Here is a 72,089-nt window from a genome sequence, read left to right on the forward strand (position 1 = left end):
CTTTAACACCCCACTCTCAACAAAGGACAGGTCAACAAAACAGAAATTAAACAAAGAAACAATAACTCCAACAGAGGTCATGAATCAAATGGACCTCATTGCCATCTACAGAACCTCTCACCCAAACTCAAAAGAATATACCTTCTTCTCAGCACCTCATGGAACCTTCTCCAAAACAGACCATACAGTTCGTCACAAAACAAGCCTCAACAGATACAAGAAGATTGAAATAATCCCTTGTATCCTAGCTGATCACCATGGACTAAAATTAGACCTCAATGACAAAAATAGCAAAAGGCCTACACACACATAGAAACTGAACAACTTGCTTCTAAATGACAGCTGGGTCAGAGAAGAAATAAAGAAAGAAATTAAAGACTTCCTAGAATTCAATGAAAATGAAGGCACAACATACCCAAACTTACGGGACACAATGAAAGGAGTGCTAAGAGGAAAGTTCATAGCACTAAGTGCCTTCAAAAAGAAATTGGAAACATCTCATGCAAGCAACTTAATGGCTCACTTAAAAGCCCTAGAAAAAAAATGAAGCAGACACAACAAAGAGAAATAGACAGCTGGAAATAATCAAACTCAGGGCTGAAATCAATAAATTAGAAACAAATAAAACAATTCAAACAATCAATGAAAACAAGAGCTGGTTCTTTGAGAAAATCAACAAGATAGACAAACCCTTAGCCAAACTAACTAAAAGACAGAGAGAAACTATCCAAATCAACAAAATCAGAAACAAAAAGGGGAACATAGCCACAGACACTGAAGAAATCCAAACAATAATTAGGTCTTACTTCCAAAGACTATATGCCACAAAATTTGAAGATCTAAATGAAATGGACAATTTTCTTGACTGATTCTACATGCCAAAACTGAATCAAGACCAGGTAAACCAATTAAATAGTCCTATATCCCCTAAGGAAATAGAAGCTGTCATCAGAAGTCTCCCAACCAAAAAAAAAAGCCCAGGACCAGATGGTTTCAGCGCCGAATTCTACCAGACCTTCAAAGAAGAGCTAACACCAATTCTCTTCAAACTATTCCACAGAATAGAAGCAGAAGGAACACTACCAAACTCATTCTATGAAGCCATAGTCACCTTGGTACCTAAACCTCACAAAGACCCAATAAGGAAAGAGAATTTCAAGCCAATCTCCCTCATGAACATTGATGCAAAAAACCTCAACAAAATACTTGCAAACCGAATTCAAGAACACATCAAAGACCTCATCCACTACGACCAAGCAGGCTTCATCCCAGGTATGCAGGGGTGGTTCAATATACGGAAATCCATCAATGTGATCCACCATATTAACAAACTGAAGGAGAAAAACCACATGATCATCTTCTTAGATGCTGAAAAGGCATTTGACAAAGTCCAACACACATTCATGTTTAAAGTGTTGGAGAGATCAGGGATACAAGGCACATACCTGAACATAGTAAAGGCAATATACTGCAAGCCTATAGCCAACATCAAATTCAATGGAGAGAAACTTAAATCATTCCCACTGAAATCAGGGACAAGGCAAGGCTGTCTACTCTCTCCATATCTCTTCAACATTGTTCTTGAAGTCCTAGCTAGAGCAATGAGACAATTGAAGGAGATCAACGGGATACAAATTTGAAAGGAATTAGTCAAAGTATCACTGTTTGCAGATGATATGATAGTATACCCGAGTGACCCCAAAAATTGTACCAGGGAACTCCTATAGCTGATTAACACCTTCGTCAAAGTGGCTGGATACAAAATAAACTAAAAAAAAAAAAAAAAAATCAGTAGCCGTATACAAAGGACAAAAGGGCCGAGAAAGAAATTAGGGAAACAACACCCTTCACAATAGCCACAACGGACATAAAGTACCTTGGTGTGAACCTAACCAAGCAAGTCAAAGACTTGTATGAAAAAAATTTCCAGTCTCTAAAGAAAGAATTAGAAGAAGATATCAGAAGATGGAAAGATCTCCCATGCTCATGGCTTGGCAGGATTAATATAGTAAAAATGGCCATTTTACCAAAAGCAATCTACAGATTCAATGCAATTCCCATCAAATTACCAACACAATTCTTTACAGACCTGGAAAGAAAAATTCTCAACTTCATATGGAATAACAAGAAACCCAGAATTGCTAAACAATTTTCTACAGTAAAAGATCTTCAGGAAGAATCTCCATCCCTGATCTCAAGCTGTACTATAGAGCAACAATACTAAAAACTTCATGGTACTGGCATAGAAACAGACAAGTGGATCAATGGAATCGAAAAGAAGTCCCTGACATAAATCCACACACTTACGGACACCTTAATTTTGACAAAGATGCGAAATCCATTCAATGGAAAAAAGATAGCATCTTCAACAAATGGTGCTGGTCTAACTGGATATCTACTTGTAGACAAATTCAAAGAGATCCATACTTATCATCCTGCACAAAACTAAAGTCCAAGTGGATCAAAGACCTCAACATAAAACCAGACACATTAAATTGGTTAGAAGAAAAAGTGGGGAAGAGCCTTGAACTCATTGGCACAGGAGACAACTTCCTGAACAGAACACCAACAGCACAGCCTCTAAGAGCAACAATCAATAAATGGGACCTCATGAAACTGAAAAGCTTTTGTAAAGCAAAGGACACTGTCCTCAGACAAAATGACAGCCTACATAGTGGGAAAGGATCTTCACCAACCCTATATCTGACAGAGGGCTAATATCCAGTATATATAAAGAACTAAAGAAGTTAAACAATAAAAAATCAAAATCAAATATTCCAATTAAAATACAGGGTACAGAGCTAAACAGAGAATTTTCTGCAGAGGAATATCAAATGGCAGAGAAACACTTAAAGAAATGCTCGACCTCATTAGCCATCAGGGAAATGCAAATCAAAATGACCCTAAGATTTAACCTTACACCCATTAGAATGGCTAAGATCAACAACTCAAGAGGCAACACATGCTGGAGAGGTTGTGGAGAAAGGGGAGCCCTCCTCCACTGCTGGTGGGAATGTAAACTTGTACAACCACTCTGGAAAGCAATCTGGCTCTTTCTCAGACAACTAGGAATAGCGCTTCCTCAAGATCCAGCTATACCACTCCTAGGCATATATCCAAAAGATTCTTAAGTACACAACCATGTTTGTAGCAGCCTTATTTGTAATAGCCAGAAGCTGGAAACAGCCCAGATGCCCCTCAGTGGAGGAATGGATGCACAAATTGTGGTATATCTACACAATGGAATATTACTCAGCAATAAAAAACAAGGAAATCATGAAATTTGCAGGTAAATGGTGGGAGCTGGAAAAGATCATCCTGAGTGAGCTATCCCAGAAGCGGAAAGATGCGCACAGTATATACTCACTCATACAGACATATAATATAGGATAAACCTACTAAAATCTGTACACCTAAAGAAACTAATCAGAAGAGGGAGGACTCTTGCTAAAATGCTCAATTCTTCTCCAGAAAGGCAAAGAGGATGGACATCAGAAGAAGGAGAAAAGAGGGAACAAGTCAGGAGCCTGATACAGAGGACCTCTGAAAAGCTCTGCCCTGCAGACTATCAATGTAGATGCTGAGACTTATGGGCAACCATTGGGCAGAGCGCAGGGAATCTTAGGAAAGAAGTGGGAAACAGTAAGATCTGGAGAGGACAGGAACTCCACAAGGAGAGCAACAGAACCAAAAAATCTGAGCACAGGGGTCTTTCCTGAGACTGCTATTCCAACCAAGGACTATGCATGGAGATAACCTAAGACCCCTGCACAGATGTAGCCCATGGCAGTTCAGTATCCAAATGGGTTCCATTGTAATAGGAACAGAGACTATCTCTGACATGAACTGATTTGCCTGCTCTTTAATTACCTCCCCCTAAGGGGGAAGCAGCATTACCAGACCACAGAAGAAGAAAACACAGCTACTCCTGAGAAGACCTAATTGACTAGGATCAGAAGGAAGGAAAAGAAGTCCTCCCCTATCAGTGGATTTGGGGAGGGGCATGCATGCAGAGGGTGGAGGAAGGGAGGAATTGAGATGGGAGGAGGGAGAGAACCACAGGGGGGATACAAAGTGAATAAAGTGTAATTAATAAAGAAAAAAAAAGAAGCTAGATGAGAAAGAGGACCCTGGGTAAAATGATCAATCCTCACTTAGAAAGACAAATGGGATGGACATTGGAAGTAGAAGAAAACAGGGAATAGGACAGTAGCCTACCACAGAGGGCCTCTGAAAGACTCTACCTAGCAGTGTATCAAAGCAGATGCCAAGACTCCTAACTAAATCATAGGCAGAGTGGAGGGGATCATATGAAAGAAGGGGGAGTGAGTATGACCTGGAGAGGACAGGAGCTCCACAAGGACCAAATACATCAGGGCACAAGGATCTTCTATGAGACTGTTTCTCCAACCAAGGACCATGTATGGATAACCTAGAGCCCTGCACAGCCATTTTCTAATAGTCAAGAGGCTGGCATGGCTTGTGAAGTAGCTTCACCTGGTGGATCCTGAGGGAGCACTATTCCTAGTTGTCTGAGAAAGCACCATTTTGATTTCCAGAGTGGTTGTACAATTTTATATTCCCACCAGCAGTGGAGGAGGGTTCCCCTTTCTCCACATCCTCTCCAGCATGTGTTGTCACTTGGGTTTTTGGTCTTAGCGGTTCTGATGGGTGTAAGGTGTGATCTCATAGTCATTTTGACTTGAATTTCTCTCATGACTAAGGACTTTAGCATTTCTTTTAGTGCTTCTTCACCATTCGAGGTTCCTATGTTGAAAATTCTCTCTTTAGTTCTGTATCCCATTTTTTACTTGGATTATTTGGTTTGTTAGTGTTTAATTTCTTGAGTCCTTTATATATTCTGGATATTAGCCCTTTGTCAGATATAGGATTGTTAAAGATCTTTTCCCAATCTGTACACTTACATTTAATTCTATTGACAGTGTCATTTCGATTTACAGAAGTTTTCTGTTTCAAGTGGTCCCAATCATTAACTGTATATCAGGTCACTCTTCTAATTAAACTTTCTAATTAGGTGCACATGAGAAATTGGACTTGTAGGGATTAGTTGTGAGACAGATCTTAAAATATATAAATTGTTGTTCAAAGGTAGTACTAGGTAAAAATCTAATCAGTGGGGTTGGTCTTTAGGTAACTTACGATAGTTATAAGAAAGATGTGTATTAATATGTAGCAAAATAGTCTTTGAATACAATGCCTTAAGAGGAGGTTGTATAAGGAAAACTGCAATTTTAAAACATTTCTGAAAGAACCAAAAATATTCATTGGGCATTTTTGTTTTATACATTTTTGGAACCTATAGCATTATAAACTAGTCAGAGTATTTATCTTGTTTTCAAGTGTGAAGTCTGAGAAAATATAACTAATACTGTTTTCTGGTCTTATGAGAATAGGAGATTAGAAAGGAATATACTTTAAATGTAATAAACAGCACAATCCTATGGAAGTGTGTTTGGATCTAAGCTATGGGCCTAGCTTCCCTAGGAACTTCCACATTGATTCTTATTTCTCCATCTGAAAAACGGGAGCAACAGTGTGGTCTCAGTGCTGCTTCAGTCATTCCCAAACAACATGAAAGTCCAGGGAAGGGCTTATTGACTCATGAACCTAAGATCTAGCTTTCCTCAAACCAAGGCAACATATCTATTGATGAGAAAAGAGCATCAGCCTTTTTTTTTTTTTTTTTTTTTTTTTTTTTTTTTTGTCTTTCAAATGTTTGCCTACTAGATTCTCTTGAGAGCTTGGTATATAATGTTCTCCAGAGAAAACCTCTAACAACACATCCTTGTTGTGCGTAAGGCTCCTACAGAAAAGGAGCAACCATGTGCATTCTCATTTGGGGCTGTGATTATCGAGTGAGTCCACATTCTCATTGCCTGTGGGTGATACTCACATCAGTGAGCAGAATCCTCACCCATGAACCTCACATCAGACTGCTGTGCAGCTGCTCAGATGGTGCAGTGGTACTCATATAACCATTGCATGTTTCCAATACCAGCTCAGGATTTATTATGGTTTTCTCATGGTTATGGCCAAGCAAAACTGAAAAGAAAGAATAAGAGGCAGGAAAGTTTTATGGTGATTAGTGGGTCTGGTGATATAGTCACACATGACAGCAGGACTAATTCATTTGAGAAAATCAGGAAGCAGAGAGGGGAGAAAATCCAGCAATTGGCTGCCTTTCTTTTCCGTTTCCTCTTCTGTTCACACTAGAACTCCAGCCCACTAGACACAGAGACACCCATTCGGAGGGGCTTTTCTCCACTCAGTGTATCCTTTCTGGATATGTCCTCATTAATATCTGTGTATGCTTCCTTGATGCCATTGGCAACTTTCATCCAATTAAATTGATAAGCAACATTAAGCACTATACTCTGCTATCCCCTCAGGAAGTATTCTGCTCAAACCTTCTATCTCCATTATAAAGAGAAGCATGAGAAGCCCTGATCTGAATATGTTTATATGCACGATGCCTAAGAGAGTGAGTAATGTGTGGCATCCGTTTATCCCATGCTCCTTGGCATTAGTTTAAAGTTGTTGTTCCTCAAAATGGAACCTTGATCAGCCTGATACATTTTAAAAATTGGTCTGGGACTGAGATTGTCTATGAGCAACCAATATCAGCAGGTTTGGGCATAAAGTAAGCAAAGATGGAGAACTTTGCTGTCCTTCAGTGGCATAACTGGAGACCATGAGAATGAGAGTCTGTGGAGCACAGCCTTGTATTTGCTATGAAACCTCTCTGGACAAGAGGATGCGTGCAATCATGATAAATCCATTCATAAAGTGCCAGTCTTCTAACTGCCGTAGCAGCCTTCAAAGATGAGTTGAAAATTTGAAACATCCCAGAAGATCTTAGAATCCTAGGTTTCTGTAATGTCTTTCTACTATATCTTGAGATAAATTACATAATTTATTGAGTTCCCAGTTCTCACTCATAATGAAAGGAAAACTATCTTCCCTGAGTCATTCATAGGAACAATGTAAAGAGAAAATGACTATATAAAGCTTGAAAAGTAATGAGCTGAAAATAAATAATTACCATTGTTATTGTTTATATTATTTATATTCTGAAAGAATGTAATCAGTGTGGTACATAAATCAGATTCTTCTTGTTACTAAATATATTGCTAAGATGATTCCCCATCTAAAATACACATCAAAATTGTAATTCACAACCGTCAAAACATATCTTTACATCTCAGGTTTTATGTATTTAAGGTCTGATCAGCATGAAAATTCCCTGCTGACAGGTTAGCAGAGTTGATAATACCTGACCATTCAGGTGCCTGGTATCAAACGTAGTGAAAAGAACATTTTGCTGTTATTGTTGTTGCTGTTCCAAATGGAGATGGATAAACTTTCATTATACTTTGTAATAAGAAGATGCAGAGGACAAAGCCAGTGGATTTCTAAATAAATTTGAAGGTAAATGGCAAGAGTTTATCTTACAGTAGTTGGTTGGCCAGTCCAAGTCCTTCATCATGAAGGCAATGGTCTTGTAGCAACCTTTTTCATGTTGATACAGCCTTCAAAGTCAAGACAGCTTGGCTGAAAATCAAGTTGGTTTTTACTGTTTTTCTTCAATCCCCTTTTCTTTGGAGCATCTCTATGAAATGTTTCTGGAACTGGAGTCCAGGACTTACAGGTCCGTACACACCATCCATTCAATAAACCTGTACAACAGTGTTTAGGCGTTTGGCTTTTACCAAGGAAAGCAAAGCTTCACCCAAAATTTTAAAGAGCATATTTCCCCCCCCCAAATAGCCCTATATTTTTATAAGCATGTTTGCTTTTGAAACTCCACATATATGGGCTCATCTGTATTGTCCTGTTTTAGGCTTACTTCACTAGGTATATGTCCCTGGGGCTCATTTTTACTGTTGTTGCGCTTGGGAATGTAAATAAAATGTGAGCTTGCTGCTCCACAGGTACAAAGGGTCAGTTATATAAAGACTTTCTAGAGATTTGTTGGGTCGCATGACACACAGACCTCACATCTTATTTCTGAAAGTGCAGAAAGGTCATGCTGTGTATACCTCTCTTAGTGATAATGAGGAATAAAATCCATCTCTTGAACTAGTTTATTTTATTAAAGCTATACTCAAAGACCATGAAAAAATACTCGATAATATTCAGCAGACATATGCTTGTGGAGATGCTGTAACACCACAGAAAGATGTAAACAATTCCTCATGTGCACATCACACGGTGCCCAAAGGAGACTGTGCTTGGAAAGAAGACACAATGTAAATAAACGGGAAGATTGCTAGCCACTTTCTTCCCTGGGACGCCATATTCTTCGCATGGGGATTAAAGGGCTTTCCCTACACTCAGCTGTGACATTTCAGACTTTCATTGGAAGCCATGTGCACATTTGTTTTGTAGATTAAGTAAATCGATGATTTCCCCTCACCATTCCCTGACAGAAAGAATATAAGTATAGCTTATATTGTATATATTATATAGCTTATATTATCCAATGCAGTGTGCCCCTGCATTGGAGCACACTGCATGTCCCCACTGAGGCTCACTTACCCTCAGAACCATGCACGACCACGGCTGAGCCTCATCCAGCTGCTCTTTCCGAGGCAGCACAAGCAAGAAAACACATGGGGGGGGGCGCAGTACTAGAAGCAGTACCTTTGTCTTCTTCAGTTTGGCTGTTACCTGATCATTATTTCTTTCTCTTCTTCGTCTTGTTTCATCCCATTCCACTTCTTCTCTCTTCTACTTCTCCCCTTCTCTTTCATTCTCTTCCTTTTTCTTGAGGGTTGGATATAATGTGTTTTAACCATTTTCATTCTCCTCCACTAGCTCCTCTTAAACCTACCCTCTTCTGTTCCCACTCAACTTTGAGTCTTTTTATAAATATTTTTGGGCTGTCTTAAATATTTTTAAGACATTAAACCCCATATTTTTACTGTTCTAAGGAATTTGGTGGAGGTTGGGTGGGAGTTATTTGGCTTGTATATCCTGAAACAGAATCCATTGACCCATTGATAAATGTCAAGGCAGGAACTCAAACTTGGAACAAACCTGGAGGCAGAGACCATGGAGGAGCAGTGTTTACTGACTTGCTCCTTATGATTGTTCATAAGGAGCAATATCAACAAGCACCATGAGCCAGGGATGGAAATTCCCATCGTGGGATGGGCTTTTTATTAATCATTAATTAAGAAAATGTCTTGCAGGCTTGTCTACACCCAACTCATGGAGGCAAATTCTGTTTCCTTCCCTCAGATGATTGTAGCCTGTCTCAATTTGACATCAAACTATCCAAAATAAAAACAATTTATATTTCTCAAACATTCTCAGATGTGTCCAAATATTCTTGGATGGATGGTCAACTTAAAAATGGCTGTACTCGAAGAAAACTGTGCCTGCATTTCCTAGCAGCTAACAATTGCAAATAATATCTTGGCTAAGTATTAGACAGTATGCCTAAACTTCCCTTCTTTATGCTAATATTTAATTTCTCTAAGCTATCATTGTGAACTTCCTTGAAATTTCTGAACTCCCTCAAGTTTTTTCAATAAAATTATTTTCTACTAATTTGGGCCCATGATAATTTTACTGTTTAGAATTAAGAATGTGTTTGAACAGAATTATGCTTGTTCCTCAGCCATAAGTATTGATTGAAGGGGATTCTTTTTCTTCCTCCGGTACAGGACTGGTGTAACGTCCTAACACAGGCATTTCCTGACACACTGTGGGGGAAAAGGACCTGCATGTTCATCAAAGATGACCTCCTGCTTTTTTGCTGTCTTAGAGAATACTTGGCATGTACTAATTGGTTATTAAATGTTAGCTAGGATTATTTGCAAATTGTGTGCAACTTTGAAGAGTCATACCTTCAATAATACCTTCTAGTGAATGGCATAAACCCAGAAACTAACTATACATCAGTTTTTTGTTTTTTTCCCAACATAATCCCCACAATTACCAATCTTGCATGTTTGGGAAAGACTTGAATTTATATCCCTAATGGCATGGAGACTGCAGCATGATGCAGAGCTCTGGCATCTTAATCAGAAATCATGAAACACAAAGAAGAAATGAGAAATGCTGTGAATTTTTAAGTTATCAGTGTAGGCTACTGTGATAGACTTACAGCTACAAAACCACATTTCCTGAACCTATTCATATAGTTGCCACCAACTGAAAATCAAACACTCACATGTCCAAGACTATGGGTGATATTTAGTATTTAAACTTCTACAGCGGCTATAACAATGACCCAAAACAACAAAAAATATTGGTTTAAGTTATAGGCTTGGATGGGCAACATAATATTTTTTTTATTCCCGTGGCTATATTATTTTTTTAATTTATTTTTTATTTATTACAGTTTATTCACTTTTTATCCCAGTGGTAGTCCCTTTTCTTGTCTCCTCCCAATCCTGTCCTCCTTCCCTTGTCTCCTCCCATGCTCTTCTCCCGGTCCATTGATAAGGGAGGTCCTCTTCCCTTTCCATCTGACCCTAGCCTATCAGATCTCATTAGGACTGGCTGCATTGTCTTCCTCTGTGACCTGGTAAGGCTGCTCCCCTCTCTGATCAAAGAGCCAACCCATTAGTTTATGTCATAGACAGTCCTTGCTCCCCTTACTAGGGTACCCACTTGGAGACTGAGCTATCATGGGTTCTAGGTTATCTCCATGCATGGTCCTTGGTTGGAGTATCAGTCTCAGAAAAGACCCCTGGGCCCAGATTTTTTGTTTCTTTTGCTTTTCTTGTAGAGCTTCTGTCCCCTCCAGGTCTTTCTATTTCCTGCTTCTTTCATAAGATTCCCTGTACTCTGCCCAAAGTTTGGCTGTGTGTCTCAGCATCTGCTTTTAATACCTTGCTGGGTAGAGTCTTTCAGAGACCCTCTGTGGTTAGGCTCCTGTCCTGTTCCCTGTTTTATCCCTTCATAATAATAATCTCTTATAAACCACTTTTCAAATATACCTGTTAAAAACATTTTAAATAATCACTCTAATTTCACTAACATTTAAGAGGCCACATTTTATCTTTGCTTCAGTATTCAAGCTTTCTGTGGTTTCCTTAAAACCAAACAGACAAAAAAAAAAAAAAAAGTTAACATGTAGATATAGTGAGGGTTCATTCCTAACAACACATGGTCAATTTCTTGTTAGAATTTCAGATTTTCATTTTCTAGGACTGAACTACAAGCAAGTGAAATTTCAATGTGCAAACTTTTCTTTATTTCCATGTTCATGATACCTCGAACTTCCTGTAGAAGCTAAGCTGGAAGGTGGTAACCTTCAAAGAGATTGACAAAAAAGGCCTTGGTGCCTTTGAAGTGCCTCAGTCAGAAGTTTCCCTGGTGGTCAGAGGGATAAGTGCTTTCTCAGAAGCAACCTTGTAGGAGTAGCAGGCGGGGGCAAAGGCCACCCAGATATTCTCTCTCTCTTGATCCCAGCACTGCTAAAGCACATGAGAGAGAAAATGTTGGCCCCGTATCCTGCAGAGTCTCACCGCCTGTGTTAGCCACTGCCTATTCAATCCCATGCAGCTCATAGAAAATAAAGTATTACTTATTAATAATTTACATTAGGTCTGTCCACAGGTGCTACCATTTGAAGTGTTTCTCCTTCCTTACTTTATAGCTCATTTATTCAGCTTAATGTCCTCATTCTTTGATAAAGGCAGAAATGTATATTTATTCACTGAGGAGACTGAAGTCAAAGCTTAAATTAAAAAATTGCAATTTTTGATAATCTGTCCCATTGTTAAAAGTACCCTCTGTGTTCAATTATGCATACTTATAATTATGCATTGCACTACCCTCTGTGTAGACATTCTGTAGCCTCAATTAAATATTATAACTACTTAATGAACAGCAACGGGTTTTTTTAAGTTGGTAATTATAGCCATAACCTGGAATTGAAACTCTCAATTCACTCTCAGACTGCTTAATAAGTCAGAAAATTAAATGGCTGTGGCCACTTTGCTTCAGAAAGAACTTTCCACAAGAGAAGTACCATTGGAGAAAATTTTAAAAACCATTACATTTGTTTTGGTGGGAACACGTGTGGTTTCCCTTTTTCCCTTACCTTGTTGCTGTAAAGTGTTGAGGGTTTAAAATTGTCACCTGCCCACTTTTTGTTGTTATTGTGTGAAAACTTAAAAGCACTCCTCCTCTATGATCTTTTGAGATTTTAGAATTGATGGAACAAAAATTAACTGGATTATGTTCTTCATAGAAATATTTAAGTAATTAAATTAAGCTTGAACTCAGGACTAAAGCTCCTTGAAATTAAGAGGAAATCAGGTATCAATGAGATTTTATCTTTTGTTTTTCTAATGATGAAAATATAGTGGCTTAAGCATAACACATTGTTATTTTACAGAAGAAAGGAAAAATACTTAAGGATTTTTTTTTCTCTATAGCAGCCTCATCAAAATAAAGCTGCTTAGAAAGTTTCATACCATGCCAAGGTTAGAATTAAAGTAAAAATATATGTTATCCATCCTAGAATCCATGCCTAATTCACTCAAAAGTTAAACACATACATTTGAATCATAAAATCTCTGTATATGTAAAGGTAATTCAAGGTTAAAGTCGTCCTGAGGAAAACTCCTCCAAAACCGAATCACCTGTGTAATTAACAAAGCCTCTGAACTGTGCATGTGTCTGCGTCACTGCCAGGACTTTCATTGAAATGAAATGTCTAAACTCCTGTGAATCTCTGCCATCTTGAAGACTGAGAAAAAGTGCAATGTTTCTCAAACATTAAATCAAGTGCATCTATGCCAACAGAACAGAATCATCACATCTTTAATTTCTTATGCTGTTGATCTCATGTTTGCTGAATGACAAATTTACGAGTATGTTTATATTTCTTTTCCTTTGCTACCCCTACACACAGATGATAGAGCTCCTCACTTATGTTTCCCTGGAGTATGGTCCATGTTTCTAAAGATGACCTTCAGTGGCCTTGAAATCATGGTTTTTATGTCTAGCCCCATATCTCATGTTAAAGTCCGTTTTTCCTTTATTTTCTAATTCGTTAGAAGGACTCTCATTGCATGACTCAGAATACACCTCTTCACTCCTTCTACTGACTCTGTCTTTTTATTTTTGTCCTTTACTTTTCTCAGTTATGAAGCTGTTGGATTTTATCAAGATTTTCCCACCAACTGAGTTAGCCTTCATTTTCTAGGGGAACTTAAAATTATAACATTAGTTCTGATGGTTATGATACAACTCAAGTATCGTTTAAAGGAAAAAAATGCAAAGGAAATGAAAAATGAGATGAGGCATTATATGGGAACTCAGGGAAGTCCCTGAGTAAGATGTAGGGATCATATTCTTTCTTCAGGCATTAAGAAATCCTAAAGACACAAAGACAGCAAACAAGCCCAACCTTCTGGAGAAATAAGGTCAAGAGACAGTATCTCTATGAGGATGCTGAGTGCCTTTCTTGCCTAGTGATCAATTTAAATGTTCTCAAGTGTAATTTTTACAGCAGGCATTGAGAATGATGAAATAGTTTGGGGAAAATTTAACATCAGCATGGATCTCCATCCCAAACCTGATGCTACAGTTCTTACATTCCTTGATTAAACCAGAATAACAGGATTACGTTTGTTAGGCATGAGACTACTGGGGTGAAATTCTCTTATGAACTGTAGACATAAAAAATATCATATAATTAATAATAAATGCTATCAACGGAACTAGACCTTGAACCTGTCTGTATTTTAAAATCTGGGATGTTTGAATCTAAGCCAAAGATGACTTATTTCCTTCAAACTTCAGGTGGATGTGTATGCATTCCAGATTAAATGGTTTATTACACAAGGAGAGTAAACTTCATGCCAAGCTCTGTTGATAATCAAATTTCAAAAGAACACACTTGTCTGAAGAGGCACACGTTGAAAAATTTTAGCAAGATACTTGCAACAGTGACTATAACTAACTATTCATAAGAAAAGTCAAAAGGTCAATTTCTGTACCGAAAGAGAAAGCATGACAATAATTTAAAAAAATATTCAGTATGTTCCTTATAAGAACTTAAAAGTAAAGTCAAGAGCATAGTGAACAGCATAGCAAATAGAGCGGGGGGAATAGAATGTACTGCAAATGAAACAAATGTGGAGGATGAATGAAAGAGTTCTGCAAAGGGAGACAAGACAATAGTAGCCCTGTCCCGTTCCTAGCCAAAGAAATTACCTGGTCTAATAGGATTTGACATACCTCAGTGAGATGCCCTGGCCTTTCATTTCCCTGCTTCCTGTCTCTCCCACCTCCACCATACAGAATGTGTTCAGTGGGTTAAAGTGGTTGGAACTCAACTATATTTACTTAAATCTCACTCTTTTCAATGAGTTTTTATATGTGCAAGTTAGAATGCTTTAATTTAATAAATTAATATTTAAACTCTGATCCAAACATCCATCTCTCTTATCATCAGAACACTGACACAGTCCTTTGACTCCTAAACTGATTCAATGATCTTCAGTTCATAACGCCTTGGAAGTGAGTTAAGATTCAATCAGATATGCACCCCTCCTGACCTGTGAAACCCAGCCTCTGAGGGGGACAACCTTATTGTCAGTTTTATGCCCAATGGACCACTTCACTCTCATGTAACAAAATGTTCTAAGGAGACATGAAATCACACATGAAATCTCTTTATCATTACTATGCGTGGATTATGGTCTCACACACCAAAAAACTTCTGCTCAAAAGTCTTCTCTCAAGCATGTTCCCCACAGTGAGCACGAAGCCTATGGCACGGCAACTTCTTAGGGCTCCAAGCTCTCTTTGTCCCTCTTCTACAAAGCAAACTGAGGCATGATCATAGGCAATGGTTTTTATATTATCACATTTTTATATTTGAATTGTATACCCAATTCACCAATCCCAAAATAACTCCATATGCTAATTTTTCTAATCCTGTGTGTGTGTGACCTTGTTTGAGAATAGGGACTTTTTACATATGATCAAATCAAGTTAAGGTCTAATTCACTTTGGCTGGGTTCATTTGATTGGTATCCTTTCACCAATAGGTAGACCCTGAACACAGAAGAAAGTCCATGGAAGGACAGAATCTAGATATGATTAAGGAATATACAAGCCAACTTGCCAATGATCCAGAGATGAGGAAGCTTCTGTCTGCAGACATTTTAGAAAGAACCCTTGCCATAAACACCTGATGTCTCACTTCAGACTCTATAAAGTAAGAGACTGGTTTCCTATTCTGTAGGCCACAGCACTGGTGCCAATTTATAACGACTGTGGTAGTTTGAATGAGAATAGCCCCATAGCCTCATATATATTAATTCTTAGTCCCCACTCAATGAAACTATTTAAGAAGGATTGGGGTGTGGATGAGAGAGCTTGCTGAAACTGATGTGGCCTTGTTGCAGGACTTGTGTCACTGGAGATGTTTTGAAGTTTCAAAAGCCTATGCCATGCTCAGTCTCTGTCTCTGTCTCTGTCTCTGTCTCTCACTCTCGCTGTCTCTCTTTATGCCTACTGCCTGTGGATTTGTGTATCAGGAGGCACGTGTCTTAGCTGCACCTGCAACACCATGCCTGTCTACTTCCCACCTGATGATCATGAACTAACAGTCTGAATTGTAGGTTCCCAAATAAAGACTTTGTTTTATAAGAGTTACCTTGGTCATGGTAACAAAGACAGCTTCCCAACAAATGCATGCATGAGCAGCAAGCTGATGGTGACACGGGTTTTGCAGAATCAAAACATTATCACCTGGTTAAAAAATATCACACATCTGCAAATAGTGATAATTTGACTTCTTCTTTTCCAATCTGTATCCCTTTGATCTCCTTCAACTGTCTTATTGCTCTAGCAAGGACTTCCAGCACTATGTTGAAGAGATATGGGGAGTGGGCAGCCTTGCCTTGTCCCTGATTTTAGTGGGATTGCTTTAAGTTTCTCTCCATTTAGTTTGATGTTGGCTATAGGCTTGCTGTATATCGCCTTTACTATGTTTAGATATGTGCCTTGTATCCCTGATCTCTCCAATACTTTAAACATGAATGGATGTTGGATTTTGTCAAATGCTTTTTCAGCATCTAGGGAGATTATCATGTGGTTTTTTTTTTTCTTTCAGTTTGTTAATATGGTGGATCACATTGATGGATTTCTGTATATTGAACCACCCCTGCATACCTGGGATGAAGCCTACTTGGTCATAATGGATAATGTCTTTGATGTGTTCTTGGATTCGGTTTGCAACTTGGGGAGGGGCATGCATGCAGAAATGGAAGGGAGGGTGGGATCGGGAGGGGAGGAGGGAGAGGCTTATGGGGGGATACAAAATTAACAAAGTATAATTAAGGAAGCCAGGATTACAATTTTGTCTGACATATTGAGATGGCATGCTGCATTCTTGGTTATCAAAATGCTCATGTAGCCTGGGGTTTTTAGCTGGTGAACAGTCACGATGGGGGGGAAAGCATGGTACTTCCTGTATAATCTTAATTACCTAAGTGTATGTACGCTTGCAGGATCTAGGACCACACTGAGCTGAGCTGCTTGTGACCGGGTGATTTATCTCTTGGATTCTTGTGTTTTGCTTCCTGTAATGCACATATTAAAAAATAAAAGGTTCTTTTAAAAGCTTAAAAAAAAAAGATGAAAAAAAATATCACACAAATGCCATTCCTTTTTTAGATTTATTTATTTCATTTAGGTGTGAGGGCTTCATCTGCATGTACACCTGCACGCCAGAAGAAGGCGTTAGATCACATTACAGACGGTTGTGAGCCACCATGTGGTTGCTGGGAATTGAACTCAGGACCTCTGGAAGAGCAGCCAGTGTTCTTAACTGCTGAGCCATCTCACCAGCCCCCTAAATATCATTCTTTATCAAAGTAAAAACAACTCCATTCACCTAGTTATAATAAACAAATCCCTCCCTCATCCCGATATCCCACTGGGAATCAGGAAGGCTTCAGACTGCCTTTATGCCTGAAGATCTAAACCATTCTACATTCATCTTCATTTATTGGTTTTGAAATTATAACCATTAGCCTGCCCAACAGTGGCAAGATGTGGATTAAAAACCACCAATAATTTTTGGAACTTCTCATCAGTATTCCCCCATGCCAATATCAATGCTAATCTTCTATGAACTGTAGGTGATAGGGTTTACTAAAACCATAACTTAAAAAAAGATGTGTTTGTATACCACAGGCTGGAATTTCCAATATAGAACTGTATATCCTTCGAGATGAGCCAAGAAAGAACCCTGGGTCAGTGCTCCCTGACAGTTATTGACAGGACTCAATCGCACTGGCTCACAGTATTTTAAGGCTCTGAAGACTGGGTGTAAATAAATGTAAATTTGCAGAATCCTGAGAATGCACTAACTTCCGGATAGAACAATTCAAGCAGCCTGCACAGAAGGAATGTTAATCCAGACCCCCCCCATCTTGACTCCTGTCAGTAACCCTCCCAAATGAAAATAATGTGAATACAGATGTGCAATGTCAGCCGAGAATCCAGCTGAAAAACAGATCGCAGAACATCATTTGCTTTAGGAGGAGACTCTTTAACTACTTAAAGCAGAGATAGAAAGAGCTACATTCAGCCAGTGGGCTGCAGGTTAGATGTGCCTGCAAATGAGGAGTCATTCTGATGAGAAAAGGTGTGTGCATTGTATGATGATTTTTAAAGGTTCTGACCAGCCGCAGTTCAAGTCCATCACTGTCCTTATGGATGGGTCTAAATGGACAAGAGGAGGCAGCTCTACCCTCCTGCTGCCACTTCTGGGAGCTTTTGGCTGCTCTGCCACGCCTACCCCACTCAGATGAGCTGTGATTCCTGAACTGTGGACTAAAATAAAGCAAGTTTGTTGTGGCATTTATTCTGTCACAACACAGAGGAGGTACTAATAGACAGTGAATATAGACAGGGAACAAACCTCGGCTTCCCACAAGTAGCTTCTTCTTTCTGAAAAGGCTGATGGGAAGTTTGTACATGCGCATGAGACATGTGCTTCTGTTCTGGCACTGTTACGTTTAGCAATAATTTGCCTTGAGTTACCTGAAAAGATAGGATAGTTTAGTTCCAGCTCATAATTATACTGAGGTTTGGCCAATGGGTGGACCCTGCACCCTGCAAATGCTTCTGAAAGATGCATGTTTCATTGGAACTGAGATGGTGGGCCTATTTCCTGCACACACAGGATCTGCAAGCCAATTTGGAATTCGACACTTTAAACTAATATGCTCTCAGTAAACCAGGTTTGGCATTCTACTTCATTTGCTGGATTTCTTTCTATAGCTTAGTTTTCAATTGAAAGTAATTCTTTAAGATTTTGACTTACTTATATGTGTGTCTACATGCCTTCCGTATGTTCGCTGTGCCACAGGTCAGCAAAAGAGAGAGTCAGACCCTGTAGCTGGAGTTACAGGTGGCCATTTGTTTCCTTTGTATGGGCATTAGAAACATTCTCTGGCAGAGCAGTAATTTCTCCGAATCATCTCCCCAGTACAAATTTTACTTTCTTGTCAATGCATTGATATTCTACAAAATGTAATTTACAAGACTTTTGAGCTCTCTCATTCCCCTCCCTGCATAATTCCTGATAATGATCTGACTTCTATTTTGTTAATTTAACAGTTCCCTGTATGACATATCATGCATTAGAATGTTATCTCTGCATAGATAGGGATATCCGACCCAATTGGATTCCATAGAACTTACTGTATGGGTGTCCAGGTGCTTAACTTTGTAAGGCCCTGCAGATCTCTCTTCACTGTGTTGCAAAATTCTGCTCTTGCATTTGGTAAATTCCCTGAGGATGGTCTTTCACAGTGTAGATGTTTGTTAAGTATTTATGCAGTTGAAGAATATTTGTAGTTAATCTTGTTTTGTGCTTGATGAACGCAACTGGAGAATCCTTATCTGGACCCATTAATGTATTTATTATATGCTACTGTCTATCCCACAATGCCTTTGGAGACGTCACATATCACTGAAAGATATTGTTGGAATGTCAAGTACTTGAACAATTAGCAAGACAGAATCTTGGAATAAAGTTTCTGGGTGTAGAAAATCAGAAAGCAAAACAATATCCACAAAAAGAAGCATATATACAGAGTATATATAGTATTATAGTATATATAATATAACATATATTATACAATAGCTTCAGCATCTAGGTGACTATGTATTCACCACACACACACTCACAAACACACACACATCTTGATATATGCATATATCAAGATGCTGAAGCAATTATTAATGTATTAATAAAAGTCTTTTAAAAATGTGTTTCAGTTAAAACATGCATCTTCTGTTAAAACACCACCAAGACATGGTAACAGTACCAAGGCCTGGTGTCTGAATTCTGCTCATTGGTTGGAAAATCTGAGCTCTCTCTGTAGCCCTATGCCCAGCATGCTTACTTTTCTTCACAGTCTGCTCCTTGCCAGGCCTTCTGTTTTCTGGGCATGCTATAATTTCTCTACTTCCATGCACTTAGTAGATACTGCTCCTATCCCACAGAGGAAGTTGGAATCCATCTGATCTTCCTAGTGTGAGACTTTATGACTCTATTGTTCAAATTTCCCCCTACTTGCTTTTCTAGAGTCTGCTGCAAAGACTGAGTAACCAAAGCTATTTAACAAACAATCTCAAACTCCCTTTCTAAGTTCATATCCTTTGAATCATCATTATCAATCTCAAGTCCTCTCGTCCAAATCTTTAAGACTACAGTTACTGGCCAGTGGTCATTTCTGTTTCTGGAGAGCTCCTGATTTCTCTGTCCTATATTTCTCATGTTGTAATATGTTATGTTATGCCTTTCTCATCCTTTAAACAGTGCTGTCTTCTCATCCCTTCTCTTTATAATCAGACTCTTATATAATCAGACTTGGCTTACCTGGATTTCATAGCTCATCTCCTTCTCTTAAAGTCAGTTGCCTAATAACATTGAAAACCTTTGCACGTTTTGCTTATCACATGTTTAGCATAATCAGGACTGTGGCATAAGAAGTAGAAAGTCACAGGGAACAAACACAATATATAAAATGGAGTCAGCGTGGCTCAGGGGAGCAGCCACAGTTGTCTACATCCTACTGCATTCCTCCATTGTCCATTCTCACTCGCTGCCTAGGAACAACTATTTCCTTGTTTGCTGGGATGATTATGATTCATTCTTGTTACTGTAGAGGCAAACTAAATAGCATCATCTTTAGGGTACTGCTATGTCCCAGTTTGTGTAATAAACTTGTTACCACTTATTAATATCCTGTGTCCTACTGCACCGTTTACTACTTGCTAATTTCTACAAATCTACAGCCCATATTATAACTCATTTCTGCTGTGTTCAGTGTTTTCCCCCATTGTTTCTCAGAATACCCACTTTTATTACCCAATTGCACTTATGCATTAATTCAGCTCAACTTATGTTTCATGAAATATTTTTTACATTGTTGGTGATTTTCTATTCTAATTTTATTTATTTTGGCTCACTGATTTTCTTTTCTATTATTATTCTCTCATAGCAGCCAGTAATTTTTTCTTCTTTTCTTCCCTCCTGTTTTGTTCCCTCTTCCTTTCCTGTCTTCTATCAATCTATTAAGTGAAAAAGCAATGCCCAGTGCTTTTGTCTCATTATTGTTGATACTGACACATTCTGAAAACATCAGAAAATACCTAGTATTTTTTCCACAGTTACTGAAATTGGGCAAAGGTTTGAGAATTCCTTTCAGAAAGAAAATCCAGACTCACAGCTAAACCATCCAACTTGAACCCCACAGGCAATGGGTATCACTAACGGAGATAAACTCAGTTCCTGAGAGACGCAATCACAGGTAGCAGGGAAAGGAGCCTGCCTGCTGGTTCTGAAGAGGAGGGATTTTATGTACAGTATTTCTCTGAAGGTTTGTGGGTTTTCACTCTCAGTCTCTGGATTGAGATTAATTGTATCATGCTCTGACATAGGTTGGATATGTTTTAACATTTTGATTGACTTTGTCTTTTCTCTCTATGGAAGAGAAGAGTATGGGTGTTTTTCTCTAGGTGAAAATCAGCAGAAGTTACAGAGAAACTGGTGAGAAACAAATAGTAAGTGAAGTCACAGAGCCTTTTTTCTTTTTCTTTTTTTTTCCCCTCTCTTTTTGCATGTCAAGAGACTGTAGGATTGGTCCTTTCTCAAAGCCTCTGAGGAAGGCAATGGGGGAAGGTGCAGAGTGCAGTGTTCTGCTGTAAACTGTCAGCTACTCTGAGTGTGGTGCGCTGATGACAAAGGGATAGCTGTGCATGGACTAAATGGGAACTGTAGGCAGTAGCATCAAAATCGCTATACCTGCAAATTTGCTGCTAAATCTGTTCATGCTACCGGTTAGTATTTCTATGCAAGGTAGCTCCTACGCCACATTTCTAAAGCTCAGCAAAATGAATCAAAAGCTTTCCTGCAGAGGAAAGCATTTCCACACTCTATCCTATTCTAAAGGGGAAAATTGTGATTTGCAAATGCAGTTGACAAGGTGTGCATTTCTAAATGCGACTGATTGGACAAGATTCTGAGCAGCAAGTGCATCTGATGCATGTGCAAGTATCCTCCCTCCTCTTCTTTATTTTTCCCTTAAGCATCTTTGATTCAATTGTGCTTTTAGTGAATCCTTGTAGAATAATGGGATATATTTCTTTTTAGGATTCAAGAGCACTTTTGAACTACATGGGCAACGGCTTGTTTTGTAGTCAAATTAATGCCTTTTGGGAAGTTGATCAAAACACATATTCTAGTTTTTTTTCTGTTGCTGTTATAAAACACTCAGACTAAGTACAACTTAAGGCGGTAAGGGTTTATTTCTGCTAACCAGTTGCAATCTGTCCTTAAGAAAAGTCAAGGCAGAAAGGAGCTCCAACAGGAACATAAAGGAGAAACTATGGAGGGATCCTGCTGTCTCACTTACTAGAAGGATCATGACTAGTTAACTTTCTTACAGGTGGGTCAGGGCCACCTATGTAGGGATGATACTGCCCACAGTGGACTAATCTGCTGCGTTGATCAGTCAATAATAAAGACAACCACCCCACATGCCAACAGGCCAACCTGATCTGTCAGTTTCTCAGTGGAGTCTTTTCTCTCACTTGTCTCTAGTCTGTCTCAGGTTGACAATTAGAGTATATTATAAAGCCCACTAGGGCACAAGGCATTGGAGGACTTGAGCACTTTATAGCTCTTTTCATGCTAGAACTAAAAATCATTGAAAGTAAGATTGTTTAATTAATAGCTAGTGTCTAAATAATTTTTCAGTTTGAAGAAATACAAATGGACTTTAGTTTCTTAACATAACTAGTAGTCACAAGTTTCCAAGACTACGTAGAATCTAGTTTTCTAAGTGTGTGTGCCGATATATGTACATGTAGGCAGCAGGAACAAGATGACTCTTGGCAGGCGTTCCTCTGGGTTTGGAGGGGACAAGTTTGAATGACAGCAACAGCAACAATAGTACAGAATGTTTTATGGGGGCTAAATATAAATTTCTAAATCTGAACCCTGGTGGGTGTAATATCAGAGTTAGAATCTTCCTGCACACGCTACGTTGCCTCAGTGGGATCAGTGGGACCCGGTGTTGAGCACAGGTGAGGAGAGGCAGAGAAGCTCCATGTGGGAACCACTTCAACCTGAGAGCTGCTTAGAGCAGTGCTTTCATTCATTAGCAGAGCCAGATGGATCCATGAAGACATCTGTTCCATATGACACCCCAGACGTCAGTTTCCGTCCTATCGGGCAGATGGGCTGGAAGGTCATATGGCTAGCATCTTATTGACAGCTAGAATCCTGGGTAAGACTGATAATCAGGACACCTCCCTGTGTCTTTTCACATACTGCAATTTTGGGTTTACTGGACTTCATTAATAGAAGCTTGAGGGTTGCTTGAAAGCACCCTAAGAAAGGTAGAAAGACTGCAAAGATTCAAATGGTCTAGTTCTGTCCATCCCTAAATATCAGTTATTCAATGTGCTATGAGTCAGGTTCTCACTTAAACAACCCTGAGGGGAGGAGAGATTAGATATCATACTGCATTGGGAAGAGTAATAAAAGTACTTCTGTCAATATTCAGTTGAACTAGTAGAAAATATTTTATCAACTTGTGATTATATAGATCTGCAAAACAGTTCCTCTAAAACTTATCTTCTTGCTATAAACAATTAATATAGTAAAATAACATAATATATAATAATAGTAACTCATAACAATGTTATAATGCCATTATTATTGTTGTTGTAATGATAAATATAGTGAATCCATCAAATGCTACCTGATTATAATAGCTTTACTTTTATGTAGAAGGAACAAGATATATGGCTATTTGATTATTGGTACAAAATAATTTAAAGGTCAAAATATAACACAAGGAAAGAACAAGAGGAGGAAAATGTTTTTAGTAAGAAGTAGGAGAATGCCTATTTTATTTCCCCTTCTGAGTGAGATTCAAACATTCTCCCTTGAGCCCTTCTTGTAACTTAGCTTTTTGGGGGCTGTGGATTGTAGCATGGCTATCCTGTACTGTATGACTAATGTCATCTTATAAGTCAGTACATACCATGTTTGTCTTTCTGAGTCTGGGTTACCTCACTCAGCATAATCTTTTCTTGTTCAATCCATTTTTAAGCAAATTTCATGCTTTCCTTGTTTTTAATAGCTAAGCAGTATTCCATTGTGTAAATGTACCACATTTTCTTTATCAGTTCTTTGGATGAGGGACATCTAGGTTGTTTTCAGTTTCTGACTATTACAAATAAAGTTTCTATGAACATAGTTGAGAAGGTGTCCATGTGGAATGGTGGAGATTAGGAGTAGGGAGAGCTGGAATGAGAGCGCCAAGTGAGAAGACAGAAATTGGAGGTGTGAGGCATCTCTAGGATAGGTGAAGCCCCAGGAAGTCTATGGGGGCCACCCTAGCTGAGACTCCTAGCAGCAGGGGATGTGAAGCCTGAAGTGTCCACTTCCTGTCGTCATGCAAGACTGCCAATGGAAGGCTAAGGACAGCAACCCGCCCGAAAAACTTTGACCTAAAATTTGTCCTGTATACAAGAGGTTCAGGGACAAAGATAGAGCAAAGATTGAGGAAACAGCCAAATAAAGACTGGCCCTACTTGAGACTATCCCATGGAAAAGAACTAATCCCTGATTCTATTAAAGTTACTCTGCTATCATTTTAGACAGGAGCCTAGCATAACTCCTCTGAAAGGCTTCATCCAACAGCTGACGGAAATAGATGCAGAGACCCACAGCCACACAATAGACAGAGCTATGGAAAAGTGGGGGGAAAGATTGAAGGAGTCAGAGGGATCAAGGACTCCACAAGATGAATTACAGAGTCAACTAACCTGGGCCCATGGGGCTCGGAGAGACTGAGCCACCCACCAAAGAACATGCACGGGCTGGTCCTAGGGATCCTGCACAGATGTATCAAATGTGCAGCTTGGTCTTCAAGCGAATCCTTCATCAATTGGAATGGGGTTCCTCTCTGACTCTGAGGCCTGCCTTTACATCTAGTTCCCCCAACTGGGCTGCCCTGTCTGGCCTCAGTGGGAGAGGGTGTGCCTAAGTTCTTCAGGGACTTAATGTGCAAGGGCAGGTAGCGACCCATAGGGGGCCCTTCCCTTTCTCTGAGGAAAGAAAGAGGGGAAAATGGGGGCAGGGATGTGAGGGGGTGGGGATGGAAGGAGTGGAGTGGTGCTGCAATCAGGATGTAAAGTTCGCGAACAAATAAGCTTTAAAAAAAGTAGGAGAATAAGTAGCTGTTCATATAGAAGAAACAAGCCGCAGATGAACTACTGACTCTTTGGAATCATCGCCTTCAACTATTTATCACCAGTGATCCCACTAGACCTGAGCAAACAACTCCAAACCAATGACCATACAGATAGTGCTGGCAAACCCTAATGGGCCACAAAATAGACAAAAGGATACAGATCTTAGAATAAGACTAAGAGAGGAGCGAACTGATAATATTGAAGGGGAGAAAAAGCCATCATAATGAGTTATCCATATGCTTAATTAATAAATAAATAATAAAAATTCTTTCAACAAACAAGACTTTATAGAGCACAAAACCATTAAGCATAAAATGAAAAAATATCCTTAAGAACCTGCATTTAAAAAAAATAAATGACAAACTAGAAAATGTTTACAATAGATATGACTGACTAATTATATCTATAATATGTAAAGAATCTTGGAATCTAAAATATAAGAAGACATATGTAGGTATTTGGTAAATCCTGAAAACATACTCAACACGTTATATATATATATATATATATATATATATATATATATACATATATGAGAGGGTTTGGAGGAAACAAAAGGGAAGGAAGAAACATAGTTAAGTAATAATCTCATACAAAACAAAACAAGTGGCAAGTGAGATAAAAGGTTTTTGTTCTTGTTATTCATCTACTATTCATTTAACAATAAGGCCCATATACCAGAGAAGAAAATCTTTCCCACACTAGTAATGCGAGTGCAAAATTATGAGCTGTGGGAATTTGTCTTCCTTGGGTACTTCCCTCTTCTATGTACTTTCTGGTTTCTCCATGTGTGCAGGCCTCCTGACCTCTTTTACCTGGACCATTTCCAGGGGCAATATTTCTGATTAGCATCCCTGAGGTGGGAGGAAATATTTTCATTCAAAACTCACTTCTAGTTTGCTTACCACTTACCCTCATATAGGTCTGCTGGACTAGGTACTGTGAGCAGTGTTCAGCATCCCCTAGGCTGCTGCCTTCCCTTTTGGACTCTAGCGACATCATAAAACACACAAGCATAGTGGACAAGCTCCTTTCTCTGCTGAAATGATAAAATCTTTTTTTTTCCCTCTGAACCAGGAATCCCATGCCTTCTTCCTATAGCCATAAAACATTAATAGGCAAATTTATTAGCTTCTAAGTAGGCTAAAATCCCATACACTGACAAGTGCTTTGAGAAGGTTTAACCTTTCCAATATAGTTGAATTTATACACATTTCATGAAGAAATCCCATGGCTACACATTTATAGAAGAGTAATGAAAACATAAATCCACTAGACTGTATGAGAATTTGATAGGACTTTACATATTATAGCCAACATTTGGCTTGTCTAAACAACGAATTACTGCTTATCAATTTAAGAAGTCAAACCTTTGATATGATGTAGATGACTCTCAAAACATATTACACGAGCTGAGAGACATCAGGCACAAACTCAGCCTCGTCTTCAACTTATTCGAAGTTCAATAGCTGAGAACAAACAGGCTCATCTTCTTTTTCTCCCTTGACTATATATGTAAAAATAATAAATAATAAGAGGCCATCAATTTGACAGGAGTTAGAGGTAGAGGTGGGACAGAAGAGGTTGGAGGACAAAGCCATGGGAGAAATTAGATGAAGGAAAAGGAGGAAATTTATGTAATTATGTAAAACATGTAAAAATTATGTAAAACTCTTAATTAAAAGTTTTAATAAAAAGAAGGAAATGCAAAAATCAAATAGGTTTACAGGTCACTAAGGCTAAAGAAGTGAAAATGGGAAGGAGAACACTTAGTGAACCTCATTATAAACAGTTGGTAGACAACAGAGCCGCAGATGACATGGAGAGCAGGATTTAGAGGGCTCTTTTTACTCTTATTATTTTCTTAACTGGGTATTTACCAACGCTGAGAAGAATCCTGTGGTAAAGAAATTTAGCCTTGTAATTTACTCTACACCTAAATAGAGGTAGAGACATTTTTTTCTTTTCTTTGTAATCCTTTCTCCACCCATACCTTACTCCATTCTTCAATCTATCCTTCCTCTCAGTTTCTATCCCTTCATCCCTCCTTCTCACCCTCACTCCCTTTCTTTCTAATATTTGTGTGTGTGTGTGTGTGTGTGCATGTGTGTGTGGGAAGAAACTAATATTATCTATTGGTGAGCATTGGAAAGGAGCTGAAAGTTGGAAATTGCATTCGAGTCTGCAAATATTATTACCTGTTTATGTCAACTTTTCCTTTTTCTTTTTCCATTTTTGGGTGGTGTTGAATATCCCACAAATCTCAGTGGATTGTGGCAATAATGCCTTTCTCACTCCCGTGGCTTTGCAGCTGTGCGTTGGCTGGGGTTTCACTCCTTGTGCCTTTTCTCTCTGGCACCCAGATCGAACGTGCATTTCCTATTTGGAACATGTGGTTCTTTGGCAAAATGGAAACCTGTGGTAGCCAAACCCCACAGGGGCTCCTCAAGCTCTTATTCAGAGATGCACGAGTCTTCTGGTCTGAAAGGTGAAAATTCTCTGAGAAATCCACTACTATGGGAGGCATACCAGAGAAAACACAGTGCTCAAAGCAGGAGCTGAGAATCTTGTTTAGGAGAGAGCAAATACTAGCAATGTGTACAGGTGTGGGAGGGAAGGAGGTGGGGGCGCAGGTTTCCCTGGAAGGAGCCATCCTCCCTGGAAGTGACAGTAAGTGGCAGCCATTGTTAATTTCACAGGCACGGCTGTGGAGACATTGCCCGTTATAGTGAAGAGAAGAGAGACCGCAAGCTGATGAAGAGGTAGGTGTTCAGATGAAGAATCTGCATATAGAGGTCAGCAAACAGACCACAGGAGAAAGCGGTGAGTGTGGGTGGACCCCCATGTAGTGATTGCCAAGTACGTGCAGGTGGGGCTTCTATATGGGGCGGCACAGGGTACCTGCTATGAGGGTCATGGAGACCTTCCTGGAGAAGCATCCCGCGACTGATGCTAACCATTAGATCTGGTCCATGGAGCTGTGGGAAGGTGATGAATAGTTAAAAAAAGTGGATGTCATGATGTTAGCTGCACTAGGTAAAAAGGAAATCTCTAAAATGAATAAAAATAGATGGAAAATATTAAAACATGCTGATTACATTAGTGGCTTAGTACAATGACGGCAGTAACCTGAAATGATATGGCAATCACCATAAGGTAGAGTATATTTGAGAGTTAGCAAGAGGAACCAGCAGGAGTTTGTGGACTGAATGTGGGAGTATCTGTGAAGCAGGGGATTCCTATGCCACTACTGTAATCAAAGACAGAAGGACAAACGACACTTCCAAACTAGTGAAAGGAAGGGTTTGATTCCGAAATGTGAACCACCTGCTGGACACCAAGGATGGGGCTGACAGTGGAGACAGATTTTTTAGTCTTGGGGATAAAGATAGCACAGGATGGCCTGGGCTGCCTGACAATATGAAAATCCACTAGATGCCTCAATGTTGGGATGTGACCCTTACTTTAGAAAGATTATTTTGGATAGTTGTGTTAATTGAAAGCAGGACAACTGAGTGAAAATTGATTCCTCAGTAGACACAGTGGGAAATGGCCTGATTAGAACCCTGGAATGTGGTCTTGAGAATGACAGTTGGTGGAAAAATGAGTTAACAGATTCAAGGAAGATCTGGGTGGTTTATACATGAGGCTTGATGATTTAGGGGACAGGAGTTAAAGGGGGTAGGAGGTGCCTTTTCAGTGCATGGGCACCTAAGAGTCACAATCAGAGTAGAAATCCATGAGGAACTGCAGGTCAATGAAAAGGCATAGAATTCATCTCTTTCTTTCTTTCTTTCTTTCTTTCTTTCTTTCTTTCTTTCTTTCTTTCTTTCTTTCTTTCCTTCCTTCCTTCCTTCCTTCCTTCCTTCCTTCCTTCCTTCCTTCCTTCCTTCCTTCTTTCTTTCTTTCTTTCTTTCTTTCTTTCTTTCTTTCTTTCTTTCTTTCTTTCTTTCTTTCTATAAAACACAAAGGCCAAAACCTTGTGACTAGACTTGCCATGGGCCCTGTGGGAGGACCAGCTGCTACTACTGTTCTAAATGGACATCAAATTAAATCGACTTCTAATGAGTTATGATTATACAGAACTGCTATAAATGACACAATCAATCCTCAGCTGTGCAATGACTCCTGACCTCCTGACATGAACGAGAAATAATTAATTATATTTATGCACTACGAATATGATTTAAAATCTATCAACAAAGTTAAGATTGCCTTAATACTTCCAAGGTGGAAATTTAATATATTTACTCTCTTAGAGTTTCTAAAAGACAAGGAAACTAAAATTGTTCTGTTTGGGCTCTTAATAGTAAGCATATCTGTAAGTTGTTATATTCTTTTCTTTAGTCATGTGAATATGTTTAATTTTAGACTCAAGTGATAAACGTATAGGAAGAAAACTAGGATCATAAAATTATTCAAATCTATTTAGAAAAATATTATACAATAAGTTATCCAATCTTCAAAAAAAAAATTGTTAGCTCTAGAATAACTTACAAGCCATGGCCATTGTTCCAAACGGGCCTCACTTGGTGAGGAAAAGAGCAAGAAAAAGAAGTATGTCACAAAGGTACTTCAAGCCTCCTGGCTGCTGGCTGTGTGACACAGGATACGGACAAAAAGATGAATCTAAAATACCTTGTAAGCCTGTGCTGTTGGAGTTCTGTTCAGGAAGTTGTCTCCTGTGCCAATGAGTCCTAGGATGTTCCCTACTTTTTCTTCTAACAGATTTAGCGTATCTGGTTTTATGTTGAGGTCTTTGATCCACTTGGACTTTAGTTTTGTGCAGGGTGATAAATGTGGATCTATTTTCATTTTTCTGCATGTAGACATCCAATTAGACCAGCACCATCTGTTGAAGATGCTATCTTTTTTCCATTGAATGGTTTTGGCTGCTTTGTCAAAAATTGAGTATTCATAGGTACATGGGTTTATTTCTGGGTCTTCAATTCGGTTCCATTGATCCTCCTTTCTGTTTCTATGCCAATACCATGCTGTTTTTATTACTATTGCTCTGTAGTACAGCATGAGATCAGGTATGGAGATACCTCCAGATGATCTGTTGTTGTATAGGGTTGTTTTGGAGATTCTAGGTTTTTTGTTTCTCCATATGAAGCTGAGAATCTTTTTTTCAAGGTCTGAAAAGAATTGAGTTGGTATTTTGATGGGAATTGCATTGAATCTGTAGATTGCTTTTGGCAGGATGGCCATTTTCACAATGTTAATCCTACCAATCCATGAGCACGGGAGATCTTTCCATCTTCTGAGATCTTCTTCAATTTCTTTCTTCAGAGACTTGAAGTTTTTCTCAAACAGGTCTTTCACTTGCTTGGTTAGTGTCACCCCTAGGTACTTTATGTTATTAGTGGCTATTGTGAAGGGTATTGTTTCCCTAATTTCTTTCTCGGCCCTTTTGTCTTTGGTATACAGGAGGGCTTCTGATTTTTTTGAGTTGATTTTGTATCCAGCCACTTTGCTGAAGGTGTTTATCAGCTGAAGGAGTTCTCTGGTTGAATTTTTGGGGTCACTCATGTATACTATCATATCATCTGCGAATAGTGACACTTTGACCTCTTCCTTTCCAATTTGTATCCCCTTGATCTCCTTTAGTTGTCTTATTGCTCTGGCTAAGACTTCAGGTACTATGTTGAAGAGATATGGAGAGAGTGGGCAGCCTTGTCTTGTCCCTGATTTCAGTGGGATTGATTTAAGTTTCTCTCCATTGAGTTTGATGTTGGCTGTAGGCTTGCTGTATATTGCCTTTACTATGTTTAAGTATGTGCCTTGTATCCCTGATTTCTCCAATATTTTAAACATGAATGGGTGTTGGCCTTTGTCAAATGCTTTTTCGGCGTCCAAGGAGATGATCATGTGGTTTTTCTCCTTCAGGTTGTTTATGTGGTGGATTACATTGATGGATTTCCGTATGTTGAACCACCCTTGCATGCCTGGGATGAAGCCTACTTGGTCATGATGGATGATATGTTTGATGTGTTCTTGGATTCGGTTTGCAAGTATTTTATTGAGTATTTTTGCATCAATATTCATAAGAGAGATAGGTCTGAAGTTCTCTTTTTTTGTTGGGTCTTTGTGTGGTTTGGGTATTAAGGTGACTGTGGCTTCATAGAATGAGTTTGGTAGTGTTCCTTCTGTTTCACCAACCCTCTATCTGACAGAGGGCTAATATCCAGTATATATAAAGAACTAAAGAAGCTGAAAAGCAGCAAAACAAGTAATCCACTTAAAAAATGGGGAACAGAGCTAAACAGAGAATTCTCTGTAGAGGAATATAGAAGGGCAGAGAGACACTTAAAGAAATGCTCAACCTCATTAGCCATTAGGGAAATGCAAATCAAAACGACCCTAAGATTTCACCTTACACCCATCAGAATGGCCAAGATGAAAAACACAAATGACAACACATGTTGGAGAGGTTGTGGAGAAAGAGGAACCCTCCTCCATTGCTGGTGGGAATATAAACTGGTACAACCACTTTGGAAGTCAATCTGGCGCTTTCTCAGACAATTAGGAATAGCGCTTCCTCAAGACCTAACTATACCACTGCTAGGCATATACCCAAAATTTGCTCAAGTACACAATAAGGACATTTGCTCAACCATGTTTGTAGCAGCTTTATTTGTAATAGCCAGAACCTGGAAACAACCCAGATGTCCATCAACGGAGGAATGGATACAGAAATTGTGGTATTTCTACACAATGGAATACTACTCAGCAATCAAAAAGGAGGAAATCATGAAATTTGCAGGCAAATGGTGGGATCTAGAAATGATCATTCTGAGTGAAATATCCCAGAAGGAGAAAGACAAACATGGAATATGCTCGCTTATATAGACCTAAAAGATAGGATAAACAAAATGAAATCTATAACCTAAAGAGGATAATCAAGAAAGCAGACATGGGGTATGATGATCAATCCTCCTTTAGAAAGACAAATGGGATATGCGTTGAACGTATGACAGGAGTCTACCGCAGAAGGCATCTGAAAGACTCTACCTAGCAGTGCTCCAAAATAGACACTAAGACTCACAACCAAACCTTTGGCAGAGTGCAGGGAATCATATGAAAGAAGGGGAGTTTGATGTGGAAAGGATAGGAGCTCCACAAGGACCAAACGTATCTGGGCACAGGGTCTTTTCTGAGATGGACACTCAACCAAAGTCCATGAGAGGATAAAACCTAGAACCTCTGCTCGGATGTGACCCGTGATAGCTCAGTAATCAATTGGTTTCCCATAGTAAGGGGAACAAGGACTATTTCTAACATGAACTCAATGACTGGCCCTTTGACCTCCCCACCTCCCAAGGGAGGAGCAGTACTGTTAGGCCACAGAGGAGGACTTTGCAGCCAGTCCGGAAAATACCTGACAAAAGCGAGTCATATGAAAGGGGAGGAGGTCCTCCCCATTAGTGGACTTGGAAAGGGGCAGGGAGGAGATGAGGGAGGGAGGGTGGGATTGGGGAGGGAATGAGGGATACAGCTGGGATACAGAATTAACAAAATGTAACTAATGAGAAAAATAAAATTATGGAATAAATAAATAAATTCATCCAGACTAAATAATAATAATAATAATAATAATAAAATACCTTGTAAGAAGCATTCCAGCCCCAACTACTAGAAGCCATATCTTACTGCATTTTAAAATTCTAGGCTGGAGTTTCAGACTTCTAAGTAGTGGCTGGGACTGAATCACTCACATTGGTCACTGGCAATTCCAAGATTTTTAAAACTGTTTGAATAAGCATATAAATTATGATACTCAAAATTGAGTTTGAGTTATATGAAGTAGCCAGAGTGTAGATGTGATGTGATGAGTGTTGAAAATGCCATGAGATATTGACACAGACTGGCATTACATGAATCAATTCACTATCTGAGAACCACTAACACAGATGGCTATCAATTTAATAATTCTCTATCCATGTTGACCTTGACTCAAGAATGCAAGTGATAATCTTTTGGCAATGAACAGAAGAGATCATCTGGAAGAAAAACAGTTGATATAATGTTAAGAAATTTATCAAAGGCACTGAAAGTCACTGTTTCATACAAGCCTGGTAAAATGTAAGTTTGTTAGATATACAAGAGAAAAAGTAATTACTGCCAAAGAGGTGGATGAAGCAGTAGAAGATAAAATGAATTAATATCAGACAGAGAGGGGATGAAAATTAAAGGAAGACTATGTAGGCTGCCGAAATTATAGACATATTGGTAGGATGTAGGAATCGATATTTCAGTTCTGCCTGAGTGTCACTATTTCTGTGAAGTAGCATGTAAAATACACTCTAACCTTATTCTTGAGTTAGGAAGAGCTTTACAAGTACTGGTCAAAAAACAGAAAAATATGTTCTCAGAACTAAGGTCTCAGGAATAAATTAGATGGCACAATTCAGATTTGGAACCAGTTTGTACCATATGGAGAAAAAAAAAAAAGAGACATCACAATATTGATATTGACATAACAGGTTCAAAGTTCTGTAAAAGTGAAAGACCAAAGATGGTGGCAACAGTTGTTATCGATAAGAGAAAAATGGTTGGTATTTATGGTCTAGGCGGAGGAGAAGAGTGAGGCTGCCTGAAGAACTGATAGTCATGTGAGTAAAGGAGTCACAGAAGTAGAGGCTGTGAATGACACAGAAGGTTGCATGTGCTGTGAAATAGAAACAAAGCTTATAGCTTCTGCTTAATGTTTACATTGTAACTGTAAGATTCTAGCTATGAAGTCTGTCAAGTACAATGGAATGTTAGTCTTGATGTGCTTGCCAGTCAACTGTGCAACCTTAGAAATCAATTCTAACTTCTTTCGCACCTCAAGTTGTCATGTGAGAAGAAGAGAAAACTTGAGTACACTACAGAAATCTCACATGCAATGCTGGATGATTTAAGAATTCATACTGCATTCTTGAAAAGGAGGAAGTCATCATTGAAGAGTGTCTCTTTTTACGTGTTTTCAAACATGTATCTTCTCTCTACAATGACTGCCTGGCCAGCCTGCTTCTACCAAGTCTACTACTATGTATAGCTGTGTCTGGTCACTACATTCCACAACTGTTCTCTTCAAAGGCATTACACTGTATCTTACTGTTTATTCTCTGATTCTCACACTGTCTCAACAGCATTAATTTCATCCTTAAATGCTAAGATTTACACAAATGTCTTCTTTCTGCCTCCTTCTCACACATACTGGATGATCTCTCACATTGATTTTGATGTAACGTTTTCTGGTCACCCTAGAGCATACATTTCATAATAGTTTTCCACAGAGATCTACAGAAAGAGATTACACAACCTGTTAAACGACACCATTGAAATGTTCAAATGTCTCACAGGACAAACATCAGATAACCCTTCTTTTGGAAGGCCAAATACTAGTTCACATCAAGGGAGAACCACTTATTCTTCTCTACTTTGGACTTCTTTACTAGCCTAAATCACAGAGACAGCATCCTCACTACCCCACAAGAGGTCATGCTGTTCCCTAGGAATTCCCCAAACTCTCTTAAGAATATATCTTTGTGTGGTACTCATCTATAAAAACATATAAAGCGATTCAATGATACTCCATTCATGATAAAATATGTCTCCAACTTTTAGTCTGGTAAAACAAGGCTCTCCAAGATCTAATATTTATAGACTATTGCTGCTGCTTTTGTTTTTCAGACTAAGGTGTTCTCACTGTTGTATTTATCATGATGTTAGAACTGATATCCATTCTTCTTTGAAGTCTATGTGCATGGATGATTCTCATTCATCCTTCAAATGTTACTGCAGATACTAAATGCTTTATCGGAACCACATGCTACAAGTTATTAAAACCCATCATTACCTAGCTCATATTAGATTCTCAAGATGTAATTAAGCATGATGGAAGGTAGGGAAACAAAAGTAAGCCCTGTCATTTGGCAATAAGTTCGTAGAGAAACCCTGAAGACATAGCTAGCCTATTAGCTAATTTTGCCAATGGATTTTTGTGCAATATAGATGTGTTTATTGAGTCATTTCTCATAAGCAGGTTCTTTGAAAAACAAAACAAATAAGCAAACAAAAGTAAAGATATCTAGGCTAAGCAGTTTGGACTTACACCTTTTCTGTTTATTTCCATTTTCCAGTTTGTTTTGTTTCTCAGATTTTTCTTTTCTTTTTTGTTTTTCTTTTCTTTTCTTTCTTTTTTTTTGGGGGGGGTACTTTGTTTTGCTTAAAAAATAAACTGTCAAATGTTGCTCAAGATAGTCAAATCAACTCTTTCTTTCTTAAAATTCTATGCAATTTGAAAAACTATATTCATTTATTGGGTCTGAAACAATCCAATAAACAAACCAACATTGTTTTAATTAGCCACAATTTTTTAAAATATGCATTGGCTTGAGTTATCCCATCAGAAATTTCTTGCAAAAAAGATCCTCCCCTCTTAAGTGGGCATCACTGAAGAGGTAAAATAATCTTTGTTTTCCAGGTGGAGGCAGTAATCATAGATAGACAGGACAATCAACTCTACAGCAAAGCGTCATCGAAAGAAGCACGTGCATGGCTGGACGCGAGCTGTGTGCCTCGGGAGCAATGAGGTTTCCATTCGAAGGACGAACTGTGTCAGCATAAACGTCTGCTTTGTCTGTCTGTATTGCTTGATGACCCAAAGAAACTGGGACAAATTTATTTTGTCATCACAAATGTGATATTTTTAGTGTTGAAGTGACTATGTCTCCTGTTGTGTGGAGGGGAATACATGACAAATTATCATTTTCAATTAAGCATGGACACAAATAGATTATATTTATACATTAAAAAGTAAAAGTTATATATTCACGAATTTAGTTTTTTTTTTATTTAAAGGGTATATTTTTGCCTTTTAGACCATATCATCAGTCTCCACACTTCAAATACTGGATATTCAAAAATAATTCATTCATATGCTAAGGGTTTTCCTTGATGGACAATGTCAAATTCTAGCTTGAACCTGCACATCAAGGAGGAATGTTGTGAGCCATTTCAAGTTCTCCTGACTAGCCCATGTTTGAAATCAGGCAGTTAGTTTGTAACACAGGCTTCTTCATTCTCCTTTATTCCAGAAAGAAGATAAATCCTTTGCACCTTAAGAGATCACCTTATCCTGAAAACCTAATACTTTGTTAGGGTCATATTATTGTTCACCAAGTACTGTGGTGGCATAACTTAGGAAAACCTGATTTTTCTCTTTTCAGTTAGGACATATTCTCAGATTAAGGTCTAAGAGAAAACTCAGTGAATAATAACTTTGTATCAGTAAGGACTTTCTATGACCCAGCTCCCAAATAATGACAGGGAGCCTTGTTATATTATTAGTTTTTGCCATTGAGCTAGGCAGAATCTCAGCTTTTTTAACCCACCAATCCTGTCCTGGCCTGCACCCTAGCTGTGTGACCCATTACCTGTCTTCCTAGTCCTGTCCCGGCACCTGCTTCTTCATCCGTGCCTGTCTGGCAACCACTCTGGTCCCCAGCTGAGACCTGCAGTCTCTCCACCCAGAAGTTCCACTGCCTAATCCTGCCTCAGTTTATTGTGCTTTAGACTTTTATTAAACCAATCAGAAAGCGATGGAGAACATTGTTCACAAAACACTGACACAGGAGATGCTTCATGAAAATGACAAAGTCCACCTGCCTGTAGTCAGCTATACACCTCTGGCACAGAAATCAACAGTTGAATAAAACAAGGATAATCTTTATCTGGTGCACAGAAGCGTCATCCCAATTTAACGTTTTTGTTTTTGTTTTTTCCTTCCATTGTTAGGTAAAGGAAAAGAAAACTGAATTGGTAAAAACCAGGCATACAAAATATATCTGTATCTTCTAAGAACCATTAAAGAAACCCTTCCTAGAAAATATTCTTAATTACTTGTAGTAAAGCCACATTTACTATATAATCTGGCCATGTGTTTTTATATAATTGTTTTTCTGTATAAGTTACAGGTTGTTTAATTGTAATCACCTAATTGTGCTATGTGGGTAGTAAATAAGTCGTTTTTGTCACTTAACTAAATGAGTTCCTTGGCACTTTTATTCACAGACACTCTCTAAGTAGTGAGTAGACATTTCCTGGGCCGAGATCTCCTGTTGTTTTAAGATTGCCCATTTTTGGATTCATTCGTTTTCTGTAATAGTGAGGTATTGGGTGCTTATAGTGTATTATGAACAAGCAAATATATTTACTGTTCTCTTTATTTTATGAGCCACTGTTGCTCCATAAATTTCTCCTATAAAAATTTGCATGTTTGTTTTATATAAATTTCTATAATTTATATAAATTTATATAACTTATTTATATAAATTTCCTGTCATGATCCACATTTTTTTTCCTCATACATACCATTGCTTCTTAGAAAAGTTACTCCAGCCCTCCTCCCAGCCCTTCCTACTTAGTAAGATTGTCACTAGGAATTTTTGTTTCAGGCCATTCAGGGATGTTAGTGAGGAAAGTCCTGATTTTAATGAAAGGTCACACTAAATTTCCTTAAAAAGTCATTTCTTCATCTAAAATGCATCTTCACAATGTTATGAACTAAGCTGGGTAAATGAGTCATCTAATTTTTCAGCAACTTGAACTTCAAATTTAATCTCATAACTGATGTAATTGTTATGGCCTTGTCCTGTTTGTCAACCAGATTTTGGAGCATCTGCAATGTATAAATACAGGTTCAGTTTTCCTGACAAGTAATTAGATGCTGTAATCTAACATCTAAAGATATCTCATGAGTTGGAAATAAAATAGTAAAATGCAAGTAACCAAAAACTTAAGAAAGTATCCCAGTGGATATAAAAATGAAAACGTTGAGGAAATTTACAATTGTGTATAATTCCATGCAATTTAAATCCACCAGTTTTCACTGTGGGAACTCTTAAGACTCACGTCAGGTTGGCAGTTTAGTTCAGTGGTGGAATGCATATTCAGTAAGTGCAAAGTTCGGTTCTCTGCAGCATACACAGCATGTACACACCACCCACCCACACACACACACACACACACACACACACACACCACACACACATAACAGCTTCACACATATAACACCTACACACACACACACCACACCACACATACACACATACACACCACACACACACCACACACACCCAGAGAATGAGGGTTATTTTTACAAAAGTTATTTAAATGTTTCATAATTTTGTTCAGCAATGAATATCTGTTTAAATATTCCATAACTCTGTGTCCTCGGGGTACTCATGACTGATGCTGGTCTGTCCTGTCCGATAGTTACAGTGTTAAATGTTATGGGTGAGTGATCCATTTGTCAGCCAATCAGAGAACAAGAATAATGCAAGAACATGTCTTCTGTAAGTTCAAACTTGGTGAAAACATAAAATAAGAGAGCAGCTCAAAATAATTGAATCATATATATTTTAATTCAAACTATGTGTACTCCCCTAAACAACCAAAATGTAATAAAAATATTGACTACTAAAAAAACAAAAAAATATTTGACTAGTTACTGTATCTAAGAAAATAAGAGTCCTCTAAACTATTGATTAAAAATTGTCAATATAGCCTTGCAATGAGTGCAGGTAAGTGCATCAATCAGAATCAAGCAAGCATAAAGGAAAATAGTAAAAGCCACTTACATATTTCACAATTAATTCTGAACATTTGGCTTTGTGATAACTAGTTCTTTGCCACAAGGGTCCAATAAGGGCAGCCAGAACGAAAGATACCCCTCCATTCTAAATGTTTCTCCCTTTTGGCTCGAAGCGTGTTCTCTGCCCATTTCATCTGGTTTGCAACAATGGTTTCTTCATTCATTTTTATCCTGAGAAACATTTGCCCAGTCAAAAAAGCAATTTTCTTTTCAATTATAGGATGCTTCCACAAAACAATTCATATGTGTTGAGAGGAAATAGCTTTTGGGGGGCACAGCTATTACACCCTCTTGTTTAAGTGCTCCTTGATATTTAATAATTTCATACAAATAACTAGCAGTCTTGAATGCTTTATGGAAGACTGAGCTGTGACTTCTAACGGTACTCTGCCCTGTGTTATACTGTCCACAACAAAACAGTTTTGCTTTGTTTTATTCATCATGCTGTGATGCGGTTGGCGGTGTTCTTCCTGTCTTCTAAGTAACTGAGTGTCATCACGCGATAGGACGTGTCACCAGGACCCTAGCTGCAGCCAAAGAACATGCCATGGGTATCAGTGACTGCCTCAGTGACTGCCTTGGAACCAAGTGTACGCTTGGCCCCACATGGGTCAGAAGTGGATTCAGTTCCCATGGATCTGAAGATACAAGTGATTGTGGCCATGATTTTAGTACTGAGAACCAAACCCAGGCTCTCCATGAGAGAACCTAGCGCTCTTGACTACTGAGCCCCTTCTCCAGCCCCTTCTCACTATTTACAAAGCATTTTCAGTGGTGCCTCCCACCTCCCATGCGTGTTTGGTTAATGAGCACTACCCTCTTGTCTCCTACAAGCATAACTCCAACACATGCGTGCCATACTCTTAGTTAAGTTCCTACTGCTGTAATAAAATACCATTACCAAAACAATTTAGAGAAACAGGGCTTATCTCAGTTTACAAGTTCTAGTCATAATCCATCATGGAGAAGAGTCAAGTCAAGAAGGTAGGAACCAGGAAGCAGGAAGGGAAGCAGAAACCAGAGTAGTGCTACATTCTAACTTGCTCCACAAGGCTTACCCAAATTTTTTTTTGTTATTGCACTGAAGATCACCAACCCAGTGGTGGCACTGCACACAGCGAGGTGGACCCTCTCACATCAATCAAGAAAATTCCCCATAGGCTTTCCCACAGGCCTTTCTGATAGGAATGTTTTCTGAATTGAAGTTTTCTTTTTCCAAATCACTATAACCTATGTAGCACTGAGATAAAACTAGTCAACCAAATTTACTTCTTGACAACTTGATGCACAAACACATTACCCTGGTGGGTACAGTCCTCTGTAAAAGTCTCCTGTCCTGTTCTTTGTCTTCTCCTACTTCTTATGTCTATCCTGTTTGCCCTTCTGAATGAGGATTAAGCATCTTTCCTAGAGTCCTCCTTGTTGTTTAGCTTCTTTAGGACTATAGATGCTAGTATGTTTATGTGGTTAATATCCACTTATAAGTGAGTATATATCATATGTGTCTTTCTGCTTCTGGGTTACCTCACTCAGGATGATCTTTTCTAGTTTCCAACATTTGCGTGCAAATTTCATGATTTCCTTGTTTTTAATTTCTGAGTAGTATTCCAAGGACCATGCATGGAGAGGACCTAGACCCCCTGTTCAAAGGAAACCTATTGGCTGTTCAGTTTCCAAGTGGGTTCCCAAGTAAGGGATTCAGGGGCTATCTCTGACATGAACTCAGTGCCTGGCTCTTTGATCACCTCCCCATGTGGGTACAGCCTTGCCAGACCAAAGAGGAAGATGATGCAGTCAGCCTTGATAAGACCTGATAAGCTAGGGTCAGAGAGAAGGAGAGGAGGTCCTCCCCTATCAAGGGACTAGGGAAAGGGAATAAGAGGAAATGAAGGAGGGTGTGGGAAGAATGGGAGGAGATGAGAGAGGGGGCTTCAGTGGGGATACAAAGTGAATAAAGTATAATAAATAAATATATAAATAAAATTATATTAAAAAATTCAAACCTCTTAAAAGTTCAACCTTTTAAAAATTATACAAAGTATCTTTCAAATTTCAAAGTTTCTTTTTTTTTCTTTTATTAATTACACTTTATTCATTTTGTATTCCTCCCATAAGCCCCTCCCTCCTCCCCTCCTGGTCCCACCCTCCCCCCCCCCCTTCTTCACGCATGCCCTTCCCCAAATCCACTGATAGGGAAGGTCCTCCTCTCCTTCCTTCTGGTCTTAGTCTATCAGATCACATCAGGAATGGCTTTATTGTCATCTTCTGTGGCCTGGTAAGGCTGCTCCCCACTCAGAGGGAGGTGATCAAAGAGCAAGCCAATCAGATTATGTCAAAGGCAGTCCCTCTTCCCATCACTATGGACACTGAACAGCCATGGACTACATCTGTGCAGGGGTTCTAGGTTATCTCCATGCCTGGTACTTGACTGGGGTAAGAGTCTCTGGGAAGACCCCTGTGTTCAAATTTTCTTGTTCTGTTGCTCTCCTTGTGGGTTTCCTGTCCTCTCCAGCTCTTACTATTTCCCACTTCTTACATAAGATTCCATGCACTCTGCCCAACAGTTGGCCATAAGTCTCAGCATCTGCTTTGATAGTCTACAGGGCAGAGGCTTTCAGAAGCCCTCTGTGGCAGGTTCCTAGGTTGTTTCCTGTTTTCTTCTTCTGATGTCCATCCTCTTTGCCTTTCAGGATGGGGATTGAGCGTTTTAGTCAGGGTCCTCTCTCTTGATAAGTTTTTTTAAATGCACAGATTTTACCAGGTTTATCCTATGTTATATGTCTATATGAAAGAGTGATCTGGAGGTATCTCCATCCCTGATTTTAAGCAGTAATATAGTGCAACATTATAAAAAGTGCATGGTACTGGCATAGAAACAGATAAGTGGATCAATGGAATCGAACAGAAGACCCAGAAAACACACACACACACACACACACACACACACACACACATTTATGGACACTTGATCTTTGACAAAGATGCCAAAACCATACAATGAAAAAAAAAGATAGCATCTTCAACAAATGGTGCTGGTCTAACTGGATGTCTACATGTAGAAAAATACAAATAGATTCATACTTATCACCCTGCACAAAACTCAAGTCCAAGTGGATCAAAGACTTCAACATAAAGCCAGACACATTAAATCAGTTAGAAGAAAAAGTGGGGAATACCCTAGAATTCATTGGCACAGGAGACAACTTCCTGAACAGAACACCAACACAGCACAGGCTCTAAGAGCAACAATCAACAAATGAGACCTCATGAAACTGAAAAGCTTTTGTAAAGCAAAGGACACCGTCATCAAAACAAAACTACTGCCTACAGATTGGGAAAGAATCTTCAAAAACCCTTTATCTGACAGAGGACTAATATCCAGTATATACAAAGAACTAAAGAAGCTGAAAAGCAGCAAACCAAGTAATCCAATTAAAAAATGGGAAACAGAGCTAAACAGAGAACTCTCTGTAGAGGAATATCGAATGGCAGAGAAACACTTAAAGAAATGCTCAACGTCATTAGCCATTAGGGAAATGCAAATCAAAACAACCCTGAGATTTCACCTTACACCCATAAGAATGACCGAGATGAAAATCTCAAGTGACAACACATGCTGGAGAGGTTGTGGAGAAAGGGGAACCTTCTCCACTGCTGGTGGGAATATAAACTGGTACAACCACTCTGGAAATCAATCTGGCGCTTTCTCAACTAGGAATAGCACTTCCTCAAGATCCAGCCATACCACTCCTAGGCATATATCCAAAAGAGGCTCAAGTACACAATAAGGACATTTGCTCAACCATGTTTGTAGCAGCCTTATGTGTAATATCCAGAAGCTGGAAACATCCCAGATGCCCCTCAACTGAAGAATGGATGCAGAAATTGTGGTACATCTACACAATGGAGTATTACTCAGCAATGAAAAATAAGGAAATCCTGAAATTTGCGGGTAAATGCTGGGACCTGAAAAGGATCATCCTGAGTGAGCTGTCCCAGAAGCAAAAAGACACACAGGGTATATACTCACTCAAAGTTTCTTTAAAAATATCTAATCTCTGAAATACTAAAGTTTTTCTAAAATATTTGAAAGATAAGTTATTTTTAGCATTTTTTCTTTATTACAATTTATTCACTTTTATCCCAGCTGTAGCCCCCTCTTTTGTCCCCTTCCAATCCTGCCCTCTCTTTCTCTTTTCCTCCCCCTTTCCTCCCCCAGTCTACAGATAGTGGAGGTCCTCCTCCCCTTCCCTCTGGCCCTAGCCTATCAGATCTCATCAGGACTGGCTGCATTGTCTTCCTCTGTGGCCTGTTAAGGCTGCCCCCCTCTCCAGGGGAGGTGATCAAAGAGGCAGGAACCCCACGGCAGCTCAGTCTCTAAGTGGACTCCCTAGTAAGGGGAAGAGGAGTTGTCTCTGACAGTTTTTTAATAATATCAAATAATATATAAAATTCCAAAGTCTCTTATAAGTGGAGTCAGATAGATAAAGTAAGACCCAATTTATATCCTTTTTTCTCCAAAGAAGCAGGGGCTTCTGTTGTCATGGACTTGGTTGCCTGTTCTTTGATCACTCGCCCCTGATGATATGGTCTTGCCAGGCCACAGAGGAAGAGGATCCAGGCAGTCGTGGTGAGCCTTGATAAGCTATGGGCAGATGGCAGAGTAGGAAAACTCCCTTTTTCAGTGGAGTAGGGGAAGGGAATAGGGGGAAAGAGGGAGGGAGTGTGTGCCTGGAGGAAGAGAGGAAGGGGCTACAGGACATATAATGACTAAATTGTGAAAAAAAAATTATTATCAAATAAGAAAAAGAAATAATCAGGATACAGTCATAATTTAAAAACAAACAAACAAACAAAAATCTCCAACAGTAAATAACTTGTGTCAGACTTCTGGAAACCACCTGTAATCTTCAAAGGGCCTATGAAGCTGCCACTCCCAACACACAAAGCTCATAGGATAGGCTCAGGGAAGCATCACCACAAGCCACTGCTGACTCTGGCAGCCATCCAAAGTCCTGACATCTCTAGTGTGCTGAGGTGTCCACTGTTAAGGAGACAGGACTCTCACTAATGGCCTATGCTGGGCACTTCTCAGGGACCCTGACTGCCACAGCTTACCAAGCCTCTACAACTCCTTTCCTGGGGCTTTCACTATAACTGAGGCTGCACTGTCACCAGTGGCTTCTCCCACCACCAAGTTCTGAGGAGCCTCCATAATCCCTTCATGGGAGACTCTTACGCATTTACCAAAATTTTGACTAGCCAGGTAAGGTGCATCCTTGGCCTCTTCTGATCCTGAGCAAATATTTCATCACAAAGATGGTATCTTCCTAATCACAGGTGGTTTCTCAGGCTCAAGATAACCAGCATCAACTATCCTAGTTACGTCAAAGACTTTACTTCAGTGCTGCTGCTTCCTTCTTAATCACAACAGACTTTTTACCTCCAGCTGATTACAACCACAAATTAACTGAAAACATCACATAAATAGCTCTGGTAGTCTTTGTGGGACTCACAAATTTTCCTCTGAAGCAAGCTATGCCTCCACCACAATGCTCTCAATATTCCTTATTTTCCAAACTCAAACAGTCTATAATATTCTGAGCACTCAATAGTTTTCTAGTTCAAAGTTCAAATACCACCACAATCCCTCCCTAGATAGCATAAGTCAGGTCTATTACTGCAACATCCCGTGAGCTGGTAGCAATTTATGGCTTAGGTTTCTATTGTGAAAAAACAACGTGGCCAAAACCAACTTGTGGAAGAAAGGGTTTATTTCAGCTTACACTGCTGAGGTCATACTCTATCACTGAAGAAAGTCAGCACAGGAATTCAGTCTGGAAACTCAGAAGCAGGAGGTGAAACGGAAGCCTGGGAGTAACACTCTGGCTTGCTCCTTGCAGCTTGCTCAGCTTTCCTTCTTACATACCTCAAGGCTACCAGCAAGAGGTACCTACCTCTCCCCACAGTGAGATGAGCCTTCACATCAATCCTCAGTAAAGAAATTGTCCCTAAACACGTGCCAGCTGGCCAGTGGTGGCATGTTCCAAACTGCATCAAGTAGATATACAACCGCAGCACAACTGCTATCAACATCGAGCCCACAAAGGAACACATCGTCCTCATGTGATACCTTCAGGGAGCTGCAGCCATACTGCAAACTCCGGCATCTCATATATTCAAAAGTCTAACACATCATTATGTTTCCTCTTGGGAAGCTGAGTGTCAATGCCCAAAGCCTAGAAGAAAAAGATCACTTCACCAGCAACACTGACATATCGCATTGCATCCAAGCCTGTGATTTTGGTCGAGCCTAGGTTTCCTTTGATCAAAGTCTATGTTTCTTTTTCTCAAGAACACATTGAAGGTTGGTTCATAAATTCACTAATATATTCCAAAAATATTTCCAAACAACTTTTTCTCTACTATTCTTCAGTCTAGCCTAATAACCTAAAATCTAGTTCTTCGTTTTATCAATATAGTATTATATCAATTATATTGTAGTACATATGAGTAATATCTCTTGTAATGAGTGTAAGATAAAAGGTAGAAGAATCTCTGTTAGATATACACGTTTGACACCAAAGGCCATCACCAAAGGCCATAGATATATTCCATCCATACTAATGAAATATAGACATACAATAAATAATGTAAAGTTTTCAATCATCATGTGTGTGTGTGAGAGAGAGAGAGAGAAAGAGAGAGAGAGAAAGGTAGAGACTTGGCAATACCCACATATCTTGCTATATAAAAGACACTCTTGAGTGTTGCTTGACCCTTGCCTTCTACTTGTAGTGAAACAAAGTCCCTCTTGTTTACTGCCCCATGACAGGCTAGCTAGCCTGCAGGATTCAGCCGGTTTCCTGTGTCTACTTCCTATCTTCTGGTAAGAACATGCCAACTTGCTGAGCTACTACGTCTGGATTTCATGTAGGTTCTTAGGATCCACATGAAGGTTGTGTGATGTTTGCAGCAGGCACATTACCCACTGAGACATTTTTTTTCTGGCTCCTTTCTAAGGATTCTCAACAGCCTTTAAGGAAAGAAGATAAAGTATTCGACTAGAAATTTGCAGGTAAATGCCAATAGTCTTAGCTCCTAGCAACTATTGTGAACACATTTCAAATACAGGGTTAAGACTGCCAAAGGTCCCTACCACACCACCTCCAAGGAGCCCGTGGACAAATTATTACATCTGAATATAATTGAATTTTTCCAAAGCAAAACATATTAACTTTGTGAAAATTAAAAAAAAATTCAAAAAATTTTACTTTGTAACTGGAGAGATGACTCAGCTATTAATATAAATTTGTGCAATATGTGTGTGATAATAAAAATCGAAGGAAAAGAGGCTGTCAGCATGAGAGTGGGGGCATCAGGAGGGCCCAGAGCAGGACAACTAGAAAGGACTGGAGGGAGAAAAGGTGTAGAATTCCATCCAATTAAAGACATGTATTTTTAAATAGATTTTTTCACTTTCCTAGTAGACCTGAGCTGTAATCTAAGCATCCACATTGGAGCATCTCATAACTGTCTATGACTCAAGCTCCTTGTGTTCCAAAGCCCTATTCTGGACTCTGTGGAAACCTACACACACACACACACACACACTAATAGTAATAATGTAAGATATTTTATCACCATAGTTGTGGAGAATCTGTCTTCAGAGCCCCATTCAACATAATCCTAGCCCATAGAGATTAGTTATATTGAAATTCCTTTGTTCTACATCGCTCAATGGCATTAACCAGTTACTGAATTTATGCTCTCTCTAAGAAATATATTTTCTCTAAGAAAATATATGGGTTTTAACACACCTACAAGGTCAAAGAAAAGTAAACCCAAATGTACTTTGGCATAACTCTCATGTGATCCTGGGACACCCACGGTGACACACGGGAGAAAGTGACCGTTGCTGACATCTTGATCAGGTGTCTTATTTTGTTAATTAAAGTTTATTATTTAATAAGGTGTTTGGACAAATAATCTCACTTCTTACCTTCCCTTCTCTCCACCCCATCCTCCTCCCTCCCCTTCTGCCTTCATTCAGCTCTCAGGGCCTGGTATGGCAAACCAATAACTCTACACTCAGTCATGCTCCAAGACACTCAGTTCTTAATCCTAAAATGTAAATCATTGGTAGAATTTTAATTTGTTTTCTAGACAAAACTAAGAGAGTAAAGGCTGAATCATTACATAATCTAACTTAAAACTTCTGGTCAGGAAAAGTTGGGAAGTTTAGAAATTTTCCCTAAACCCAGTAACAAAAGTTTACTTTAGCATTATAGATTTCAGAAAAGATATAGAAAAAATTGGGAAGATCTCCTCTCTAACATGAAGAAACACTTCCAAAGCCCTTCAGCTTCATACTAATACTGATCACTTATACTGCTCCCTCAGTATGCAGTGGAGCATAGTATCTGCACACTTTGGTTCCAGTTTACAATAAAAGATCAAGTTCAGGGAGGTACTTTCTCTTACACAGTTGAACATTTGACATTTAGGCCATTTCCACGCAGACATTTCATGTCTAGAATCTAGAAAATAATGAGTATAGACATTCTATTAAGCATCACATTATATGGGTGTTTCTCTTTGAATATCTTTTCTGTTAAAAGAACAATAAGAAGGTCTGTAGAGAGAGCATAAATTCAGTTACTGGGTTAATGCCATTGAGCAATGTAAAACAAAGAAGTTACCATATAATTAATCTCTCTGGGCTACAGAGGTCAGAATCATGTTGAGCGGGGCTCTGAGGACAGATTCTCCACAACTATGGTGATAAAATATCTTACATCTGGAAAAAATCTTAGCAAATTTCTTAAGATGAGTCTGGGGGTGTTACCATTTGTTAGCTGCTAAAGGTAGCTTTCCAATTTCTTATTCAGTTGTGGAAAAGGAGAAAATGATAAAGGGTCAGCAGGGACCCAACACCTAACAAGAGTTCCAAGACCCCTCCCACTAGAAGCACATTCATATTTAATACATTACATTAAGGGCTCCCAAAGTAATATTTTCCACCCCCCAGTATGGCTCTATTTCTCAAATGTAGACAAATTAATGAAGGTAGATTCTGGAACTGTACATAAATATTCAACTAGTATCTGTATTTATGCCCCAGTGTACCAATAACTAATGGTCAGCTGAGCCAAAATAGCCGTATAACTTAGACACATGAACAGATACCTGATCCAATGTATTATACCACCTGTGAGCCTCCTAGGGGAATGGCAGTCTAGTGAAATATTTTGGTGTGCTGACACAATTCTGTACTTGTTTATGAGGCTGTGCCAGCTTATCACTAATTTCCTGCTGTAATTCTTTGCTTCAAAGGCCAAGTCCACACATGGGAAAACGATTTTCTGCAAACAATCTTTCCAAAGCTCTACTGTCTCTGTCTCTTCAATCACCTCTCTGGATATTGTCTTCAACTTTACACTTGCTTTTAACTATCATAAGGGATTAAAATTAGCATGCAGGGGAAAGCAAACCCATGAGCTGTGCAGTTTTAAATTGCTATGTCGATTACCTGCCTCTGCCTCTCCTCAGATGCATGGGAGAAAAACTCTCCTGTCTGATTCGAGGCTATGAAGGACAACAGGAGAGCATTTGCTCTATCGCACCTCATAAAAAGGATCACGTAGAGATGAACTGATAGAACTTCTGAGCTCACAACTGCTGCCCGCTTCTATCCTAAGGCATTGGTGTGGGCGGTCTGCTGATAGCCATATCCTGTCTGTAGAGAGCATTGATACCACCATCTCCTGGGACAGTGCTTATTGTGCTTTATAGAGTATTATTAAAATGTGTAAATCCCAATTGAGAAGCTCATGAAACCTACAGTAGGAAATGGAGTCATTTTGCCGTCATATTTATCAAAGACGAGAAGCAATTTGCTCTGCTAGGACTTTCAGCATTAAATTTTTTCCTGTTATTTGCAGCATGCAGTGTTAGCACTGATTGGTAATGTGTCTGCTGATTTAGCAAAAATACTTATGGCTTGGGATTCCGAATTGTGAAAACATATACTTCAAGTCAAGAATTGGTGCTTATTTCAAAGCATGTGCAGTTTTCACTGTGGGTGTTTGCATTTCCAAAAGCTGGCTAGAATATGCTGGATTGATGGACCCCACTGTTGAATAGAGTTAAACCGATAACAATGGGAGTGTTGCTGGTCCCCCTAATGATAACAAACAACAACGTAGAAAACTAGTAACTAGTACTAGCTTGAAGTGGAATGGTAAAGGGTATTCAGTAACATCTGGAAGTTTTCACTCAAAGTGATTTCCAGAATTTCTTACCTGCTGAGGAACAGAGGGCTTTATTCTATTAAACTATCACAAGTCTCTCTGGACACTGATGATCTTTCCATAGCTTTTGTCAAATAAATTCTAGCATGTTAGAGAATTATACAGAACTTAGATCTGGTCCAATGTCTTCAAAAGAACTTGATGAAGAAAATGAACATACAAATAAAAATGATAATTAGAGTCTAAAGAACACAATGCTGAACTCATAATTTGTTTGTTGTGTTTAAACATTGCAGAAATTCCCAATATGAACATCATGCTGGGCCATATGGGATTCTAATACGCTTATTCCAAATAACTGTTGCTGCCCAAGCTTTTCACCCAACCTTAGCTTTTTGTGTTTATATCAGTGATTACACTATCTAAGCTGTCCATGCGGACTAAGATGAGATAGATTTATTTCTGGACTGATCTTTTATTGTGTAACATGTACATTTACATGTGTGTTTGCATATCTAAAATATATGTTCCAAAGCATGCCTAATGGAACTGAACTTTTTTGTTTTATCTTATTATCTAATAAATTAATACAACAAGGAGCTCATTAAATGCAAACGAGGAAGAGGGAAAAGGTGTTGCTAGAATGTAATTAGCAAGATACAAAGATACCAATTAACACCTATAGCAAAGAAAAAAAAAAAACTTTTCCCCCCATGGAGCAGCATCAAAAATAAAACCACAGCTGGTTACACACGGAGTGGAGAAAAGATGGTTGGAGCTTTCTATAATACCAAAGCCCAGAAAGTAAGAAGGAAAGAAGAAATGAGAGCAGGATTGGAAAGTCTGTACGCTGACCTAGTAAAGGAGAAGGGCTGTGACGTAAATGCCTTCTGTTCTCCTGTCAGTACACAGCTGAGGCACAAGACTCATGGCTCTGGTATTTTGCTGTTTTTCATCCTCCAAACTGCACTGTATCATTCACAATGTCACTTCTTGACAGTTTCATCAAACAGTATTTTATTCCAACCCTGTACAAAGATGGAGAATCATCTAATTCACTCATTAGCCTATAAATTGGCTGAGGCGTCTGTTCAAATTTTCTTTCTTTCTTTTTCTTTTTTTGTATATACATTAAAAGGATTTTTATTTATTTATTTATTTATTTTTTCTTTATTAATTACCAGGCCACAGAAGAAGACAATGCAGCCACTCCTGATGAGACCTAATTGACTAGGATCAGAAGGAAGGAAAAGAAGTCCTCCCCTATCAGTGAACTGGGGGTGGGGAGCATGCAGGCAGAGGGTGGAGGAACTTTTTACTTTTCTAAATCCAATTTTTTACCTTTACTTTCACAAATTTTTAACTTCAGAGTGTCCTCTAATCAGTGTAGTGAATCTTTATTTATTTATTTTTTTTTCCTAAGGCATGTGCTTCTTGGGGAAATAATTGTTCACAGTTCTGACCAGCAGTTTTCTTACAGAGACTAGGTTATGTTGGAATTTTGGGGAATTATTTGATCACAGGCTGGTAATGAAACATCTAGATTATAAGCAGAGCTCTGACAACCACTGCTATAGTGTTTTTTGTTTTGTTTTGTTTCATTTTCTGTACAGGAGCAAAAGTATCAGGGCTTCATAGAAATCTGCCACTGGATGCCACCTAAAAGATCTTGGGACAAACTCTAGGACAAGCTAGTTGTCTTTGACTAAAAATTCTAGAAGGTGACTGAAGAGTAAAGGCTGGCATTCCCAGGAGCTGGAGGTATATGTGTGTCACCACATTGTCAAAATATCCTGTTGAAAAGCTGTAAATATTTCAAATGAAACTTTAATGCCAGTTTGCTGTTCCTAACTGCAGTGCCTGCCAGTTGTTTTGTTTTTCTAAGAACCGACATTCCTCTTTCTATACTGAAACCCTCTATGGAATCCCTCATTGCCAGCTTTGTGTGTGTGTGTGTGTGTGTGTGTGTGGCAAGGGGTGGCAGCATGGAAATTTTGGCTGATGCTAGAGGCAAAACCAAAAACTGAGAAGTAAATGGTATGAAGTAACTTATGCAGACAAGAGTATATTTTGACAAATTATTGACACACTTTTAGAAAGAAAAGTAATAAAGATATAAAACCTAGCATTACACCGACATTTCTCTGGTAGCAAAAATTCCTCTTTGAGTGTCTGCAAAGTAGTCAAACTCTCAGCTCTCTCAGTCAAAGGGAGGCCAACTAGGTGCTATACTCAGGAACACAGGCTGATTGATTGTAAAGATGAATGAGCAAAAAATCATGCAACTCAAAGTATTTCGTAAGGAATACATGAAGGTGAGAATTTCATTGCATTACTTAAATGGGATTTCTTAAAACAAACAAACAAACAAACAAAAAAAAACAAGTCTCAAGCCTAATGTCTTTAATAATTCCCCAAGGAAGTCATCTTTTTTTTTAATCTCTCCATTGTACTGGAGAAGTCCCTGTTTAAGACATTACAGGTTTTTTTTTTTTTTTTTTTTTTTGACTGATGGTAAAATGAATTGAAAGACTCTCAAATTTGAAGTGTCTATGCCATTGTTGACAGACCAGAATGTGACTATGAGTTTCCATAATGTCATCATTCTTTCTTTGTGAAATGCAACTGTATTTTACTCACAATGACTGGCAACCACAGTAATGACTATGATCCAAATTACCTTGTTGTAAGTGTTACCTTGGTAAAAAGATGAACTTTGACCCTATACTATAATGTGTTCTAGAACTTCCCTATGATGTAGCTTGATAGTTGACCACACAGAATCACTGTTACATGTCTGGTAGAGGAGTACATTTTAAACTCTGGGAATGTGATGAAATGAAAATATTTATACTTCTCACTGCTAACAAAACAAAACAGCATTTTCTTAAGTCAAGTAGTTAGTGTGACAAAATAGATTTCATGTATGTAACAAATCTTTGTAACATCTTCAGTTTTAGGAGCCGTGGACTCAAAGAGTGTTCAGCTTCAGTTTTCAGAAGAAAAGGCCAAGCCATTGCTCGAGAGAGTGATTTGATCATGCGTATTTTGTTGTTAGTGAAACCACAAAGTAGCTGAGATTTTGTTCATCAACAGCTCTGCATATGCAGTTGCGGAGGTGACTGTGTAAGAGCACTTGTTCTGCAACCCCGAGGCCTGTGATCAGCCTTGAGGGACGTCTGTGGCTCCCGCTGAAGGGGCTGGAGACAGGCAGACCACAGGAAAGTGCCGGAAAGCCAGCCTTGACAAAGCTGTGAGACAATAACAACGAGGATGACGGTGATGGAGCATCTTTCTCTGCCTTCCATATACATGTACAGAGACATACTCATCAAACCAAGCCATGTGCACACACGCACACACATACATGCAAACACACACAAACCAATCTATCACTTCCCAAGTCTGGACTGAAGGCAGAGATAATGAGTCTCACATGGGAAATCTTGGTGCTCTAGTTGCTCTCAACACTAAGCCCTGAAGTGCTAGCCTAAACTAGTATTCACCATTCTTCTCAGGGGTAGTATTTCTAACATATATCTGAATGTAATTATAAGCTCACAGAAAAAAATCACAAGGATAGTACATGCACCCACTGCAGGCCCTTCTCCCTGGTGTGTTGATGAATACATCATTGCCACATTTCTCTGTGTGAAAATGCACCCCACACACCCGCTGAGAGCGAACGCTTGCTCTCTGACATCACGCCCCCTCGGCTTTTCAGTATGCATATCTTAAACACCCGAGAATTATTTCTCTTCACTGCAGTAGTTACCACTTTGGGAATGCACCATGAATAGACAACTGCATGTTAAATATATTACTGTTGTATTTTGTGTTTAATATTTTCGAATAATTATCTTTTTTAGTAAAGTTGTGGTTAATCCTAAACCAGCTGTATACCCAAATCACCACACAGAAATTGGGATTTATTTAATTAACCTACAGCACAATGCTGGACAATACTTGTTCCTTCCTAAACCTCCAAGCCCTCATATTTTCCTACCATTCAGATTTTACACATTATACTTGCTTTTAGTGATAACTTAGATCCAGTCCATCTCTCCATGTTGTTCCAAGACCTCTCCTCCAGCTTCTGCTCTCCCAGCTTTTCTCCTCTCTCTACTCCTCTCTCCCGCCTACTCCTTCCTCTCCATTACTCAACATTGTGGCTGGTTGCTTTATTTTGTCATGTTTACACAAAGTTGAGACTGGTGATGCTTAGAATAAGTATCACAATGCAATGTCCGAATTGAAACCAGAGGGTGGGGAAGAGAAATCAGCATTTGAATGAACAAGGGTAAGGTGTATACCTTCCAAAAGAACATTATACCAACATATTACAAATGCCCCAGTTTTCTAAATTGATCTGGTAACACTTTTTATGGCATGTATTCCAGCTCATATTGTATTTTGTTGTGATATCCCATCAGTTTTTTTTAAACTGAAATGGATCATCCTACTCTGTCTTTTATAGCAGTGACTTACCTGAAGAAATTTTAACAATAAAGTGTTCCTGGCTTGGCTTTCGTAATGTTTCCTCATGTTGTGGGTCAAGCTGTGAACCTCAAGACGTGTTTCCTTCTCAGAGTATCAGAACAGTCCTCAATAATGTTCACCTGTCTGTTGGTGAATGTTAATTATCTTATATTAAATTTGTCACTGTTCTGTTTCTGAATCCTTTAATGGTGGTTGTAATTTAGCTAACCACTAGGTTAACTTTAAAAAAACACTAAAGGCTTTCATGGATCAAGCTGTGTCTTTGCCTTTTTACCAGGATCTTCCTGTGTTCTGTATCCATTAGCTGTGCAGCAATCTCCTCTGAAATAAAACATTTCATCTGGAAGGAAAGCTTATCAAGAGCAGGATACTATAAAGGCAGGAGAAACAGTCCATCCTGCAGGCAAATGTTTTAAAAATCAGAAAATGACTCTAAAAACCATGAACTCAAAGTCTTCAGGATGTCCCCGAAACTGAACAGATTCACTAGACCCCTCTCTCCCCAGGCTTATATTAACAGTGCCAAGGGAGACACTCTGATCTAACAAGTCAAACCGTAATGAAGAGGCTCAGACCAGTCAAGCAATCTGAAATAAGTGCAGAATAAATGAGCTGCTTGGAGCATGTGAAGACGTACAGAACTTCCTGCAGAAAGCAGAAGCCAACTGAACTGCCTAGGAAGGACACGCTCCAGCTTGCGTAACTTTCTGCAAGTACCCTCTGGGTTTCTAGCACCTAAGAGATGCTGCCACGCTGAGGTGGGCTTCCTGTGCTACAGCTGTCCTGGAGCCATGTCTGCCCCTGTGAGTAACCCCTACCCATACTGCTATAATAAGCCAATAAAATTTATTGGCTTGCCAACCTGGAAGCCACCAGTAATGCTATTTTAATCGTTCCTATGTTCTTTCTTTGTGATGAGTAGGTATTTGTTCATGTGTCTCTAGGAATAGGATCATGCAACACCACTGAAAAAACAATGTACAACCAAATCATAATTTGCAATCAAGTAAACAAACTTATAAAATGTACAGCCATTAGAATGCTTTCTCCAACGCTCACAGTTTTAAAAATGGGGATAATTTTTGGTCTTAATTCACTACATATAACTTGTACAAATTTAAATTATGTGTACTATTTTTATAAGAGTTTGTGTTCTTTCCTTGTGTGTGTGTGAGAGAGAGAGTAGTTTCTCTCTCTTATTTTTTCAAGGTAGAGTTTTCTCTTTGTAGCCTTGGCTGTCCTGGACTCTGTAGACGAGGCTGGCTTCAGATTCACAGCGATCCACCTGCCTCTGCCTCCCTGAGTGCTGGGATTGAACCGCCACACTCTGCAGTTTCTCTCCTTAGATGTTGACCATATATATTCATTACCAGCACAAGTTTGATTTCATGTTATTTTAGAAGCCATCTAAACTGCCTGGTCAAAAGAACATGGGCCTTGCCATCTGTACTGGGATTCAGAGTAAAAGTAAATTTGGAAGAGAAGCAGAAGCATTATTGAATTGACATTCTTTAGCCAAACCATTACTAAATTACTAAAGCTTTGATCCAAATAAAAATGACACGATTGCTCTCTGCCTCACTACATTTTACATGACTTACTCATTGCCATTTTTCACCACTGTTATAATAAGAAACAACTGACTTTTAAATCAGCTAAGCAAGACAATGTCTTCTGCTGGATTTCAGACAGCAATTCATAAGCACTGATGCATTTGCACCTTCTCTTGTTTTAATTTCCCCTTGTTTTCATAAACAATGTTCTCTGAAAACTATTTCTGCAAAAAATAATAGTTTAAGGAGAGACTTACCTTTTTCTTGCAAATTTAAAGCTCCTGTCTCTTATTTTTATTATAGAAAGAAATTCGGTGAAAAAAAAGAAAAGCTCTTAGCTTTTCATCAGAAATTATTATCCACAAGGTTTTAGGTAAGCATGATATTTCTGAGTCCAGAAGCTAGAACTGCTAGGACAACTCTTGCCAGTAGGGCCCACTTGAGCTTGATATGTGAAACGTGAGAGAGTGTTAGTATCTGTGTAACAAGACTATGCCATCTCTATTCCCTTCTTATAAGGCCACAGAGGAGGACATTGCAGCCAGTTCTGATGAGACCAGATAAAGTAGGGTCAGATGGAAGGGGAGGAGGACCTCCCTATCAGTGGACTGGGAAGGGGCATGGGAGGAGATGAAGAAGGGAATGAGGGATTGGGAGGGGAGGAAGGAGGGGACTACAGCTGGGATACAAAGTGAATAAACTATAATTAGTATAAAAAATAAATTGTTAAATTTTCATTTGTATGTATGTTTGTTTATGTGTGAGTATGTGCACACGTGTGCAGTCTTGCAGATGCAGAAGAAAGTATCAAAACCCCTGGACCTAAAGCAATAGGGAGCTGTGAGCCACCACAGTGAATGCTGGTACTCTCACTACAGTCCGCTGGACATAACATGTGCTCTTCACTGCAGAACCCATGTCTAGTCCTAAGACCACAGAAAACCTAAATTGCCGTGAAAGCTGGTACCCAGAACATGCACTATAAAATTGCCTCATCTCTACAGAACACTGTAGAAACAGCAGCTTCCATTCCTCTCCCCCCAAATCAGCAAACACGTGCTGTGCCGCTGACAGGCAGGGGATGTTGTTCTGCTAATCCCTCTATCTCCAGAAAACAGTAACTGTAGGTTGGTGAGATGGTTCAGCGGAGGAAAGCGTTTGCTGCCACGCCTACATGACATATCTCAAGGAGAGAATAAACTCACAGTTGTCCTCTGATCTCACACACAAAGCAAATTTTTTAAATTAATATTTAAAAAAAATGACTACTTGTACATACATTTTGGACCTGAAATGCCACTAGATAATGTATCTGTGGCACTGGAGTAGAGAACTAGAACCCTCAGGGGAAGGGTTGGATTGGAGCAAATATGTCTTTGTGAGTGTTCCCTTTAAAGATATGTTGGGGTTTTAATCTAACATGGATTATGAGATGTACTCTAGTATAACAGTAGTCAGGAACACCCGTAATTGGAAGGCCAACAAGAATTTTTCATTCCCAATATATAAATGCATTGACAAAAATGCCACCTATATTTATCCGGTGAAGCCAGATACGTAGCTCAAGCAAGAGATATTAAAATAGAAATTATTTTAAATAAGAAAACATTGTTTAAGATCACAGAATTGTCAAAACCATTGCATATCATATGCACTTACAGCATTGAAAGCAGTCATTTTAATGGATAGAATGCTTACAAGCCTGGATTCTTTCTGATGAGGTTCAATGCTCTGAAATAGCTTTGGATCCAAACGCTGACTCGATAATTTCAGTACAATTATCTGACCATACATTTAGCTGACTTCTGTCCTTAGACTATTTTGTCCTCTGGCTTGAGTAAATATGTTATGCCACGTGCAATTAGAGGATATAAAAGGCAGAGAGCCAGGACTTCATTAAGCTCAGTACAATTGATTCTTCCCCTGCTTCATAGTACATGACTGCATGTCCAGCAGAATTATGTCTGGGGCTACTGCAAAAGAGACCTTTAATTCTCCTGTGTCCCTACAAACAGAAGGCTAACAATATTAGTAGTATTTACTCACTAGTTGTGAATGAAGACAATGAGGTTATGGCGGTCTACATCTGGCGCAGGCTGACAAATCGCACCTGTCCTCTGTCAACCAATGTTTGTTCCTTTTCTAGACCCATGTAAAGTTGTCTCCAGGCAGTTTTCAGATTGGTACCATCTTTTTGGTTCTGTAGCTCGATAATTCATGATAATTCATGTTTTATTTGTATATGCTTGATGTGTTTGCTCAGTCAGCCATCTTGAATTTGTACTCACCCTGGGCACATGCATACATTCCAGGAGATTAGTATCTAATGTGCAGGGAATGTTCAGTCTCTGATAATTATTCTGTCCACACAGGACTCAACATTTGCTGAATGTTTGCTATGCTCCAAATTTCTAAACTTTCTAAACTGAAACTTGGAAATTCTTGCATAAAGAGCACATGCTTTCAAACTTAAGCCTGGATTGGAAACCACTGGCTTCTAGGAGAAGCCACTCGATCTCAATCTGTGACAATGATGTTAAACTGAGCATCCAAGAGAGAGGAAATATTACCTGGCTGTTAAAAGAGTGAGGAGGGGAATTTTGAGCAGAAAGTCTAGAGAAATATATTCTTTCTAGGAATTAAGAGCTATTGAATAGGGTTAAAAGTTAGATGTATGAAAGAATATCACAGCAAAAAAAAACAAAACAAAAAAAAAAACAAAGTCTAGAGGAAATGACAATAAAATACTGCTGGATATCTTGGGTTTTATTCATGTTAAAGATGACATAAGAAGAGGCCAGCTTATATGTGCGTCTAGTGGCTGTTGAGATACTTGGCATGACCTGCAGTTAGTTATTTTCTGTTATTCATTTCTGTTTTACAGTTTGATCTAGGAATTCTGAAGGTGTGTGATGTTATGGTCAATTCATTTACACACAGGAAATGAGCAAACAAACAATGCCATGATGGAAGATATTCTGAAATCTTGAGAAATGTGTCCAACTTGTGCAACTATCTGAACAGAACAAAGTAAAAATAAATTTTATGTTAAATAGAACCCCCTGGGTCATTAAAAAAACTTGACAGAGAAATGATGCCATGTAAAGATTTTCAGGCAGCAAATTGTAGAAGATCTAGGTGTTAACAAGGCTTCAAGTCATATCACAAAAGTAGATGAAGAAGTGCAGGAAATGGAAAGTTCTGGAGAAAGAAGAGTTAAGATGGCAGAAAACAGCTGTACCAAGCATCAGAACTGAACTGCGGTGAGGATTTCTTTGGGTCTGTGTCTTGACACACTGCTGACACTAAACAAACATTTAAGAGTCAGGGAAACCAGATATGGTCTATGTATGGGAGCAGAGAGAAGCAAAGAGAGTGAGACAATCTAGAGAGGTAGAGATATGAAATACTCTACTGATATAATATGTATTAAATTAAAATTACCAAAGACAAATATGTCTCAACAAAATGAGAAATGATAGAATAAAAGCAGTGGAATATTAGAGTTTTAGGACAATCTGTGGGAAATCTGACACTAGCGAAATAATTGGGACATTGAAAAAGGTGATCTCTAAAGACCTCAACATAAAACCAGACACACTAAATTGGTTAGAAGGAAAAGTGGGAAAGGGCCTAGAACTCATTGGCACAGAAGACAACTTCCTGAATAGAACACCAACAGGACAAGCTCTAAGAGCAACAATCAATTAATGGGACCTCATGAAATTGAAAAATTTCTGTAAAGCAAAGGACACTGTCATCAGAACAAAACAACTGGGAAAGGATCTTGAGCAATCCTATATCTGACAGAGAGCTAATATCCAGAATATATAAAGATTTAAAGAAGTTAAAAAGCAACAAATCAAGCAATCCAATTTAAAAAAGGGGTACGGAACTAAACAGACAATTCCGTGTAGAAGAATATAGAATGGCAGAGAAACACTTAAAGAAATGCTCAACATCCTTAGCCATCAGGGAGATGGAAATCAAAACAACCCTGAGATTTCACCTCACACCCATCAGAATGGTTAAGATCAAAAACTCAAGTGACAACATATGCTGGAGAGGTTGTGGAGAAAGGGGAACCTTCCTCCATTGCTGGTGGGAATGTAAACTTGTACAACTGCTTTGGAAATCAATCTGGCGCTTTCTCAGAAAATTAGGAATAGCACTTCTTCAAAATCAAGCTATACCACTCCTAAGCATATATCCAAAAGATGCTCAAGTACTCAACAAGGATATTTGTTCAACCGTGTTCATAGCAGCTTTATTATTAATAGCCAGAACCTGGAAAAAAACCCAGATGTCCCTCAAGAGATGAATGGATACAGAAACTGTGGTACATTTATACAATGAAATACTACTCAGCAATTAAAAACAAGGAAATCATGAAATTTGCAGGCATATGGTGGGATCTAGAAAAGATCATCCTGAGTGAGGTATCCCAGAAGCAGAAAGACACACACAGTATATACTCACTTATAATTGAGTACTAGACCTATAGGATAGGATAAACATACTAAAATCTGTACACCTAAAGAAGATAAACAAGAAGGAAGACCTGGGATAAAATGGTCAATCCTCACTTAGAAAGACAAATTGGATGGACATCAAAAGTAGGAGAAAACAAGAAACAGGACAGGAGCCTACCACAGAGGGCATCTGAAAGACTCTACATAGCAGTGTATCAAAGCAGATGCTGAGACTCATAACCAAACCTTGGGCAGAGTGTAGAGAATCATATGAAATAAGGAGGAGTTAGTAAGACTTGAAGAGAACAGGAGCTCCACAAGGACCAAATATATCTGGGCACAGGGGTCTTTTCTGAGACTGATTCTCCAACAAGAATCGTGCATGGAAATAACCTAGAACCTCTGCTTGGATGTAGCCCATGGCAGCTCAGTCTCCAAGTGGAATTTCCCTAGTAAGGGGAACAGGGGCTGTCTCTGACATGAACTCAGTGGCTGGCTCTTTGGCATCCCTCCCCCACCCCAAGGGAGGAGCAGCCTTGCTAGGCCACAGAGGAAGACAATGCAGCTAGCCATAATGAGACCTGATAAACTAGGGTCACATGGTAAGGGTGGAGGACCTCCACTATCAGTGGACTTAGAGAGGGGCGAGGAGGAGATGAGGGAGGGAGAGTGGTAATTGGGAGGGAATGAGGAAGGGGGCCACAGCTGTGATACAAAGTGAATAAACTTTAATTAATATAAAAAATAAAAGTTTGGAAAAAAGAGAAAGAAAAACTTGATCTGCAATTGAACATTGCTCTATCAGTGTGGACCAGGCGTGCTTCAGTTACACAGGAGGGAAAAACATCGGGATGACTTGGGTTGCATAAACTGAGCTACAGTGATGTCTGCCAGTCGTTGGCCCCATGCTCTTCCTGCCATACATGACACTCAGACGCACAACTACAGGGTTTGACTAGCAACAACATCCTTGCCTCAAAGCGAAGAGTAGGTTTTCCGAGAAACTCAGTAGGCAAACTCAAATTTTGGGTGTTCCTAAGTTCAAAAGGTTTAATCAGTACCAAAGGGCAGAAGGTAAAATCAGGAGCCATGTGCTTACAGTGCCTTTGAGCTTAGAAGCTGACATCATCAAACCTAATAAGGCTTCATTTTCCTCATTTGCAAATTAAGTGCAATAAAAGTATTTACGTGAGAAGAGACTGAAGTAAAGCCTTTCTCATCATAGCACTGAACCAATGTTGTCTGCTTATAACTATTACACTAGGCAACTTGTCACCTCTGCCCTCTCACTACACTTATGTTACATGTTTTTGTTTATTTATTTATTTACTTATTTCATTTTTTTATTCAGTATATTGTGTGAGAGTGTGCGAACCATATAATGTGTAGAAGTCAAAGGACAGCTTGCTAGAATCTGTTTCTGTTCTATCATGTGAGTCCTGTGGATCAAGTTCTGCTTCTCAGGCTTGACAAGCACCTTTGTCCACTGGGCCATCATGCAAGCCTTGAGCTTATATTTAAATAACATATTTCTACCAAGTATTTCAGCAATTCCCCTAAGACCATATACACTGCTCTGGTTATAGCATCTGTACAAACTTTTCAACAACCACTTTTAGCTCTATGTGATCCTTTGAAAATATAGACATCACAAGATACATCCTTAACTAAATATACAAAGATGTTAAGATGCCAAACGAGTTACTAATTTAAAGACAATTAAAGTTCTTTAAATTTCTTTTAGATTCCTCACAATCAATAAAATTAATTGGCTACTTATCAGAGAAAAGCTCTGGATTTCCTTGGCATTAGAAAAAAGAATATCCAAATTTTGGTATCAAACAACACTCATGTACTCTTTGGCAATATTCACTTTAATAATTTAAGGCTGTTGATATAAAAATTGAAACCATGTGCAAATAAAGTTAATGACAAAAAAATTGTTCATGTTTGGATATATAAATATGAGTTGAAAACCCTTAGGTTAAAGTATCTAACTTGTAACTATGGAGCAGATAAGATTACTGCCATAAGTTTTCGTATAAACATAAGGAATAAGCTGGGAGTGGTGGTACATGCCTGTATTCCCAGCACTCAGGCAGGCAGGCAGAAGCAGGCAGATCTCTATGAGTTGGAGGCCAGCCTGGTCTACAAAGTGAGCCCAGGAAGCCAAGGTTACACAGATAAACCATATCTCAAAATACAAAACAAAACAAAACAAAAAAGAGAAGAAAACCAGGAGAAATGGTGGTGTTGTGGGGGCTGGAGTGTTGCTTCAGTGGTTCAGAGAACTCTGTGCATTTCCAGCGGACCCAGGTTTAGATCCCAGCACCTACATGCTGTCTGTAACTCCAGTCTTAGGATATCTTATGGCTTTCTTCAGCACTGCATATTCATGGTGAGCATAAATTCACAAGAGCAGATCCTAACACACATAAAATTAAATAAATCTTGTAACGCAAAGTGGGCGGTAGTGATGGCTGTGGTCCTTCTCCATGAAGCCAGGGAGAACTCCCCCATCTTGTTGCCCTGGACGGTACGGGACAGTAATAGACACCCTGTCCTCTGGAGGGATCTATCTCTGGAGATCAATAATCCTGCAGGAAAGGAGTTGGACAGAATACATTTATATAAATAGATCAAATCATCGTCTTTCAACGTGAAGCTCTAATTTATCTTACTCCTTGTCTCTATCCCCTTTTCGCATTATCTTTAACGCCTCTCTCCAGGTATTCAACCACACATGCACCTTCTCTAACAATTCCACAGAAGCCACATCCGCAGTGAACTTACTAACAAAAGAACGTCCAGTTGCTACACTTGACCTCCATGGCTCAATCTCTTTATGCTGATACAGCAAGAACAGCACAGACTCAGGGCTTTACACAACAGGAATTTACTTCCCAGAGACTTTGAGGCTAGGAAGTTCAAATCAAAGTATCCCAGGAATGGAGGTTTGTGAGCATTCACCTCTTGTCTGCTGCTTGCCGTATCTTGTACAGATGAGAGACTGTCTCTTTCCTGTCACTTTCACCATCCTGACATCATCTAAATTTAAGTACTTCCCAGGGGTCTCACCTCTGAAACATATAAAAATATGGAGACTATGCAAATTGTCAGTCAATGGAGCAGAAGAGGAAGAAGAAGAAGAAAGAGGAGGAGGAGGAGGAGGAGAATGCAGACCTCCCGACATTAAGGTGACTGAGATAACACATAACTATTTCTCAACCTAGAGCACATGCTATAAACCGATAATAATCTCCCATCAAGCAGGGCATGATGGATCATATCTCTAATCCCAGCATTCAGGACACAGAAGCAAAAAGATATCCACTGCTCTGAGGTCAACCTGACCTGTAAAATAAATTCCAGTCAAAAACAAGCTACCTAGTGAGAGCCGGTTTTAAAAAAGTAAACGAAATTGCCGAGTGCTATTCCATTGTGTAAATGTACCACAATTTCTGTATCCATTCTTTGGTTGAGGGATATCAAATTTGTTTCCAGATTCTGGATATTATGAATAAAGCTGCTATGAACATGGTTGAGCAAATGTCCTTGATGTATGGTTGAGCATCTTTCATATATATGCCCAGGAGGGGTATAGCTGGGTCTTGAGGTAGCACTATTAGTAATTTCCTGAGAAAGCACCAGATTGATTTCCAAAGTGGTTGTACAAGTTTGCATTCCCACCAGCAACAGAGGAGTGCTCCTCTTTCTCCACATCCTCTCCAGTATGTGTTGAACATTTCTTCAAGTATTTCTATACTATTCAATATTCCTCTGCTGAGAAATATCTGTTTATCTCAAATAACCTATATTTCAATTGGGTTATTTGGTGTGTTGGGTTTAATTTCTTGTGTTTGTTATATATTCTGAATATTAGCTCTCTGTCAGATGTAGGGTTGGTGAAGACCTTTTCCCAGTTTTTGTTGTTTTGTTCTGTTGACAGCGTCCTTTGCTCTACAGAAACTTTTGAGTTTCATGAAGCCCCATTTATTGATTGTTGATCTTAGAGCCTGTGCTGTTGGTGTTCTGTTCAGGAAGTTGTCTCCTGTGCCAATGAAGTCAAGGCTCTTCCCCACTATTCTTCTAAGAGATTTAGTGTGTCTGGTTTTATGTTGAGATCTTTGATCCACTTGGACTTTACTTTGTGCAGGGTGATGAATATGAATCAATTTGCATTTTTCTACATGTAGACATCGAGTTAGACCAGGACCATTTGCTTTGGAACACTACTCAGCAATTTAAAACAAGGAAATCATGGAATTTGCAGACAAATGCATGGAATTAGAAATCATCCTTAGTAAGGTAACCAAGAATCAGAAAGATACACATGGAAAGACTTACATGGATAATAGCCATGTAAGGTAGGATAAACATACTAAAATCTATAGTCCTAAAGAAGCTAAACAACAAGGAGGACCTTAGGGAAAAAGGCTTAATCCTCATTCAGAAGGGCAAATAGGATAGACATGGAAAGTAGGAGAAGACAGGGAATAGGACAGGAGCCTACCACTGAAGACCTCTGAATGACTCTACCCATCAGGGTATTGAAGCAGATGCAGAGACTCATAGCCAAACTTTGGACAGAGCGCAGGGAGTCTTGTGACAGAAGGGAAGGATAAAAGGACATGGAAGTGACAGGAACCCCACAAGAAGACCAACAGAGACAAAAAATTGGGCTCAGGAAGTCCTGCAAAGACTGATGATTCAACTACATACCATGCATGGAGAGGACCTATAAACCCTGCTCACGTGTAGTCCAAGTGCTGCTAGTCTCCAAGTGGGTTCCTTAAAAGGGGAGCAGGGGCTGTCTCTGACATGGACTCAGTGGCTGACTCTTTGATCATCCCCCCTAGGCCAGGTGACCTAACTAGGCCACTGAGTAAAAGGATCCAGAGAGTCTTGAAGAGACCTGATAGGTTAGGATCAGATAGTAGGGGAGGAGGACCTCCCCATCAGTGGTCTAGGGGAGGGTCATAGAGGGGGAAGAGGGAGGTAGGGTGGAGCCAGAAGGAGATGATGGAGGGGGCTACAGCCAGGATATAAAATGAATTGTAATAAATAATAGTAATAAATAAAACATTTTAAAAATTAATCAAAATAAATAAGCAAACTCATCAAGTGTACAAACCACTTCAAGGGAAAATGACTGACAACTTATTTGTTCCATAACTTCAATGGTAGATTTTGGCCAGGATATAGGGACTTAAAATGAAAGGTAAAAGGAAACTAGAATATAGTCTTGAAGGGCATACATTAAGGCAGATGCTCATAGTTTTATTTCAGTTTAATAAGATGTTCATACTGTGAGGTTTCACTCATCCCATAGCTTGAGATTCCTGTAGCCTAATGGTCTTCCACACTGCAGATCTGCTGACACACTACCTCAGTTATCTCTTGACCCTTGTGGGGGGTCACACATGCATGCTTTCTCCATTTTGATGGAGAGTTTCTAACCCTTCCTGATTATAAAAAAGGATTAGCTTGTTTTCAAATTTTTGAGGCTACAGAGATACATTTGTAAGGTTTGGAGCTAAAAAAAATAATTTTAAGGTTGCCTCTTTGAATAATAGTGACTTAAGTAGTTCAATTTGATAATGTGATTACAGTTTCATGTATATTGGTTGCCCTGACTCCAGGAGTCCTTCCATTTCATAGATTAGGACATGCATTCTGATAGAAACATAATGAAATGGTAACCAAGGATGTTACCTTGGAACAAGGTCTGAGAATGGTTACCATTATTAGCAATTTCAGTTCATGTCTGTCGGGTTCATATCCTACTACTCAAATTATCACATTTTGTCCTTAACCAGGAAATATGACAGTGTGGAAGTTGGTGATATGGCTCAGCAGATAAAGGTATTTTCTATTCAAGACTAGCAGCCTGAGATTGAACCTTGGAACCCAGGTGAAGGAGAAAAGAGAATTGACTCCACATGATGTCCTCTAAACTCTACACATGCACTGTGGTGTGTGTGACCACACACACACACACACACACACACACACACACACCATGTACATACACTCATAAATATATAACTGCTTTTTAAAAGTGAAGTGGAAAAATAGCAAAATCCAACTGACTATCCTATTATGAGAATAGTCTTGGAAAGCATATGGAAAGTCACTTCTATATGCTGGTAAAAATTGGATTGCCAATTTAGTCATCTAGTATTTCCTTTTAAACTGATAAAAAGAAATAAAAATGTGTGTCTGTTAAGTCTCCCTCTCCATCTCTTTATACGGCATGCCCCAACAAACACAGTTACGTTTAATGATGTGTGTTTAACTGGTGTGTATGGGCTAAGAAAACCAAAAGTATTTTTCAGCTGATGCCTTAACTCCATGCTATAAATATTAAAACACTAAAACGTGGCTCAATGTGTGTGGCTCTGGCTTAGGTACGTACACCCCATCTGGGGTCTTTTAAGTCTCATTTCTTCGTCCCCTGTCACCATTTGCCTTCTCACAGGGGCGATTGCTCACTCACAGGTGCAGCGACGCAGGAAGAACCTCGTTAAAATCAATACTGGATGTAACCGGCACACAGCAGCGAGCGTTACATCCGTGTGCTTGAGTTCCCGGGTGTGACTGTATCAATTGTCTCCATTGATAATTTTAATCCAGCAACTATCCGTGCTCTCCTTCTTCCTGCGTCTAAAAAGGATCAAGAGCGCCTCATGTTTTCCTCTGGAATTGCTCATCACAAGATTGAATCTGCACTTAAAGATTTAAATTCATGGAGATATTTTTTCACTCTGATTTGTTTCTTAAATCATGTGTTTGCTAAATCCTCATTTGTGATTTCTGACTTGTAGCACTAATGGCATCGACTTGGAATTCTGCACAAAATCATCTCCGCACAGCATGTGATTTTCTGTGCTGTGTTTATGTCAGCGCTTCATCTCCTTTCCTTTTCTGTTCTCTATATCTCTAAATGTTAAAGCGGGTTGAGAAAGGATGTTTATTCCTATTCAATAAAACATTAAAGTTCATTATTAAAAGATGGGTGTATTTAGTGAATGCTTTTTGTAGTGAATTTAAGATGTGTTATCAAAAATGCTTTTTACAGGTAGCCTGTTCTCAGTTCACCGCAAGGCTGTCATTAACTGAACACCACATAGTCCTCAAAGCAAATCTGTGGTACAAATTATATAAATTCTTGCATTTTTATGAAGAAACTGAGCACCAGAGAAATGGGATAATGCTCTCCATATCTAATAATTATCTTTCAGACCATGGTACATATTATACAGATTGTAGGGCAAGTTTTTAAAAACTATATACTGGCGATTTTCAAACTTTGCTATATATAAAATGTATCTCAGCAGCTTGCTCAAACTTAGCTTTCTAGGCACTGTGTTCAGACATGCAGAAATTAGCTTGGAGTTTTGCCATTGCTTTTGCAACAATCTTACAGATTATCTGACCCTACTCTTCCAAAGCCTTTACTCTGGGATCAACTGACCATCCACACTGCCTCCCACACGGAAATAAGCAAAGAGAGCATGGCATGAGCCTGCATGGCATTTGCTACTCACACTTCGGTAACATTAAATTCATTGTGTTGTAGAATTGATATCAGCCTGTCAGCCCACATACTGTATCTAATACTAATTCTCAGCCTTCAATTCTGTACAGAAACATGTTTCTGAAAACCAGACCCTCTGTCTCTGTGTTTAATTCTTACTCCGGAAGTTATGCCAGTGTGATGTAGAGCAAAGCATTCTCTTTTCCAAAATGACAAAATCAGCCTGATGGTTGCCTTCCTGAAAATGTGGGTGGTTTCAATAGGATAATTTTAATATAGTGATGTGCTTGATAAGCGTTTTGTTCAGTTGGGCCACGAGTACCAGCTAGTTCCATGAGATTAATCCATCTGTACATTACAGCTACCTCAGATTGTATTACTATAATCTCCGGTGTTCACACACCCTGCAGCTCGCTTCTGAGGCCCTGTCCTCCACAGAGCAGTACATGGTATTCCAGAAGGCAAAGAGACTCCGCAGTTGCTTACTTGGCTGTTATGTTCCTTACTTTCTTAGACCATTTTCATTAGGAAAAGGATGAGGAAATTTTTAATGAATTAATAGGACATACTCTAGATTAGGGGCAACACAGGAAGAAGAAGACAGAGTAAGACTTAGTGGCTTATATACTGACAAATGTCTTGTTTCATTAAATGAGAAGTTCAATTAATTTTAGAATAAAAATATATAAAATATAGTAAAAACATTTCCTGACAACTTCTTTCACTAATAGTTCCAGTGAAGTGATTAGAGGGCATTATATTCTCCTGAAATAGTCACTTCCTAGCAAGAACTCATTAAGCTTTTTAAACTGTGGGGCATGATTCTAGAGAATAAAAAAACCTTAATTGTTAAAAATAATCATTATTCCTGTACTGATGGAATTAATTTTTCAGTATGTTCATATATAAAGCTCTTTAAGAGGTTATAATTTTTAACCAAGTTTCCCTTTTCCTTGGTCTTTAAAATTACCCATCACTCTACATTTCACTGTTTCATTATTATTTTTTTTTTAGTATAGCTTGGTAAAATTTAGGCCTTTAGGCCTTTCCTGCAAATCAAACTTTGAACCAAATTGGTGTAGGAGAAAGATAATGGAATTATTTCTATGGGTGCTATTAAAATAGGATGTATTCTTCAGATGTGGGTCATGATACCAACGGCCCTGTTAATAATCAGAAATATTTGGTTCATGGTATAACAGCCTTCATATCCATTTGATCCCATTGTGGTGCCCCCTGGTTAATGATTGGTAAGGGTCCTCTGAAAGGCTCCACCCAATAGGGTGACTCACAGCCAAACTTTGGGCAGAGCACAGGGAGTCTTATTGAAGAAGAGGGGAGTGGGGATGAAAGGACACCGAGAGGACAGGAGCCACACAGGAGACTAACAAAACTAAAAAATTCTAGGCCCAGGGGTTCCTGCAGAGACTGATACAGCAGCCAGGAGCCATGCATGGAGAGGACCTAGACCCCCTGCTCAAATGTAGCCAATTGGCAGCTGAGTCTCCATGTGAGTTCCTGAGTAAGGAGAGCAGGGTCTGCCTCTGTCATGAACTCCTTTGCCTGCTCTTTGATCACTTCCCCCTGATGATGCAGCATTGTCAGGGCAGAGAGGAAGAGAAGCCAGGCAGTCCTGATGAGACTTGATAAGCTATGGGCAGAAGGCAGAGGCTGAGAACTCTCCCTTTCAATGGACTAGGAAAAGAGGCTAGGTGGAAATAGGGAGCAAGGGTGGGGCTGGGAGGAGTTGAGGGAGGAGTCTACACTCGGGATATACATTGATACAATAAATGTACAAATGAATACATTGTAAAAATAAATAAATAATTGTTCTCTTCTGAAAAAAATAGAAGGAAGAGGTAAGTTGGAGAATAAAGTTTCATTTGCATGCTCATCTAAAATGCAACTGATATTATGCACATTTAAAGCCTAACTTTGAGAGGACTAGAAAGATTGCTCATAGTTTACCATAATCTCTGCTCTTGCAGAAGACTAGCATTCACTTTAGGAAACTTATGTCTGATACCACAAAATCTGACAAGTCTCAAAAACTCCAGCTCCAGGGGATCAGCCCCCCTCTTCTGGATCCCATAGACTCCCACATACACTTGCAAATGCACATCACTTACACACACACACACACACACACACACATACACACACACTACATAAAGCAATAACGCTATAAAACATTTAATAACAAGGCTTTTTACAAAATCGACGACTATAACAGACAAAACTCTAACAGCTTTGAGTGGGGCAGAAGAGGGTCTTCTGGGATGCTCCTGCCTCTTTTTTACTGGTTTGTGGCAGAGTTACTGTCAGTTAAACTTTGTTCATTTAACTGTTGGATTATGATATCTATGTACACACCTAAACTTTCAATACAATTTTTCTACTGTTGATCATGGTCCTAAATTCAGAGTTTTCTTCCATGTTCCAGCATTCTCAGTTTGGGGAATAGGTAGCAGCAGAAGTAAGTAAGAATGTTTACTTCCTTCCTAAAATCTTTACTTTTGGCCTGATATTCAGAACAGCATTTGAAAGACACCAGTTTTTCTTGAACAAAATATTTGTATTTCATGGTCTGTATAAATACACATTTCAAGAGATTGTAAACTTACTTGCGTTTTATGGTGGTTCTTGGTTTCCATTTCTTTACACAAGCTCCAAATCATTCCTGGATAAAAATCAGTAAACTGAATTCAGAGGCATGATCCAGGATGAGATAACATCCACCATCTTCTAGATTTATTTATGTTGTTACTATGCTCCAACTACAACTTTCAGCTTCTAAAGACTTTAGAATAATTTGTTTTCTCTAAACCAATTTGTATCATGTCAAAGTGAAATTGCAATTTTACAGCCACCTGGGGATAGAAGTGATCCCCTTCCATAAATATAAAAGTAATCTGCATAAAATATGTACAGAGATAACCAGGAAGACTTTAAAGGTGTTCATGTGAGGGGGAGTTGTGCAAGAGCAAACAGGGATTGAAGATGGGAAACCATTATAAAGTAACTTCAATGGGTGTGTTTTAATTGGTTGGTAAATTAATATCAACACTGAAAACAGTTTTGTATGGATGCTCACTTAGGGGACGTGGCCAGAATCTGAGACAACTACATTCTCCCTCGAGGCCCCACGGCCCAGAATGAACCCTAAGAGATACAGTTCATGCGAATGATGTGGTATTTGGAGGGCCAGGACATTGAATTAACAAATCATGAACTACCTTGCTCTATACTAGTCATCAAAGAGTGTGTATATATTAACAACCACATAAACACTAGATGTATATCTTTCTTATCTATATTAGCTTCACATGAAGGCAACAGATGTTAAATGGATAACAAAGAAATAAACACCTTCACATCCACAAACTGGCAACAGACTCTGGGAAACATCCCAGCCAACACTGAACAAGAATGAGAAGAACAAATTACCATCTTAAAATAGGATTCACAAATACTTTACAAGAAAAGGGGGGGGGTAAAATATTCGGATTACCAATAAAAACCTCAATCATAAATATTTGATGTGGTATAAACTACAGTCTTTAAAATACTCTGGATGTTTTCTTTCTCTGATTCCATCTTTCCATGTTACCAGGAACAGCAAGTTGATGACTGAATCCAAGGTTCAATTTTAGTGCAATTACACAATCACCGTGAGTGATTCTAGCCTCATTTAGCAACCATATCTTTCTTCAGGAGCCTCCGAAGTGAGTTTTAAATACTTCTACTGGCTTCACAGACCCTGTTGTTTCGATTTGGATCTGACACATGTATTCATAGTTTACACACATACAAATGTGCTCTGTCACACATTATAATATTGTCTGTATTTTATACCACTTTTTTACTAAATCAACCTCGTTCTTCTTCCAGTCCTTTCTTGCATTTTTTTTTCATTTGGAGAAGCTCCCCAGTCCACCTTCACCCTTTTAAGGAAGAAGAACCTTAAGAAAGAATTTAGGCACATGTAGATGTGATCAGTCATCATCCTCTAAGCCCAGAGGCAGCACATCAGTCTCGGGAAGTGCTCCCTTTCTATAACATTTAAAGATAATATATTATTAATTCCAGCTCCTTTAGAGCAGTTGTATTGACCTGGATGATTACATTTCATCAATACAAATCAGCCCTTCAGTTTACTAACCTTTGGGTCTGTGTAATACATATGTATATTTAGTAACACATATAATATGCATATTTACACGTACATATTAGATAGATAGTAGAATAATTTTTGCCCTTTTTAAAACATGATTTAAAACAAAAACTATGTGAACTTTCCTTTGCAATAAAATGTATTTTAATTATAAAAATCAACACAGAATCTTTGAAGTCTCAATTAAATCTTTAGTAGGGTGAGAATACCATGGGTTTGCAAAGCAAGAAATGCGTGACCTGAAAATGAACCAAAGGAATCCTACTAAACATATAGCTGTACAGTGGGGAAAGGATTATTTTGTTCACAGAATTGTGGCAGTTTGGAATCATATGGGATTCATGCTAAGGGGCACCAAGAAGAAGCAGAAGTAGAAACAGGAGTGTAATGGCCTCATACATCAATGTATGTGGAACAGACTCCAGGGAGCAGCGATCCAGCACAGAAGGTTATAAATGAAGGACAGCAGAGAGATGCTAGAAAAGAAAGCCTGGAGAGTTTGTTGTTTTCATGACTTCACCCATATATGCTTTGCTCCCATGGAGATATCATTCTACTGCTAAAATGATGATTCAACCTCAGATCCTCTTGCTTACAGAGGAAATAATTTGCCCACTGAGCAATCAGCTCCAGCCCTGAAAGTATAATATAAAGCACAGGGGGGAAAGCAAGTTCTACTGAAACCATGACATTTGAATGATAACTGATGGAGACACACGGGTGGATGGGGATGCCTTGGGCAGGCACAGTCCAGAGGACAGATTTTTCCAAGAGAAATACAGAATAATTGACTTCCATGGAGAAGGCATTGGAGAATAGAAGAGACAAAACCAAATCCAGATTCCCAGGAACTCCAGTTAAGAGGTTTGGAGCCACTTTTCATGCTCATTGCTATGCCACACATAGTGTGCTTCTAAACTGTCCTCCACAAGATCAATATGCTAAAGGCATAGTCCTCAGTCATGGTATAACTGCAAAGTGGTAGAACTTACGATAGATAGAAGGTAGAAGAATGAAGTAAATATCACTGGAGACCTGAACTCCTTTCTTCATGATGGCCCCTCTGTGAGCAGCATCCCTCACCATTCTTGACATAATACATTCTGTGACTATAAGCCCAATGGTTACATGAGCCTGGAATGAAGCATAAGAACTGTGAACCA

This window comes from Meriones unguiculatus, chromosome 4 (assembly GCF_030254825.1).
Source record: "Meriones unguiculatus strain TT.TT164.6M chromosome 4, Bangor_MerUng_6.1, whole genome shotgun sequence".
NCBI lineage: Eukaryota > Metazoa > Chordata > Mammalia > Rodentia > Muridae > Meriones > Meriones unguiculatus.